Source organism: Spinacia oleracea, chromosome 2 (genome assembly GCF_020520425.1).
Source record: "Spinacia oleracea cultivar Varoflay chromosome 2, BTI_SOV_V1, whole genome shotgun sequence".
In the NCBI taxonomy this organism is placed as follows: domain Eukaryota; kingdom Viridiplantae; phylum Streptophyta; class Magnoliopsida; order Caryophyllales; family Amaranthaceae; genus Spinacia; species Spinacia oleracea.
Genome location: NC_079488.1, coordinates 56,936,512 through 57,008,600, shown reverse-complemented (window position 1 = coordinate 57,008,600; position 72,089 = coordinate 56,936,512). Strand labels below are relative to the sequence as shown.

The 72,089-nt window shown below is 36.3% G+C and overlaps 1 protein-coding gene across 2 annotated transcripts; it reads right to left on the bottom strand.

Annotated features, from left to right (window-relative positions):
- Positions 1–47,393: 47,393 nt before the first annotated feature.
- LOC110799703 (E3 ubiquitin-protein ligase RING1) lies at positions 47,394–54,368 on the bottom strand. 2 transcript variants are annotated; one of them, XR_002536454.2, is made up of 3 exons: positions 53,016–54,344; positions 49,918–49,980; positions 47,394–47,627 (listed from the first exon to the last, which is right to left on the bottom strand). XR_002536454.2 is itself a non-coding variant. In XM_022004978.2 (2 exons), the coding sequence occupies exon 1, from the start codon at positions 54,173–54,175 to the stop codon at positions 53,033–53,035; it is 1,143 nt and encodes a 380-aa protein (XP_021860670.2). In that variant the 5' UTR covers positions 54,176–54,368; the 3' UTR covers positions 47,394–47,627; positions 53,016–53,032. The 2 variants fall into 2 exon arrangements, 1 of the variants encoding a protein (XP_021860670.2); XM_022004978.2 differs by lacking the exon at positions 49,918–49,980 and having other exon boundaries at positions 53,016–54,368.
- Between the last annotated feature and the right edge of the window lie 17,721 nt (positions 54,369–72,089).

Here is a 72,089-nt window from a genome sequence, read left to right as displayed (position 1 = left end):
TGAGTTCTTCCCAAAAACAAACACTCTTGATCGATTGTCTAAGCTACGATTATTAAGACATATCTGATCGTGTCGGTGAACGAAGTAGAGGAACGACAAGTGGAGTTCTAAGTTCGTGTTCGTTGACAGATTACTAGGGAAAACACGCTTCAAACGTAAGTATGCTTAATTTGTGCTTTATACATGTTTCCTAGCTTTGGGGATTGTTTCCGCACATGTTATTATGTTTAACTGTATTCCCCTACATGAAAATCCCCTGAAATAGTACAAGTCCAATTGTCCAACGGGTCGAAAATCCCCAGAAATAATACAAATTCAAATTCCACATACTATCTACGGGTTGAAACTCCCCTAAAATACTTCGAAATCCAGCGGGTTGAAACTCCCCTAAAATAGTCAAAATTCTACTCCGGGTTGAAATTCCCCTAAAATATTCCAAAATCCAATGGGTTGAAATTCCCCTAAAATATTGACGGGTTGAAATTCCCTTGAAATAATACAAAATCAATTCCCTTTCAATCGGGTTGAAACTCCCCTGAAATAATACAATATCCAATCTCCTAAAATATTTTCAATGGGTTGAAAATCCCTTGAAAAAATACAAGTCCAAATTCTCAATGGGTTGAAATCCCCTTAAAATAGTCCGAGTTCAATATTCCAAGTTCTAGTACAAGGAGGAAGCCTCCACAAAAGAATGAAGCTCCTCTCAAATATTTCCGACGGGTTGCGAATCCCGAATACAAATACAAAATCCAAAATCCCGAATCTTCAGAGTGGCACTTAGAGTCAAGTCTAGGTCTCATTCATTGCATGCATATCATATCATGTGTCGGGAAGTCCAAATTCTAAAGTCATGTGGTGTGTCCTAACTAGGAGTCCAAAGATCCTGTGGGTTCGCCGAAGAGGAGAAAGGTTGAAGAGAATCCATCAGCCCTAGCCTCCTTTATAGCCGGTATCGAGCAAGCATTCAACTCACCTTCTACAAATCAAGCTTCAAGTCCCTCAAGATATCAGCTCCAATTGGCAAAATGTTCAAGATTGCTGTGGGCGAAGGATCTATGATGAGCGAGTCTGAGTCAGAGCATGAGTCTGGATCTGAGTCTAGTAATGAGTCTAAGAGTCTATGGCTAGATTCTTACATCAATCAAGAGCCTCTAAAGGCCGAGCTTCAAGTCAAAATTGTCGTTGTAATGATTGCCAATTTCAATAACACTTCAATTTCCTCTTACTCTTCGAGTCCAAATTCAAAACATACTTCTAATCCAAACAACTTTGCTTCACAAGAAACTGACCTTGTAATCCTAAAAGCTATTGAAAATCATGAAAATAGGATGCCCATAATTGAGGAAACAGAAAAAGTTAACCTTTCTAACAGCAGTGATTCAAAACTAGTTCAGATTGGTCTGACTCTATCTCAAGTATAGCGGGATGATCTTATCAAGCTACTTTCAGAGTACATAGACGTCTTCGCATGGTCCTATCATGATATGCTAGGGGTTGATCCAAGCATCGGTCAGCATACAATTCCCCTCGTTCCAGGTTCAAAACCCATCAAGCAGAAACTCTGTTGCATGAAACCGGACGTTTCCCTCAAAATTCAAGAAGAAGTCTCTAAGCAGCTAGAGGTCGGGTTTATTCAAGAGTCCAAGTATCCAGATCATTCAAAGTATTGGGTTCCAAGAAAGTTTCCCAGTTCATTCAAGAAAATATTATATGCAGATACAGTGTTCCTCACAAGTTCATCAGTGATCAGGGAACCCATTTCCAAGGAGAACGTGAAGACCCATTCGACAAGTACAAGTTTCAAAATTCAAGTTCTATAATCTCTAACCGAGCAAGGTTGTGCCGAGCAAGGCATCCACAATTCAAAAGTACAAAATTCAAGTTACAAACTCCACAGGTTCAAGTTCTAGAAACATATACAAGCTTCAATAGTTCAAACTTCAAAAGGGGATACCGTACAATCTTCAATGCTACAATCCCAACAGATCCATGCTCCGGGAAATTCAGCATCATCGTTCTTCGCCTTATCGCCCGCAAACTAATGGGGCAGTCGAAGCGGCCAACAAGAATGTCAAGACCATCATCATGAAAATGACAACCAATTACAAAGACTGGCCCCAGAAGCTGCACTTCGCGTTGTGGGGGTATCGAACTTCAATTCGCACTTCAACTGGTGCAACCCCATTCTCATTAGTCTATGGAATGGAGGCAGTACAACCTATCGAGCTGGAGATACCTTCTCTAAGAATAGTCCTCGAAAGAAAAATCCCAGAAGCTGCATGGGTACAAGCAAAGTATGATGAGCTAATCATGCTTGATGAGCATCGGCTTCAGGCCGCTCATCACGTACAAGTCTATCAGCGCCGAGTGGCCAGACATTTCAACAAGAGGGTCAGAACCCAAAACATCAAGGAAGGCGAGCTTGTCCTGAAAGCCCTTCGCAAAAGCGTCATGGACCCAAGGGGAAAATTCAAACCCAACTGGGCAGGACCATACATTGTCAAGAAAATCCTCTCCGGGGGAGCAGTCGAACTAACAGATGTCGACGGAACAGAATTCCGGTCTCTGACAAACCTCAATCAACTCAAGAAGTTCTATGTCTAAGTTCAATGTTCAAATTCAAAATCCAATTCAAAAAGTCTTGTAAGGGCTAGAACTACGTCCGGCCTGATTCCTTAACGGGACACGTAGGCAACCTCATTCCGAGGCCCGGCCACTTTAATACAAAAAAAAATTCAAAATTTCCTCAATTAAGGGCATCCTAAAAATCAAATTCAAAACTCAGTGGTTGTTGTCTTTATTCCAAATGTGCCAATTCAAAGCAAAGCATGTTCAAGCGGAATTTAACACAATAACTATTTATTTGGCTCTAAGGCCTTCAAAGCTAATTCAAAAGCAAGGTTGGAATCAAGTGAAGCAAAGTTCAAAGCCTTTTCACTTCCTAAGCACACTTCCTAAACACATTTTCTAAACACATTCTTCAACACAATTCCTACTAATACAACTCTAAACACAATTAGCCTACAAAGATCTAGGGTCGGGCGACTATGCTCTTGAGTCTCGGCACCTTGAGTATTATCCCCTGGCTCTTCCTGCAATCAATCATCAATCTTCCCTTTGCCCAAGCGGTGAGAGAAGGAACTTGCTAGTCTTCTAAGACGGGAGGATGACGAACCTCCTTTGGACTCAGATCGGTCAAGCACCGGATGGGCCACACTCCCGTCACCTTCCTCATAATCAATTGATGCAGGGCGTCTTGCCTTAGGACCTCGGACTCTAGCTGGTCCGGAGAGAGGAATATCCCTCTGGCTTGGGCCATTCATCCATACAACATAACCCGCAGGCAGAGTAACTGGCTCAGGCGGGTATTGAACACTCAAGAATGGTTTGGCGACCTAGTACCGCCTCCAAACTTCAAGTCGGTTTGCATTCAGCGCAACAGGTTTTGGGTTCTCTTCAGCACAATCCGGGATTTCTTGTTTCAAGCCATATTGTCTCACCACTCTAGCAGGCGAGTAGAAGACCAACATTGTGAGGCTTGGCACCCTCAAAGCAGTAGAACCTGGGGCATGTCTCATAGCAGCAATTCCACACCAAAGAACTACCCACCTTATACAAGATTCAACTCCAGAGAGTGCGCATCGCCACTCATCCAATGAAAGCCGACCATACACCATGGGCCGCACAGTGAACCCCTTTCTATTATAGCTTTCCATGTTCTCCGGTGGTGCCACCAGCATGAGTCTCTCCATAAGCCAGACCTTGGGGAGTATACAAAAAAAGCATTTTAAAATTCAACATTCAAAATACAAGTACAATTTCAATATACAAGAAAGCTCCAGATCCTTACTTGGAGTAATACCGGACTTCCCGACGGCAAAGAAGAGGGTCCGACTTCAACATATCAAGGCCCAACAATGTTTCGCCAATCACGAGCGGAATTGGGTCCCGGCCACTAGAAAACTGCTCTACAATCTCTATTAGGGAGGCATCACCATTGCCAAACCCCTGTTTCGAAAAGAGGAAGCGGGCAAAGATACAAAAACTCAAGGCCCTCAAGCGGAAAGCTTTGGGGACATCAAGCCCAGCAAATAGGTGCCAAGGAGGGACAAATCCACCCCTCTGCCATATACAACAGCACTTAAAAGTGGGGGCTTCAAGCCCAAATATCTTTCAAAACCCAAGAAAAAGTGTTCTTCAACACTAGGCATGCATGGCTCCGACATAATGGGCCACCCCAATATGGCACTAAACTCTTCATGGAGGGGACATACCTCATTATTTCCAAAGCGGAAGACATGATGATTCGGATCCCAAGCCTCCAGAGCAGCAAGAATGAAGTGCACATCAAGCTTTACAAACCGGAAGGAGGCGAGCACTCCAAGATGCATGCCATCGAGCTCCCTTTTCTCCATCTTGCCTAACGAACCAAGCCAAGAGTTCAAGGCATCTTCAAAAGACATGGCCATTTTCTTTCTTTTCGTGAGGAAGCAGTATACAAAGAAAAGCAGGGATGGATTGATGCAAAGTATGATCCGAAAAGCTCCCTATTTATACAAAAACCGACCCTTATGATAGTAGACCGGCGCCAGGCGCCGAAACTTGTGCCAAGCGCAGGTGCCTGCAACAAAGGACGAGGCCACCATCCCCTTTATTATTCCAAGTACGCACTCTTTAGTGCTTCGGACAGCAGAGTACAGCCTCAATTATTCAAGATTCTAAAGCCGCAAACCGCGCAATTTCAAGCAGTCCGAGTCAGCACCTCGGGCCGATTTCGAGTCAATCTCTTCAAAATTCAAACATTCTAGTCCTAGATCGGCGTCCTAAGTCGAGTCTGCATATGCATCAGCAAAAGTTGAATATACTTTGACTTGCGCTTTTCCTAACCAAAAAACCTCAGTCAAAGTGGGGGCTTATAGTGGGTATGTACACCCGAAAAAAATGAGCAATTTTTTTCAATTTTGCATGCATACATATAGAACGCATACAAAATTCAATTATCAACCATACAAAAACCAATATTCAGCCATACAAGATCCAAAAATTCCAAACCTTGCAAAATTCAAAGCCATACAAAGTTCAGATTTCAAATCCATACAAATACAATCCCTACAAAAATCCAACCAAGGCAAGCTGGAACTCGCAACCATGCAGGGTCAGTCCGATTCATCACCAGTCGTAATGTCAACCACAGGCTCCTTGCCCCTGTTTCGGCTCCTGTAACGCTCCAAATCCCGATCCAGCTCTGTCCCAGGGGTACCAGGCTCCTGCTCCGAAATACGAAGAGTACTGGGAAATGATAAGTTCCCTGCTGAGGGGAAGGATACTGATAAGGCTGCGGCATCGCCATGAACTGGTACGGTGCCCCAAATATCTGGGCCTGACGCATCCTCTCCATCTCCTGCCAGTAAGTCCAAGCATCTACACCCCAAGGCTGAGAGCCGCTCCCTCCGAAATAATAGTCGGGAGGAGGTACAAAAGGCCTCGAACTGCTCGCACCCCCAAAAGAATGCCTGGTAGGATCGGCATATACAAAGGGGACACCTCCCCTATCAGCATCAGAATGCCTCTGATAAGTACCAGCACCGGACCCCTGTCCCAGATCCAAGCTCGGCTCTTCCTGCCTCAACGAAGTCTCCACCTGGGGCTCCCTGTCAACAGAACCTCTACGACCTCTATGGCGCTCCTATAGAAAAGTACAAAATTCAAGAATCAGACATCCAAGTTCGAATTTCTAGAGTACAAAATTTCACAGTGAATGAAAGAACCTCTCTATCCCGCCTAGAAAGCTTCTAGGTCAGCTTGGTACAATGCCTCTTCAAAGAATCAATCAGAAGCATCCAGCGACGCACTCTCACCCGAGGCGCCTGCATACATTATTCAAGATCAATTTCCAGATACAAGATTACAATTAGTTTCAAGAAAATACAACAGTACTTACAGCTGTACAATGCTCAGGTACAGCATCATACGACCTCCGGTGCGGAGAAGAAGCTATAGGGACGGTCACCTCCACCTGCTCCCCATCCGAATTCTCATAGCGGATGACCCTACCAGCATGGGGAATATCCTCAGGGTCGACCTCCTCCTCCTACAAGCATTCATACAATGATTCAATTATACAAGAGTACAAGAATACAAGAATACAAGAATACAAGAATACAAGAATACAAGAATACAAGAATACAAGAATACAAGAATACAAGAGTACAAGAATACAAGAATACAAAATTCAAAAGCTCACCGACAGTACGAAGCGTACAGGTGGAGCGAGCCTCTTCAAAAGGTCCTCGTAACGACCCCTCCTATCTACAAAGTGCTCCCAAGGGAGACAAACGGCATCACCCCTAGCACTCAAATAAAGCCGGGCGAGTTCTTCGTCTGGAGCTAACATGGACTCCGGTGGGTCCTTAGGGACAAGCCTACCCCCCGCACTGTGCTGAAGGGACACTCGCTCCCCCAAGTACCACATATGGCGATACACCCCCGGGAGCAAGACCCGCCGCCCAGACAAGAACAGGGAACGAGTAGCCGGAACAGGTATAGGCGCACCAGCAAAGGGACGCCAAACCACCTACAGAGCATACAACTCAGGCAACTATACAAGTACAAATACAAAAGAACAAAACAGTACAAGAGTTTACCTCATGAACGGGTAAAACCCGCCAAGCTCTGCGGGAGGCCGCCAGAGGCACCCTCCTGCGCACCGCTTTTATCCAAGAGGCAGCATACGGGTAAGCCGCATCCCTAGTACGAACTGGCGCCAAAGTCGGGAAGTGCTCGTACATCCAAATCTTTCAAAAAGCAAACAAAGCATCAATCAAGTTCAAGATACTAACATACAAGTACAAAATACAAAGTAAAAGGAGTCTCGAATACCTCCAGCACACTCCACAAGGCAGCAATACTTGGCTTGCTCACCGACGCAGTCCGGGAGGCCCACTTCATCTCATACAAAAGGTGGTTGTATGCTAGACCACCCCAGTTGAGGCTCAAAATAGCCCTCAAATCCTGCAAAGCTGTCAGGAAGCCGATGTGCACCCGACTGTTCATGCTCGGGGCCATCACTCTACTCACCAGAGCCAAGAGGAAGAGCCGAACCCTCTGCTCCGCAGAAAGGTTCGCGCTGCGGATCGCAACCATGATCACCGTCACAGAAGCGTGGGTGTCATCATCTTCCAAGTCAACAACAGGGCCAAGCAAGCCCCTGACACCGTTCGAGTGCCACGTCAACTCAGAATCAAAAGTCACGTTCCTCTCAGAGAAGGGAAGACCCGTGATCATAGCAAACTCAAGAGGGGTGATATTTATCTCCCCCCATGCCATGTGAAAGGTGTTGGTGGTATCCCACCAACGCTCCCGCAAGGCCTGTAACCGGGGTTTGATCCCCGTTCTCCTCTGAGTATCTCCTATGGCACGCCAGAAATCGACCAGGCCTGTCTGCAACCAGATCTCCATGGCCTCCTCTGAAGGAAATAATGCCCTTGGTCCAAGTATGCATTCAATGTGAAGTCTAATAAATGCGGTTCAGTATTAATTAACAAGTTAATAATTCAGTGAGATCAAGTGAGCTGAATGCCTAGCTAGAGGCCGCTTCAGTTCAAGTGAAATTAATGATATTAATCCACAGCTTACTCTTGACTGAACCCGTAGGGTCACACAAATAGTACGTAAACGGATCAAGTATTTAATGGCATTAAATACTCCATCTATGGATATTCAGAATCGACGGATCTTGGTTTCAGTGGGAGCTGAGATCGTCACAGGCAAGAAATGAATACTCCGGAAACGATGATATTGCCGGAAACGGAAATATGGATCGTATCGGAAATATAAATATTATCCAAGTCGTAGATGTTGCCGGAAACGGATACATGGTACGTATCGGAAAATATTATCGGAAATGGAAATATTGCCGGAATCGGAAATATTGCCGGAAACGGAAATATTGTCAGAATCGGAAATATTATCGGAATCGGAAAATAATTCCGGAAATGGAAATATTAAATATTTGTTCGAAACGGAAATTAATTCCGGAATCAGAAATATTAAATGTTGCTCAAATCGGAAAAGAATTCCGGAATCGGGAATTTAATCGGAAGCGTATCGTACGAATTACCATCGGACGAGGCTCACTAGACGAAGGCCCAGCACGAAGCCAGGCCATCGCCCAGCGAGCCGCACGCAGCAACGCACGCCTCGGCCAGGCCCAGCGCAAGGCCAGGCCCAGCCAAGGGCGCGCGCGCGCCAGCACCGCACATGGGTTGTGCGCTTGTCGTGGGCCGCAAGGCCTGCGCGGGTGCACGGCTTGTACGATGCGTGTGCGGGAAATCCTAATCCTATTAGGATTCGTGCGAAGATTAAAATCCTAATCCTATTAGATTTGCTTTGTTATTTAGAGTCCTAATAAAGTTCTAATTAACAAATCCACATCCTAGTAGGATTACAATTCCTTTTCCATACCTCTATAAATAAGGGCCTAGGGTCATTATTTGCATAGATGATTCAAGTATTCAAAGTGATTTTTGAGAGCAAAAATTCAGTCATATAATTGCCTACAATAGCCGAAAATTCTAAGTACCTTAAGGGCGATTCTAGTTGGTCAAGCTTAAGGCGGATCCGGACGTGCTGTGGACTATCTACGGAGGGACGACATTTGGAGTCCTAAAGACTTGTTCTTGTTCGGTTCGGGCGCAGCTAGGGAAGGCACGCTACAACATGTATGCATCAATACTATGCTAAATGATTATGTGAATATAATATGCTTTCCTGGCTTTATGGTTTTTCCGCATGATTTATGAATTGTCATATGTATCATAACCTAACAGTGGTATCACGAGCCTCTTATTATTTTCATAATCTAAATTGCATGAACATGGTTAAATATTACAAATTTGCAAGAATTAAAAGGGGTGATTAATTTTCGTAATTGTTAATTAATTGCAAATTGCGTTTATTTAATTATACGTACGCAGTTTTTCGGCAGTTTCTTCGTTACTCATCCAAATCGAGTGATTTTTGTGTCAATTCCGCATGTAAAAGGCATTCTAAAATTTGACAAAAATTGTATTTTTCGGCCGAACCCAGAATTCTCAAATTCGAAGCCTAACTATGACTTTTCGGAGGTTTTAGTTTTTCGAATGCAAAATTTCGTAAATTTAAGATGTTAAATTAAATATTTGCGATTCTTGTTGATAAATCTTGAATTTTTGATGACCTACTGTATATGTTTAACAAGTTTGAATGCCTAGCCTTGTTAATTATGCAATCTAATTTGTAATTATGATTACTTTGTTGAAAATTGGAATAATTTAGAATTAATTTGATTTTCATAATTAGTTATAATTTAATTAGAAACCTATGATTAAAAACCACCATAAAAATTGTAAATTTATGTTAAATTTTAAATTTTTATGACCTAGACTTGAATCCATGTTAATCGGAAATCAATTAAATAATAAATTTTCGATTTTTCGCCCTAAAATTATGAAATTAATATTATTTATTAATTTGTCATTAATTTTGAATATAAATTTTTAATTTTTATGCGACTCGCTCATATAACTTGCACGCACAAAGCAATGGACGCTACGTGTTGCCCTTAAGGGGTGTTGTATAGTGCGGGCATGCGACGACGAGCAAGGGAGCTCGTCGCCCATGCGGTACGAATGCAGCGAGCAAGGGCATGGTGCACGAGCACAAGGCAGCAGCCCTGCCTTGTGTCGTGGGCTGTGAGCAATAGGCGTGTGGGCAGGGGCGAGAGCAAGGCACGAGCAGTCGCGTGTGGGCAGCAAGCGTGTTGCGCCACAGCGCGCACTGCCTCGCGCAAGCATGCAGAGCCTCGCGCGCAGCGAGCGCAAGCTCGCGTGCCACGAGCGCTACGCACAGCGTCGATGGCTCGCGCGCAGCGAGCGCCAGCTCGCATATTGCTGCCTCGTGCGATGAGCGCAAGCTCGCGTGCGGGAAAGGCAGGCGCGCAGCGAGCGTTGGCTCGCATGGATCGAGCGCTGGCGCGCGCAGCGAGCACCAGCTCGCGTGATGCTTTGAGATGGTGAGCAGCAGCGATGCGACGCAGCGCATGGGCTGCACGCACATGGCCAGCGATGGCTGTGTGCGTGTGGCCCATGGGTGTGCGTTGCGTGGGATTGTTGCGTTGCGAGTAGATCGTTTTAAAATTTTAATTTGAAATTTTCAGTTTTCGTAATTTTTATTAATTTTAAAATTAAAAATTTTAATTGTTTTCTTGGATTTTAATTTTCAATATTATAATTATAATAAATTTTATTTATTCTAATTATTTTACTAAAATTAAAATCATGAATTAATTTAAATACGACTGAAAAATAAATTAAATAAGCGGATTTAATTATAAATTTATATGAGCTTTAAATTTTAATTAAATTTGTATGTTTCCGGTTAGACTGGAAATACATTTTTATGTTTAAAATTAGTAAAGCATATGAATTTATTGGTTTAAGTGGGAGCCCTTTTAGTCATAAACTCTTGATTAGGTCTACAAATCCTTAAGGTTAAAACAACTTGATTAGAATTAATAAGGACTGAATAATTTGTAGATTATTGGTGCCCTTGATTAATTGCTGCAAATGTTTATGTGATGCATAATGTGTTTTACTAACCAGCTATGTGGGCCATTCATGATAATGAATGGGTGAAATGTATATATTGTATATGTACTGTTTTGCAGGTTATGAAGTGACTAGTATGGCCCAAATAGGATAGAAAATATGGTCTGCGTACCATTAATTTGAATGTAATTGGTCTAAAGTACCAAAGTTGTTTTTCAATTCAAATATGGTCTGCGTACCATCAAATAGTTGTAATTAGTTTTAATTATAGCTTATCCTATTTGAAGAAAATGGTGCCTCCCACGGAGATTTCCAAGACGGACTTTGAAGTTAAAGCTTCAAGATGAAGTCGGGCCATACTAGATCACATTTATCTTATGCATGCTTTAAGTTATTTATTGCTTTAAATATGTCTTAATTATGCATGAGATCGCGGCTTGATTATGTTGCATGATTAAGGATTTTAGTTCACTTAAAATCTAACCAACATAGTAAGAGCCTTAAGTTCCAAACTTAAAAATTGAGTTAAAAGGTGCCATGCAAAAATATACACTTGCTTGGATATCCTTTACATCAATCTAGTAATAGTTTTCGCTCAGCGAGGTGTTACTTATTGGTCCTAAAGGGGCAAGGTACACAAATAATTATGAGTACATGTTAGTTTTGGTGAAACTCAACGATATAAGTAAGGAGTCCTTTTATGTCGTGGCAAAATCGATAGGTTTACCTAATAAGTTCTTAGACGTGCCTATCAACCAAGAATAGTTTCTAGACTATTAGCAAAAGGTTTTTGCTTACCTAAGATGTTTTAGAATTAAGTCGACAAACTGTGCTTAATTCTTCAATGATTTTAGGATCTTGGAATCATTTTATTCACACCTGCCGGAACACATAATTCGAATAAAATGCCAATGACTTGTTTAAATTGCATGATTGCTTTCATTTTCAAGTTATTATTCATGATAAATGTTTAGACTTTGCATGCTTCAATGAATGTTTTAATTATTGTTAAATATCTTGCACTGCGGTAAATCCTTTTAGAAAGGTAACAGTAAATTTCCTCGATTGGTAATGAATCCAAGAACGATTCACGGAAATGAGAGAAAGTGAGCAATTTAAAATGTACGTTTCTTATATCGACTTTTATGGTTGTTTTCGAGTATCAAAGTCGAATGGCAAACCGATTGGTGCTTGTGAATTCAAAATACAATGTAGTTTTGAGATCATAAAGCATTGAGTTTAAACGCTCAGCTTTACCAATGGTTAACAACCTAAAATCCTTTTTCCATTTAATTCTCGAATGAGTCTAGTTCCTAGACATTCAAATAGATCGATGCTTAGAGAACTTTAGAAGCTTCTGGTAAGATCATCTAGTTGAAACAGAATATTCAACATAAATGGTAAGAACTTTGATAAAATGACATTGGACATGTCTAACAAAGTATAAAAGTCAATACTGAGAATTCAATTCTTAAGACTATAAGAAAGGGTACAAGAAATAGGAAAACAAAGGAACAAATGAAAGGAATTTACGATTTCTGTTCTACCTATAAGTTTATGTTTAAAGAGAAGTGACCTAGCAATCAAACTTCCTTGGTATCATATACCGCTTGAGGTTCTTACTTCGGTAATAATTCAAACAATGGAAGCTAGGCTACACTAATGACCTACAAGTGGGAAATCAAGCATGGCAATGCTACATTAGTTGTAGGATCATCTAGTTTGTTTTAAGTCCTTTTAAAGGCTGGAACTTAATGGCTATTTTGTTCCATAATCAGCATACCTAAATTTCTGTTTTCAAACACAGAAAGACTCACATTCAAGAAAACAAAAACAATGTTTGTTTGTTTATTTGAATGAAATGGTCAATTACGGGTTGAGTCAATATGCTTGATTAAAACAAACAACTCTTTAACAATAAAACTTTACTAGGTTCAAATCAACCCCTTGATTTGAGTTCCACTAATCTTTGGCATTGTTGCTTAGACCATATCAACAAGTTAACATTCAAAAGCTCTATTTTGATGGACTTTTGAAAGTTGATTGATTTCTAAATCAATTTAAGACAACTAGTCTTACTTGTTGAAAGTAACAAAAGATATGAACTATTGTTAGAACACCTAGACAATAGAGTTCAAAGCTAAAGAAAGATTTTATGACTTTATTATTTCACATGGATTTGAGTGAATATAGGTTTATTGACTCAAATGTGATATAAGTTGAATCTGTTTGGGTAGTTCCAAGATTCAGAATTATAAAATCCACTTGGCAAGAAATCATAAAGATCTAGGTTAGATCATGTTGATGATTACTTGAGACCAAATATGATCATCAATGGTTGTGTGTTGTAATTTCACAATCTAGGTCCATAAGATATGGCATATCTTAGTTGGAATAATCGAAGTCAATTAGTACTTGATTCGATCAATGATGGATCATAAAGATTTTTCCTATAATTTCTAAAACAAAATGCTCAACTACCACCAAACTAAACCAAATTCGTCAAAGCTATTGAAAAGTAATTTCAGAATAACTTTTCATAAAATATATCTAGAGAGTTGCAAAACTCAGTGGGAGCTTAGTGTTTGTCATTCGACAAACTAAGGCCCAAGTATAGATATATGTTTCATTGTGATTTATTCAAATGAGACACAAGGGTATTGTTTCTACCACGAATTTTTGAGAACATAATGTTTGTTTGCTCGAAATGATGTCCTTTTGGAGATTCGTTTCCAAAATGACAAGTGGGAGAAAATAGACCTCGAAAGTCTTCGAGGTGAACAACAAACATAGACGGGCATTCCGGAGGATTTTCGAAGTTCTTTAGAAAATCCGAACACGTATTCTTTAAGGACTTTAGAAGTGGCTTTAAAGAATAGACATCTCTTAGAAGACTTTACAAGTGCTTCAAGGAGAACAGAATATTCAAAGGACTCTCAAAGTGCCTGTTGATATTCTATTGTTTGATACCCAAGTAGGCATAGAGTTCAGGTCAATGAAACTATGAGATTCTTCTATTAATAGTGAAGAAACCTACAACTTGCAGTCAAACTATTAATGAGTTTGTGACCTGTAAGAAAGCTATGACGAAACCCAGATTCCCTAAAATGTTTAGAGGCCATATATAGACTCAAATGTTTTAGATGGTTAAAGGCCATAAAACATACTCAATGTTTTGATGACAAAATTGAAATTTTGTTGATTTGCAAGAATAGGTTCACACCTATTGGTTGCAAGTTTGTTTTAAGGATAAAAACCATCAAACATGAAATTGTGTTCACACACAAAGCGAGATTAGTTGCTAAAGGTTACAAGCAAATTCATGGTGTGAATTGTGTTGAAACCTCATGCATAATCGTAATGCTCAAGTCTATAATTCAAGCAATGATTGCATATTGGTACATATAGCAATTGGATGACAAAACGTATTCCTCAATCAAATGTTGGAATAAACTATGTACATGGTATGTCATAGGATTTGTGGATCCAAATAAATGCTTGAAAGAGAAAGCTAGCTTATAAAATCTAAGTACAGATTTAAGCAAGCAATTGGGAATTGGAATTATATTTTAATGAAGCTAATAAGTATTTTAGTTTCATAAAATATATACATGATTCTTATAGATATATAAGAAGTTTAGTGGGAGTACATAAAAACTTAATTGGTCCTATGTGTATCACACACATATCTCTCTATTGTAAAATAACATTCAAATGCTAATGACTTAGATTTGAGATTATTCATCAATGATGGACCATGGCGAAACTTAGTACATACTGGGTATTAAGATCTATTTACAAAGATCTTATGATATTGTTTTGGATTAAGTAATGGCATTTACTAAATCAAACACGGAAGTCTCCATTGGAGATATTCGACCCATGTGAATAAATCTAAGTAAAGGATGTTTGAACTATGTATAAGCATTTACTAAGTTAAACATCAAAGAGTCTAAATGGGATTCTTAACCTATATTATATGTCAAAGAATTTAGCTGAATTTAGTATCTACTGAAACTAGATAAGCTAAAGTTACATGAATAGAATTCAATTGGGAATTATTCTGCAAAAGAATTTATCATGTATGATATAATATGAGGATCACCAAAAACGTATCGTATGACTTTAGGCATGATGAACATATACCAATCTCTATTGATCTAAGTGAAGATCAACTAGATTGAGATCAAGAATACTTATGGTACTTGAAAAGGTACATAGGAATAGTTCTTGATTCAAGGAGATAAAGATATGCTAAATATTGATGCTACACGCATAAAAACTGGCAAAGGATCAAGCAAGACCCTTTGGAGTTAACCATTGATAAGGACGAGCTATAGAGCATCGTGTTTTGAAATGGCAACATGGATTGGAGACCATGAGTTGTTGCGTGGGAAATTAAAATAATAATTTCTATATTCTAAGATATAGTTGGAGACTCTTCCACATATCTGTGAACTGCTTGGATAAGTAGATCCAAAAAAAGCATCACTAGCAACCTATACAGTTGAAGTAAAAGTAATTATTGCCTAAGAAGCAATAAAACAGGGTTGTTTATGTTAAAGAGTTCTTCACTGAACTTGGGTAGATCACATGTCTGCTGGCTTGATGGTTCTTCTTTGAAAAAATGCATAGAACCACTCTTGAAGCAAGAAAAGACTAGATCACAAAATAAACATACTCAAAAGATCTTATCATCTATCTCGAAGAACATTCGATGAAAAGGATATTAAGATTGGCAAAGCATGATAACTAAACCTATGCAACAAGTGAGAAACAAAACTCACATTGTAGCACTGGAAATCAAGCATAGCTTTGAATTCCATGAACTGTTTTAGAAGATGGGTTTGAGGCCCATGGTTGTAAAACAATGGGGTTGAACATTTATCATATATGAAATGTATTTTAATATTCCATTTAATTTGTGGTTTATTAAATGATGAGTCCCTTCAATTTGACGATATATTCAAGATAGACTGTCAGGACCAGTCCTGTGACTAAGAAATGTCAATCAAGTGAACTTGAATGTGAAAGGTTGAAAATGGTCCCTAGTCGGAGTTTTCTATAAAATTGGACGCATAGAAAACGTTAGACGATTAGAATGCAAGATGACTAGTAGTTCTGTTTCTTGAACTATGTGGACATGGCAATGTCATAATCATTTGCATAGATACTTACTTTGGGAAAACTAGTATCGGGCAAGACCTATGAAACTTTACTGTAAGAGATGAAAATCTGTCATAAGTAAATTTCATTAAAATTATTAGACACTAAATCCTCAATACCTGAGTGATTTGAGATTACTTGTTTGAGAACTGGTTGCTTTGACGTTGACCAACCGTCCCACCGTAAAAGGAGGCTATAAAGGCAACGCTCAGGTAATCACCTATCAAACGAAGTCTAATCTCAAGATTGCAAGATTGGGATTGTCCTCCCATAAATCGGGATGAGATGCTTAAAAGTTGTACAAGGCCACTCGGAGAGCTAGAAACTGTGAAATGCATGGCCGTGCTCGGATGAATCATAGGCTATGATTATCTGTTTATTTGATCAGTTGAACTCTGAAACCGAGAAACACCTCTGGACATAATAAGGATGACAACTCTTATCTTATGTTCAAGAGCAAGCATCGAGCGACAAAGGAATTAGGAAATGCACACTTGTCCCTAAGGACAAGTGGGAGACTGAAGGAAATAATGCCCTTGGTCCAAGTATGCATTCAATGTTAAGTCTAATAAATGCGGTTCAGTATTAATTAAACAAGTTAATAATTCAGTGACATCAAGTGAGCTGAATGCCTAGCTAGAGGCCGCTTCAGTTCAAGTGGAATTAATGATATTAATCCAAAGCTTACTCTTGACTGAACCCGTAGGGTCACACAAATAGTAAGTAAACGGATCAAGTATTTAATGACATTAAATACTCTATCTATGGATATTCGGAATTGACGGATCTTGGTTTCAGTGGGAGCTGAGATCGTCACAAGCAAGAAATGAATACTCCGGAAACGATGATATTGCCGGAAACGGAAATATGGATCGTATCGGAAATATAAATATTATCTAAGTCGTAGATGTTGCCGGAAACGGAAACATGGTACGTATCGGAAAATATTATCGGAAATGGAAATATTGCCGGAATCGGAAATATTGCCGGAAACGGAAATATTGTCAGAATCGGAAATATTATCGGAATCGGCAAATAATTCCGGAAACGGAAATATTAAATATTTGTTCCAAACGGATATTAATTCCGGAATCGGAAATATTAAATATTGTTCGTATCGGAAATGAATTCCGGAATCGGGAATTTAATCGGAAGCGTATCGTACGAATAAGCATCGGACGAGGCCTGCCGGACGAAGGCCCAGCACGAAGCCAGGCCATCGCCCAGCAAGCAAGGACGCGCGCACGCCCAGCCCAAGGCAGCGCCAGGCCCACCGCAAGGCAGGCCCAGCGCGCCAAGGCAAGACTGCCCAGTGTGGGCTGCGTGGGCCGAGCGCACGCGTGCGGGCGCCCTCGTGGCTCCGTGCGTGTGTGTGCTTGTGTCCATGCACAATTCCTAAATCTATTAGGATTTGGTGTGTGATTAAATTCCTATTCCTATTAGGATTATTTAATTAGAGTCCTTGTAGGATTCTAAGTTTAATTAAATCGTATCCTACTAGGATTCCAATTCCCTTTCCAAACCTCTATAAACAAGGGCCTAGGGTCATAATTTATACACACGATTGAAGTATTCAAAGGGTAAGTTTTTGAAAGAAAATTCAGCCACTCTCTTGCACTAATAGCCGAAAATTCCTAAGCACCTTAAGGGCGATTCTAGTTGGTCAATCTTGAGGCGGATCCGGACGTACTGTGGACTATCTACGGAGGGACGACACTTGGAGTCCTAAAGACTTGTTCTTGTTCGGTTCGGGCGCAGCTAGGGAAGGCACGCTACTAAGTGTATGCTTCTATACTATGCTAAATGATTATGTGTAAATAATATGCTTTCCTTGCTTTATGGTTTTTCCGCATGATTTATGTATTGTCATATGTATCATAACCTAACAGTGGTATCACGAGCCTCTTATTATTTTCATAATCTAAATTGCATAAACATGGTTAAATATTACAAATTTGCAAGAATTAAAAGGGGTGATTAATTTTCGTAATTGTTAATTAATTGCAAATTGCGTTTATTTAATTATATGTACGCAGTTTTTCGGCAGTTTCTTCGTTACTCATCCAAATCGAGTGATTTTTGTGTCAATTCCGCATGTAAAAGGCATTCTAAATTTTTGACAAAAATAATAATTTTCGGCCGAACCCAGAATTCTCAAATTCGAAGCCAAACTATGACTTTTCGGAGGTTTTAGTTTTTCGAGCGCAAAATTTCGTAAATTTAAGATGTTAAATTAAATATTTGCGATTCTTGTTGATAAATCTTGAATTTTTGATTGACCTACTGTATATGTTTAACAAGTTTGAATGCCTAGCCTTGTTAATTATGCAATCTAATTTGTAATTATGATTAATTTGTTGAAAATTGGAATAATTTAGAATTAATTTGATTTTCATAATTAGTTAATAATTTAATTAGATACCTATGATTAAAAACCACCATAAAAATTGTAAATTTGTGTTAAATTTTAAATTTTTATGACCTAGACTTGAATCCATGTTAATCGGAAATCAATTAATTAATAAATTTTCGATTTTTCGCCCTAAAATTATGAAATTAATATGTTTTATTAATTCGTCATTAATTTTGAATTAAAATTTTTTTAATTTTTATGCAATCGCTCATAAAACTTGCACACACAAAGCAATGGACGCTACGTGTTACCCTTAAGGGGTGTTGTATAGTGCGGGCGTGCGACGACGAGCAAGGGAGCTCGTCGCCCACGCGGTACGAATGCAGCGAGCAAGGCGATGGCGCGCGAGCACAAGGCAGCAGCCCTGCCTTGTGTCGAACGATGTGCGTGATGGGCGATGGGGTGAAGCCATGGCACGTTGTGGGCGCGCGAGCGAGCGAGAGCTGGTCGCCCAGCGATCGCTGCTCTGCGCACCACAACGCGTGGCCTCGAGCGAGCGAGCGAGCGAGGAGCATCGTAGCTGCTGCGATGCTATGGGCAGGCAGGCTGCGCGCAAGCGTGGCTTGCCTTGCTGCCTTGCGCGTGGCTGCTGCGACGTTGTGCCATGGACATCGATGGGTCGTGCACTCGACGGGGCTTGGGCGCAAGCCCAAGTGCTCGTCATGTCACGTTTGTCGAGTTTTAAAATTTTAATTTGAAAATTTCAGTTAACGTAATTTTAATTAATTTTAAAATTAATAATTTAAATTGTTTTCTTGGATTTTAATTTTGAATATTATAATTATAATAAATTTTATTTATTCTAATTATTTTACTAAAATTAAAATCATGAATTAATTTAAATACGACTGAAAATAAATTAAATATGTGGATTCAATTATAAATTTATATGAGCTTTAAATTTTAATTAAATTTGTATGTCTCCGGTTAGACTAGAAATACATTTTTATGTTTAAAATTAGTAAAGCATATGAATTTATTGGTTTAAGTGGGAGCCATTTTAGTCATAAACTCTTGATTAGGTCTACAAATCCTTAAGGTTAAAACAACTTGATTAGAATTAATAAGGACTGAATAATTTGTAGATTATTGGTGCCCTTGATTAATTGCTGCAAATATTTATGTGATGCATAACGTGTTTTACTAACCAGCTATGTGGGCCATTCATGATAATGAATGGGTGAATGGTATGTATTGTATATGTACTGTTTTGCAGGTTATGAAGTGACTAGTATGGCCCAAATAGGATAGAAAATATGGTCTGCGTACCATTAATTTGAATGTAATTGGTCTAAAGTACCAAAATTATTTTTCAATTCAAATATGGTCTGCGTACCATCAAATAGTTGTAATTAGTTTTATTATAGCTTATCCTATTTGAAGAAAATGGTGCCTCCCACGGAGATTTTCGAGACGGACTTTGAAGTTGAAGCTTCAAGATGAAGTCAGGCCATACTAGATCACATTTATCTTATGCATGCTTTAAGTTATTTATTGCTTTAAATATGTCTTAATTATGCATGAGATTGTGGCTTGATTATGTTGCATGATTAAGGATTTTAGTTCACTTAAAATCTAACCAACATAGTAAGAGCCTTAAGTTCCAAACTTAAAAAATTGAGTTAAAAGGTGCCATGCCAAAATATACACTTGCTTGGATATCCTTTACATCAATCTAGTAATAGTTTTCGCTCAGCGAGGTGTTACTTATTGGTCCTAAAGGGGCAAGGTACACAAATAATTGTGAGTACATGTTAGTTTTGGTGAAACTCAACGATATAAGTAAGGAGTCCTTTTATGTCGTGGCAAAATCGATAGGTTTACCTAATAAGTTCTTAGACGTACCAATCAACCAAGAATAGTTTCTAGACTATTAGCAAAAGGTTTTTGCTTACCTAAAATGTTTTAGGATTGAGTCGACAAACTGTGCTTAATTCTTCAATGGTTTTAGGATCTTGGAATCATTTTATTCACACCTGCCGGAACAATAAATTCGAATAAAATGCCAATAACTTGTTTGAATTGCATGGTTGCTTTAATTTTCAAGTTATTATTCATGATAAATGTTTAGACTTTGCATGCTTCAATGTATGTTTTAATTATTGTTTATAATTAAATATCTTGCACTGCAGTAAATCCTTTTAGAAAGGTAACAGTAAATTTCCTCGATTGGTAGTGAATCCAAGAACGATTCACGGAAAAGAGAGAAAGTGAGCAATTTAAAATGTACGTTTCTTATATCGACTTTTATGGTTGTTTTCGAATATCAAAATCGAATGGCGATCCGATTGGTGCTTGTGGATTCAAAAATACGATGTAGTTTTTGAGATCATAAAGCATTGAGTTTAAACGCTCAGCTTTACCAATGGTTAACAACCTAATATCTTTTTCCATTTAATTCTCGAATGAGTCTATTCCCTAGACATTCGAATAGATCGATGCTTAGAGAACATTAGAAGCTTCTGGTAAGATCATCTAGTTGAAACAGAATATTCAACATAAATGGTAAGAACTTTGATAAAATGACATTGGACATGTCTAACAAAGTATAAAAGTCAACACTGAGAATTCAATTCTTAAGACTAAAAGAAAGGGTACAAGAAATAGGAAAACAAGGAACAAATGAAAGGAATTTACGATTTCGTTTAAAGAGAAGTGACCTAGCAATCAAACTTCCTTGGTACCATATACCGCTTGAGGTTCTTACTTCGGTAATAACTCAAACAATGGAAGCTAGGATACACGAATGGCCTACAAGTGGGAAATGAAGCATGGCAATGCTACATTAGTTGTAGGGTCATCTGGTTTGTTTTAAGTCCTTTCAAAGCTGGAACTTAATGGCTATTTTGTTCCATAATCAGCATACCTAAATTTCTGTTTCAAACACATAAAGACTCACATTCAGAAGAACAAAAACAATGTTTGTTTGTTTATTTGAATGAAATGGTCATTTACGGGTTGAGTCAATATTCTTGATTAAAACAAACAACTTTTTAACAATAAAAACTTTACTAGGTTCAAATCAAACCCTTGATTTGAGTTCCACTAATCTTTGGCATTGTTGCTTAGACCATATCAACAAGTTAACATTCATAAGCTCTATTTTTATGGACTTTTGAAAGTTGATTGATTTCTAGATCAATTCAAGACAAGCTAGTCTTACTTGTTGAAAGTAACAAAAGATATGAACTATTGTTAGAACACCTAGACAATAGAGTTCAAAGGCTAAAGAACGGTTTTTATGACTTTATTATTTCACACAGATTTGAGTGAATATAGGTTTATTTACTCAATGTGATATAAGTTTGAATCTGTTTGGCTAGTTCAAATATTCAGAAGTATAAATCCCACTTGGCAAGAAATCATAAAGATCTAGGTTAGATCATGTTGACGACTGCTTAAGTCAAGAATGATCATCAATGATTGTGTGTTGTAATTTCACGATCTAGGTCCATAAGATATGGCATATCTTAGTTGGAATAATCGAAGTCAATTAGTACTTGATTCGATTAATGATGAATCATAAAGACTTTTCCTATAATTTCTAAAACAAAATGCTCAACTACCACCAAACTAAACCAAATTCGTCAAAGCCATTGAAAAGTAATTTCAGAATAACCTTTCATAAAATATATCTAGAGAGTTGCAAAACTCAGTGGGAGCTTAGTGTTTGTCATTCGGCAAACTAAGGCCCAATATAGATATATGTTTCATTGTGATTTATTCAAATGAGACACAAGGTTATTGTTTCTACCACGAATTTTTGAGAACATAATGTTTATTTGCTCAAAATAATGTCCTTTTGGAGATTCGTTTCCAAAATGAAAAGTGGGAGAAAATAGACCTCGAAAGTCTTCGAGGCGAACAACAAACATAAACGGAAATTCCGGAGGCTTTTCGAAGTTCTTTAGAAAATCCGAACACGTATTCTTTAAGGACTTTAGAAGTGGCTTTTAAAGAATAGACATCTCTTAGAAGACTTTACAAGTGCTTCAAGGAAAACAGAATATCCAAAGGACTTTCAAGTGGCTATTGATATTCTATTGTTTGATGATCTATACCCAAGTAGGCATAGAGTTCAAGTCACTGAAACTATGAGATTCTTCTATTAGATAGTGAAGAATCATGGAGTTCAGGTCACTGAAGCTATGCGATTCTTCTATTAGATAGTGAAGAAACCTACAACTTGCAGTCAAACTATTGTCATATAGATTAATGAGTTTGTGACTTGTAAGAAAGCTATGACGAAACCCAGATTCACTAAACTGGTTAGAGGCCATATATAGACTCAAATGTTTTAGATGGTTAAAGGCCATAAAACATAACCAATGTTTTGATGACAAAATTGAAATTATGTTGATTTGCAAGAATAGTTTCACACCTATTGGTTACAAGTTTGTTTTTAGGATAAAAACCATCAAACATGGAATTGTGTTCACACACAAAGCTAGATTAGTTGCTAAAGGTTACAGGCAAATTCATGACATGGATTGTGTTGAAACCTCATGCATAATCATAATGCTCAAGTGTATAAATCAAGCAATAATTGCATATTGGTAAATATGGCAATTGGATGACAAAACGCATTCCTCAATCAAATGTTGGAAGAAACTATGTACATGGTATGTAATAGGATTTGTGGATCCAAATAAATGCTTGAAAAGGAAAGCTGGCTTATGAAATCTAAGTACAGATTTAAGCAAGCAATTGGGAATTAGAAATGTATTTTAGTGAAGCTAATAAGTATTTTAGTTTCATAAAATGTACATGATTCTTATAGATATATAAGAAGTTAAGTGGGAGTACATAAAAACTTAATTGGTCCTGTGTGTATCACACACATATCTCTCTATTGTGAAATAACATTCAAATGCTAATGACTTAGATTTGAAATTATTCATCAATGATGGACCAAGGCGAAACTTAGTACATACTGGGTATTAAGATCTATTTACAAAGATCTTATATTAATGTTTTGGATTAAGTAATGGCATTTACTAAATCAAACACGAAAGACTCCATTGGAGATATTCGACCCATGTGAATAAATCTAAGTAAAGAATGTTTGAAATATGTATAAGCATTTACTAAGTTAAACATCAAAGGATCTAAGTGAGATTCTTAAACCTATATTATATGTCAAAGAATTTAGCTGTATTTAGTATCTACTGAAACTAGACAAGCTAAAGTTACATGAATAGAATTCAATTGGGAATTATTCTGCAAAAGAATTTATCATGTATGATATAATATGAGGATCTCCAAAAACGTATCGTATGACTTTAGGCATGACGAACATATACCAATCTCTATTGATCTAAGTGAAGATCAACTAGATTGAGATCAAGAATACTTATGGTACTTGAAAAGGTACATAGGAATAGTTCTTGATTCAAGGAAATAAAGACATGCTAAATATTGATGCTACATGCATAAACACTGGCAAAGGATCAAGCAATACCCTTTGGAGTTAACCATTGATAAGGACGAGCTATAGAGCATCGTGTTTTAAAATGGAAACACGGATTGGAGACCATGAGTTGTTGCGTGGGAAATTAAATATTAATTTCTATGTTCTAAGATACAGCTGGAAAGTCTTCCACATATCCGTGAACTGCTTGGAGAAGTAAAACTAAACCAAAGCATCACTAGCAACCTATGCAGTTGAAGTAGAAGTACTTATTGTCTAAGAAGCAATAAAACTGAGTTGTTTACATTAAAAAGTTCTTCACTGAACTTGGGTAGATCACATGTCTGCTGGCTTGATGGTTCTTCATTGAAAAATGCGTAGAACCACTCTTGAAGCAAGAAAAGACTAGATCACAAAATAAACATACTCAAAAGATCTTATCATCTATCTCGAAGAACATTCGATGAAAAGGATATTAAGATTGGCAAAGCATGATAACTAAACCTATGAAACAAGTGAGAAGTGAAGGAAATAATGCCCTTGGTCCAAGTATGCATTCTATGTTAAGTCTAATAAATGCGGTTCAGTATTAATTAACAAGTTAATAATTCAGTGAGATCAAGTGAGCTGAATGCCTAGCTAGAGGCCGCTTCAGTTCAAGTGGAATTAATGATATTAATCCACAGCTTACTCTTGACTGAACCCGTAGGGTCACACAAATAGTACGTAAACGGATCAAGTATTTAATAGCATTAAATACTCCATGAATATTCGGAACCGACGGATCTTGGTTTCAGTGGGAGCTGAGATCGTCACAGGCAAGAAATGAATACTCCGGAAACGATGATATTGCCGGAAACGGAAATATGGATCGTATCGGAAATATAAATATTATCCAAGTCGTAGATGTTGCCGGAAACGGAAACATGGTACGTGTCGGAAAATATTATCGGAAATGGAAATATTGCCAGAATCGGAAATATTGCCGGAAACGGAAATATTGTCAGAATCGGAAATATTACCGGAATCGGAAAATAATTCCGGAAACGGAAATATTAAATATTTGTTCGAAACGGAAATTAATTCCGGAATCGGAAATATTAAATATTGTTCGTATCGGAAATGAATTCCGGAATCGGAAAATTTAATCGGAAGCGCATCGTACGAATAAGCATCGGACGAGGCCTGCCGGACGAGGCCCAGCACGAAGCCAGGCCATCGCCCAGCAAGCCAAGCGCGCCGCACAAACAGCCACGCCAGGCCCAGCGCAAGGCCAGGCCCAGCAGGCTGCGCGCAGCGCGCAGCGCGCACAGCGCGCACAGCACGCGCAGCGCGCAGCGCGCACAGCGCGCACAGCACGCGCAGCGCGCAGCGCGCGCGGGCGCTGAGTGGGCTGCTGCTCGCGCGCACGCATGAGGCCCATCGTGGCTGCCGTGCGTATGTGTGCAAGTGTTTGTGTTCGTGCACGTTTCCTAAAACATGCAGAGTTCGGTTAATGATTAAATTCCTAATTCTATTTGATAAATTAATTAAATTAGAGTTCTTGTAGGATTCTAGGTTTAATTAATTTGTATCTGAATAGGATTTCGATTCCCTTTCCATACCGCTATAAATATGAGGCTAGGGCTCACAATTTATAACACAAGTTTAAAAGTATTCAAAGTGAGTTTTTGAGAAAAAAAATTCAGTCACACATTTGCCTAAAAAGTGCCGAAAATAATAGTACCTTAAGGGCGATTCTAGTTGGTCAATCTTAAGGCGGATCCGGACGTGCTGTGGACTATCTACGGAGGGACGACACTTGGAGTCCTAAAGACTTGTTCTTGTTCGGTTCGGGCGCAGCTAGGGAAGGCACGCAACAAAGAGTATGCATCTAATCTATGCTAAATGATTATGTGTAAATAATATGTTTTCCTGGGTTTATGGTTTTTCCGCATGATTTATGAATTGTCATATGTATCATAACCTAACAGTGGTATCACGAGCCCCTTATTATTTTCATAATCTAAATTGCATGAACATGGTTAAATATTACAAATTTGCAAGAATTAAAAGGGGTGATTAATTTTCGTAATTGTTAATTAATTGCAAATTGCGTTTATTTAATTATACGTACGCAATTTTTCGGCAGTTTCTTCATTACTCATCCGAATTGAGTGATTTTTGTGTCAATTCCGCATGTAAAAGGCATTCTAAAATTTTGACAAAAATAGTATTTTTCTGCCGAACCCAGAATTCTCAAATTCGAAGCCTAACTATGACTTTTCGAAGGTTTTAGTTTTTCGAATGCAAAATTTCGTAAATTTAAGATGTTAAATTAAATATTTGCGATTCTTGTTGATAAATCTTGAATTTTTGATTGACCTACTGCATATGTTTAACAAGTTTGAATGCCTAGTCTTGTTAATTATGCAATCTAATTTGTAATTATGATTAATTTGTTGAAAATTAGAATAATTTAGAATTAATTTGATTTTCATAATTAATTGTAATTTAATTAGAAACCTATGATTAAAAACCACCATAAAAATTGTAAATTTACGATAAATTTTAAATTTTTATGACCTAGACTTGAATCCATAACAATCGGAAATCAATTGGATAATAAATTTTCGATTTTTTCGCCCTAAAATTATGAAATTAATATTATTTATTAATTTGTCATTAATTTTAAATATAAATTTTAAAATTTTATGCGATTCGTTCATATAACTTGCACGCACGAAGCAATGGACGCTTCGTGTTACCCTTAAGGGGTGTTGTATAATGCGGGCATGCGACGACGAGCAAGGGAGCTCGTCGCCCATACGGCACGAATGCAATGAGCAAGGGCGTAGTGCACGAGCACAAGGCAGCAGCCCTGCCTTGTGTCGTGTGCCACGACCAATGGACGAATGGGCATGGGCGTAGGGCGAGCCAAGGCAGTCGCGTGTGGGCAGCAAGCGAGCTGAGCCACAACGCGCGCTGCCTCGCACAAGAGCGCGCAGCCTCGCGCGCAGCGAGCGCAAGCTCGCGTGCCACGAGCGCTGCGCCTAGCATTGCTCGCGCGCACAGCGAGCGATGTCGCCCGCCCAGCGAGCGATGTCGCGCGCCCAGCGAGCGATGGCTCGCGCGCCCAGCGAGCGATGTCGCGCGTCCAGCGAGCGATGTCGCGCGCGCACTGCGAGCGATAGCCCGCGTGCGATGAGCGCTGGCGCGCGCAGCGAGCACCAATGCGTGCGGAGGCTTGCGATAGGGATGCAGCAGCTATGCGACGAGCGCATGGGCTGCGCGCACATGGCCAGCAATGGCTGTGTGCGTGCGGCCCATGGGCGTGCAACGCGTAGGATGTTTGCGTTACGATTAGATCGTTTTGAATGTTTAATTTGAAAATTTCAGTTCACGTAATTTTAATTAATTTTAAAATTAATAATTTAAATTATTTTCTTGGATTTTAATTTTGAATATTATAATTATAATAAATGTTATTTATTCTAATTATTTTACTAAAATTAAAATCATGAATTAATTTAAATACGACTGAAATTAAATTAAACTTTTTGGATTCAATTATAAATTTATATGAGCTTTAAATTTTAATTAAATTTGTATGTTTCCGGTTAGACTAGAAATACATTTTTATGTTTAAAATTGGTAAAGCATATGAATTTATTGGTTTAAGTGGGAGCGTATTTTAGTCATAAACTCTTGATTAGGTCTACAAATCCTTAAGGTTAAAACAACTTGATTAGAATTAATAAGGACTGAATAATTGGTAGATTATTGGTGCCCTTGATTAATTGCTACAAATGTTTACGTGATGCATAATGTGTTTTACTAACCAGCTATGTGGGCCATTCATGATAATGAATGGGTGAATGGTATATATTGTATATGTACTGTTTTGCAGGTTATGAAGTGACTAGTATGGCCCAAATAGGATAGAAAATATGGTCTGCGTACCATTAATTTGAATGTAATTGGTCTAAAGTACCAAAGTTATTTTTCAATTCAAATATGGTCTGCGAACCATCAAATAGTTGTAATTAGTTATAGCTTATCCTATTTGAAGAAAATGGTGCCTCCCATGGAGATTTTCAAGACGGACTTTGAAGTTAAAGCTTCAAGATGAAGTCGGGCCATACTAGATCACATTTATCTTATGCATGTTTTAAGTTATTTATTGCTTTTAAATATGTCTTAAAATGCATGAGATCAAAAGCTTGATTATGTTGCATGATTAAGGATTTTAGTTCACTTAAAATCTAACCAACATAGTAAGAGCCTTAAGTTCCAAACTTAAAAATTGAGTTAAAAGGTGCCATGCCAAAATATACACTTGCTTGGATATCCTTTACATCAATCTAGTAATAGTTTTCGCTCAGCGAGGTGTTACTTATTGGTCCTAAAGGGGCAAGGTACACAAATAATTGTGAGTACATGTTAGTTTTGGTGAAACTCAACGATATAAGTAAGGAGTCCTTTTATGTCGTGGCAAAATCGATAGGTTTACCTAATAAGTTCTTAGACGTACCTATCAACCAAGAGTAGTTTCTAGACTATTAGCAAAAGGCTTTTGCTTACCTAAAATGTTTTAGAATTGAGTCGACAAACTGTGCTTAATTCTTCAATGGTTTTAGGGTCTTGGAATCATTTTATTCACACCTGCCGGAACAATAAAATCGAATAAAATGCTAATAACTTGTTTGAATTGCATGGTTGCTTTAATTTCAAGTTATTATTCATGATAAATGTTTAGACTTTGCATGCTTCAATGTATGTTTTAATTATTGTTTATAATTAAATATCTTGCACTGCAATAAATCCTTTTAGAAAGGTAACAGTGAATTTCCTCGATTGGTAGTGAATCCAAGAACGATTCACGGAAAAGAGAGAAAGTGAGCAATTTAAATGTACGTTTCTTATATCGACTTTTATGGTTGTTTTCGAATATCAAAATCGAATGGCAAACCAATTGGTGCTTGTGAATTCAAAATACAATGTAGTTTTGAGATCATAAAGCATTGAGTTTAATACGCTCAGCTTTACCAATGGTTAACAACCTAATATCTTTGTCCATTTAATTCTCGAATGAGTCTAGTCCCTAGACATTCGAATAGATCGATGCTTAGAGAACTTTAGAAGCTTCTGGTAAGATCATCTAGTTGAAACAGAATATTCAACATAAAATGGTAAAGAACCTTGTTGGTGACATTGGACATGCCTAACAAAGTATAAAAGTCAACACTAAAGAATTCAATTCTTAAGACTATAAGAAAGGGTACAAGAAATAGGAAAACGAGGAACAAATGAAAGGAATTTACGATTCCGTTTCTACCTATAAGTTTATGTTTAAAGAGAAGTGACCTAGCAATCAAACTTCCTTGGTATCATATACCGCTTGAGGTTCTTACTTCGGTAAAAACTCAAACAATGGAAGCTAGGCTACACTAATGACCTACAAGTGGGAAATGAAGCATGGCAATGCTACATTAGTTGTAGGGTCATCTAGTTTGTTTTAAGTCCTTTCAAAGGCTGGAACTTAATGGCTGTTTTTGTTCCATAATCAGCATACCTAAATTTCTGCTTCAAACACAGAAAGACTCACATTCAGAAGAACAAAAACAATGATTGTTTGTTTGTTTATTTGAATGAAATGGTCATTTACGGAATGAGTCAACATGCTTGATTAAAACAAACAACTCTTTAAAGAACTTTACTAGGTTCAAATCAACCCCTTGATTTGAGTTCCACTAATCTTTGGCATTGTTGCTTAGACCATATCAACAAATTAACATTCAAAAGCTCTATTTTGATGGACTTTTGAAAGTTCATTGATTTCTAGATCAATTTAAGACGACAAGTCTTACTTGTTGAAAGTAACAAAAGATATGAACTATTGTTAGAACGCCTAGACAATAGAGTTCAAAGCTAAAGAAAGATTTTATGACTTTATTATTTCACATGGATTTGAGTGAATATAGGTTTATTTACTCAAATGTGATATAAGTTGAATCTGTTTGGCTAGTTCAAAGATTCAGAAGTATAAAATCCACTTGGCAAGAAATCATAAAGATCTAGGTTAGATCATGTTGATGATTACTTGAGACCAAATATGATCATCAATGATTGTGTGTTGTAATTTCACAATCTAGGTCCATAAGATATGGCATAATCAAAGTCAATTAGTACTTGATTCGATCAATGATGGATCATAAAGACTTTTCCTATAATTTCTAAAACAAAATACTCAACTACCACCAAACTAAACCAAATTCGTCAAAGCTATTGAAAAGTAATTTCAGAATAACTTTTCATAAAATATCTAGAGAGTTGCAAAACTCAGTGGGAGCTTAGTGTTTGTCATTCGACAAACTAAGGCCCAAGTATAGATATATGTTTCATTGTGATTTATTCAAATGAGACACAAGGGTATTGTTTCTACCACAAATTTTTGAGAACATAATGTTTGTTTGCTCGAAATAATGTCCTTTTGGAGATTCGTTTCCAAAATGACAAGTGGGAGAAAATAGACCTCGAAAGTCTTCGAGGCGAACAACAAACATAAACGGACATTCCGGAGGCTTTTCGAAGTGCTTCAGAAAATCCGAACTTATTCTTTAAGGACTTTAGAAGTGGCTTTAAAGAATAGATATCTCTTAGAAGACTTTACAAGTGCTTCAAGGAGAACAGAATATTCAAAGGACTTTCAAGTGGCTATTGATATTCTATTGTTTGATGTTCTATACCCAAGTAGGCATAGAATTCAAGTCACTGAAACTATGAGACTCTTCTATTAGATAGTGAAGAAACATAGAGATCAGGTCAATGAAACTATGAGATTCTTCTATTAAATAGTGAAGAAACCTACAACTTGCAGTCAAACTATTATCATGTAGATTAATTAGTTTGTGACTTGTAAGAAAGCTATGACGAAACCCAGATTCGCTAAAATGGTTAGAGGCCATATATAGACTCAAATGTTTTAAATGGTTAGAGGCCATAAAACATACTCAATGTTTTGATGACAAAATTGAAATTTTGTTGATTTGCAAGAATAGTTTCACACCTATTGGTTGCAAGTTTGTTTTAAAGGATAAAAACCATCAAATATTGAATTGTGTTCACACACAAAGCTAGATTAGTTGCTAAAAGGTTACAAGCAAATTCATGGTATGAATTGTGTTGAAACCTCATGCATAATCGTAATGCTCAAGTCTATAATTCAAGCAATGATTGCATATTGGTACATATAGCAATTGAATGACAAAACATATTCCTCAATCAAATGTTGGAATAAACTATGTACATGGTATGTCATAGGATTTGTGGATCCAAATAAATGCTTGAAAGAGAAAGCTAGCTTATAAAATCTAAGTACAGATTTAAGCAAGCAATTGGGGATTGGAATTATATTTTAATGAAGCTAATAAGTATTTTAGTTTCATAAAATATACATGATTCTTATAGATATATAAGAAGTTTAGTGGGAGTACATAAAAACTTAATTGGTCCTATGTGTATCACACACATATCTCTCTATTGTAAAATAACATTCAAATGCTAATGACTTAGATTTGAGATTATTCATCAATGATGGACCATGGCGAAACTTAGTACATACTGGGTATTAAGATCTATTTACAAAGATCTTATGATATTGTTTTGGATTAAGTAATGGCATTTACTAAATCAAACACGAAAGTCTCCATTGGAGATATTCGACCCATGTGAATAAATCTAAGTAAAGAATGTTTGAACTATGTATAAGCATTTACTAAGTTAAAACATCAAAGAATCTAATGAGATTCTTCACCTATATTATATGTCAAAGAATTTAGCTGGATTCAGTATCTACTGAAATTGAATGAGCTAAAGTTACATGAATAGAATTCAATTGGGAATTATTCTGCAAAAGAATTTATCATGTATGATATAATATGAGGATCGCCAAAAATGTATCGTGTGACTTTAGCCATGACGAACATATACCAATCTCTATTGATCTAAGTAAAGATCAACTAGATTGAGATCAAGAATACTTATGGTACTTGAAAAGGTACATAGGAATAGTTCTTGATTCAAGGAAATAAAGATATGCTAAATATTGATGCTACACGCATAAACACTGGCAAAGGATCAAGCAAGACCCTTTGGAGTTAACCATTGATAAAGACGAGCTATAGAGCATCGTGTTTTGAAAATGGCAACATGGGTTGGAGACCATGAGTTGTTGCGTGGGAAATTAAAATAATAATTTCTATGTTCTAAGATATAGTTGGAGAATCTTCCACATATCTATGAACTGCCTGGATAGGTAAATCCAAACAAAGCATCACTAGCAACCTATACAGTTGAAGTAAAAGTAATTATTGCCTAAGAAGCAATAAAACAGGGGTGTTTAAAGTTCTTCACTGAACTTGGGTAGATCACTTATCTGCTGGCTTGATGGTTCTTCATTGAAAAATGCGTAGAACCACTCTTGAAGCAAGAAAAACGTCTGCTAAATTGATGGTTCTTCATTGCAAAATGAGTAAAACCACCATCGAAGTAAGAAAGACTAGATCACATAATAAACAAACTCGAAAAGATCTTATCATCATATCTCGAAGAACATTCGATGAAAAGGATATTAAGATTGGCAAAGCATGATAACTAAACCTATGCAACAAGTGAGAAGCAACACTCACGTTGTAGCACTGGAAATCAAGCATAGCTTTGAATTCCATGAATTGTTTTAGAAGATGGGTTTGAGGCCCATGGTTATAAAACATTGGGGTTGAACATTTATCATATATGAAATGTATTTTCATATTCCATTTAATCTTGGTTTAGTATTAAATGATGAGTCCCTTCAAATTTGACGATATATTCAAGATAGACTGTCAGGACCAGTCCTGTGACTAAGAAATGTCTATCAAGTGAACTTGAATGTCAAAGGTTGAAAATGGTCCCTAATCGGAGTTTTCTATAAAATTGGACGCATAGAAAACGTTAGACGATTAGAATGCAAGATGACTAGTAGTTCTGTTTCTTGAACTATGTGGACATGGCAATGTCATAATCATTTGCATAGATACTTACTTTGGGAAGACTAGTATCGGACGAGACCTATGAAACTTTACTGTAAGAGATGAAAGTCTGTCATAAGTAAATTTCATTAAATTATTAGACACTAAATCCTCAATACCTGAGTGATTTGAGATTACTTGTTTGAGAACTGGTTGCTTTGACGTTGACCAACCGTCGCACCGTAAAAGGAGGCTATAAAGGCAACGCTCAGGTAATCACCTATCAAACGAAGTCTAATCTCAAGATCGCAAGATTGGGATTGTCCTCCCATAAATCGGGATGAGATGCTTAAAAGTTGTACAAGGCCACTCGGAGAGCTAGAAACTGTGAAATGCATGGCCGTGCTCGGATGAATCATAGGCTATGATTATCTGTTTATTTGATCAGTTGAACTCTGAAACCGAGGAACACCTCTGGACATAATAAGGATGACAACTCTTACCTTATGTTCAAGAGCAAGCATCGAGCGACAAAGGAATTAGGAAATGCACACTTGTCCCTAAGGACAAGTGGGAGACTGAAGGAAATAATGCCCTTGGTCCAAGTATGCATTCTATGTTAAGTCTAATAAATGCGGTTCAGTATTAATTAACAAGTTAATAATTCAGTGAGATCAAGTGAGCTGAATGCCTAGCTAGAGGCCGCTTCAGTTCAAGTGGAATTAATGATATTAATCCACAGCTTACTCTTGACTGAACCCGTAGGGTCACACAAATAGTACGTAAACGGATCAAGTATTTAATAGCATTAAATACTCCATGAATATTCGGAACCGACGGATCTTGGTTTCAGTGGGAGCTGAGATCGTCACAGGCAAGAAATGAATACTCCGGAAACGATGATATTGCCGGAAACGGAAATATGGATCGTATCGGAAATATAAATATTATCCAAGTCGTAGATGTTGCCGGAAACGGAAACATGGTACGTGTCGGAAAATATTATCGGAAATGGAAATATTGCCAGAATCGGAAATATTGCCGGAAACGGAAATATTGTCAGAATCGGAAATATTACCGGAATCGGAAAATAATTCCGGAAACGGAAATATTAAATATTTGTTCGAAACGGAAATTAATTCCGGAATCGGAAATATTAAATATTGTTCGTATCGGAAATGAATTCCGGAATCGGAAAATTTAATCGGAAGCGCATCGTACGAATAAGCATCGGACGAGGCCTGCCGGACGAGGCCCAGCACGAAGCCAGGCCATCGCCCAGCAAGCCAAGCGCGCCGCACAAACAGCCACGCCAGGCCCAGCGCAAGGCCAGGCCCAGCAGGCTGCGCGCAGCGCGCAGCGCGCACAGCACGCGCAGCGCGCAGCGCGCGCGGGCGCTGAGTGGGCTGCTGCTCGCGCGCACGCATGAGGCCCATCGTGGCTGCCGTGCGTATGTGTGCAAGTGTTTGTGTTCGTGCACATTTCCTAAAACATGCAGAGTTCGGTTAATGATTAAATTCCTAATTCTATTTGATAAATTAATTAAATTAGAGTTCTTGTAGGATTCTAGGTTTAATTAATTTGTATCTGAATAGGATTTCGATTCCCTTTCCATACCGCTATAAATATGAGGCTAGGGCTCACAATTTATAACACAAGTTTAAAAGTATTCAAAGTGAGTTTTTGAGAAAAAAAATTCAGTCACACATTTGCCTAAAAAGTGCCGAAAATAATAGTACCTTAAGGGCGATTCTAGTTGGTCAATCTTAAGGCGGATCCGGACGTGTTGTGGACTATCTACGGAGGGACGACACTTGGAGTCCTAAAGACTTGTTCTTGTTCGGTTCGGGCGCAGCTAGGGAAGGCACGCAACAAAGAGTATGCATCTAATCTATGCTAAATGATTATGTGTAAATAATATGTTTTCCTGGGTTTATGGTTTTTCCGCATGATTTATGAATTGTCATATGTATCATAACCTAACAAGAAGCAACACTCACATTGTAGCACTGGAAATCAAGCATAGCTTTGAAATCCATGAAATGTTTTAAAGATGGTTTTGAGGCCCATGGTTGTAAAACATTGGGGTTGAACATTTATCATATATGAAATGTATTTTCATATTCCATTTAATCTTGGTTTAGTATTAAATGATGAGTCCCTTCAATTTGACAATATATTCAAGATAGAATATCAGGACCAGTCCTGTGACTAAGAAATGTCTATCAAGTGAACTTGAATGTCAAAAGTTGAAAATGGTCCCTGGTCGGAGTTATCTATAAAATTGGACACATAGAAAACGTTAGACGACTAGAATGCAAGATGACTAGTAGTTCTGTTTCTTGAACTATGTGGACATGGCAATGTCATAATCATTTGCATAGATACTTACTTTGGGAAGACTAGTATCGGACAGACCTATGAAACTTTACTGTAAGAGATGAAAATCTGTCATAAGTAAATTTCATTAAAATTATTAGACACTAAATCCTCAATACCTGAGTGATTTGAGATTACTTGTTTGAGAACTGGTTGCTTTGACGTTGACCAACCGTCGCACCGTAAAAGGAGGCTATAAAGGCAACGCTCAGGTAATCACCTATCAAACGAAGTCTAATCTCAAGATCACAAGATTGGGATTGTCCTCCCATAAATCGGGATGAGATGCTTAAAAGTTGTACAAGGCCACTCGGAAAGCTAGAAACTGTGAAATGCATGGCTGTGCTCAGATGAATCATAGGCTATGATTATCTGCTTATTTGATCAGTTGAACTCTGAAATCGAGAAACACCTCTGGACATAATAAGGATGACAACTCTTACCTTATGTTCAAGAGCAAGCATCGAGCGACAAAGGAATTAGGAAATGCACACTTGTCCCTAAGGACAAGTGGGAGACTGAAGGAAATAATGCCCTTGGTCCAAGTATGCATTCAATGTTAAGTCTAATAAATGCGGTTCAGTATTAATTAAACAAGTTAATAATTCAGTGAGATCAAGTGAGCTGAATGCCTAGCTAGAGGCCGCTTCAGTTCAAGTGGAATTAATGATATTAATCCACAGCTTACTCTTGACTGAACCCGTAGGGTCACAAAAATAGTACGTAAACGGATCAAGTATTTAATGGCATTAAATACTCTATCTATGGATATTCGGAATTGACGGATCTTGGTTTCAGTGGGAGCTGAGATCGTCACAAGCAAGAAATGAATACTTTGGAAACGATGATATTACCGGAAACGGAAATATGGATCGCATCGGAAATATAAATATTATCCAAGTCGTAGATGTTGCCGGAAACGGAAACATGGTACGTATCGGAAAATATTATCGGAAATGGAAATATTGCCGGAATCGGAAATATTGCCGGAAACGGAAATATTGTCAGAATCGGAAATATTATCGGAATCGGAAAATCATTCCGGAAACGGAAATATTAAATATTTGTTCGAAACGGAAATTAATTCCGGAATCGGAAATATTAAATATTGTTCGTATCGGAAATGAATTCCGGAATCGGGAATTTAATCGGAAGCGTATCGTACGAATAAGCATCGGACGAGGCCTGCCGGACGAAGGCCCGGCACGAAGCCAGGCCATCGCCCAGCAAGCAAGGACGCGCGCACGCCCAGCCCAAGGCAGCGCCAGGCCCACCGCAAGGCAGGCCCAGCGCGCCAAGGCAAGACTGCCCAGCGTGGGCTGCGTGGGCCGAGCGCACGCGTGCGGGCGCCCTCTTGGCTCCGTGCGTGTGTGTGCTTGTGTCCATGCACAATTCCTAAATCTATTAGGATTTGGTGTGTGATTAAATTCCTATTCCTATTAGGATTATTTAATTAGAGTCCTTGTAGGATTTTAAGTTTAATTAAATCATATCCTACTAGGATTCCAATTCCCTTTCCAAACCTCTATAAATAAGGGCCTAGGGTCATAATTTATACACACGATTGAAGTATTCAAAGGGTAAGTTTTTGAATGAAAATTCAGCCACTCTCTTGCACTAATAGCCGAAAATTCCTAAGCACCTTAAGGGCGATTCTAGTTGGTCAATCTTGAGGCGGATCAGGACGTACTGTGGACTATCTACGGAGGGACGATACTTGGAGTCCTAAAGACTTGTTCTTGTTCGGTTCGGGCGCAGCTAGGGAAGGCACGCTACAAAGTGTATGCATCTATACTATGCTAAATGATTATGTGTAAATAATATGCTTTCCTGGCTTTATGGTTTTTCCGCATGATTTATGTATTGTCATATGTATCATAACCTAACAGTTTTCTGCACCAGGCATCAAACATCAAATCATGCTATCCTCCGAAAATACGGGTATATACCTGTATCTCCAAACACAAATAGATGAGCATTTTAAGAATACAAAGTCCAAAAAATACAACAATTTAGGCGTTCGACTCCCAACGGACCCAAGATCCAGGAAAGTCAGCCGAAATTTCAAAATCTTAAAGGCCAATAAAAAGCTCTTATCCCCAGTGAAGCACATCCCCAACGGATCAATTCCGGGTATTCAAAATTCAAGATTCAAGCGTCCGAAATTCAAAATTTTCGATGCCAAGCTCCGTCCTAAACCAAAGGAAGAAGTGCAGTACAAGTACAAATCAGAGTCGTCGCAACCGAGCGGAGGTAGACTCTATCCTTTTTTCTAACACCTGTTTTGTGCAGGCATCGTTGTACAAAGAATGGTCTTGATTGCAGAACATCTTGACCATTCTCCGTCCCGAGTCAAAAACTTTGACTTGCGCTTTCCTAACCGAACGCTTAGTCAAAGTGGGGGTTTCTGTAGACACCTAATTTGTGTCTCCCCATTGGGATGATGACGATACCATTATCCTTATTAGGCGGTTGGAGCAACTCCGTGCGGAAATCCCAATTGCTAAGAACATTTTCAAAATCCAAGAGCCAAAATCCCATCCCCGAGGTTGTTCCCATTCCGGAACTCGGTACAAAATACAATTTCCAAAAATCAATTTCAAAATCCATGTACAATCTCACCCAATGGACTATCCCATTGATTTTACAAGGCCTTTTCCAGTCGAAATGACACTAAGCAATCCAAATTCGAGCGCCGACCCACAAAACCGAGCAAGCCAGACCTCGTCCCGTAAAACCAAATTCAAAAACCCGAAACGGCTTGTTTTTAGACGCAAACCAAGCCTTAATCATCAAGCAAACACTACGTGCCAACTTCGTACAATTCGTACGAAGGTACACCATTACAAGCCAAAACAAGGACGACATCGTTCGTCCTTGTTTGGCAGCTTCTGCGCCACGTCAGCAGCGCCTGGCGCTGGCAGTTGCGCTGGACGCTGGCGTTTAGCAGCAGCTTCTCCTATTTAAACCCCTAATTCTGATCATTATGGGGAGGCAAAATCAAAACACAACGTCGTAATACAAAAACTGCCACTCAAATCAAAATACAAAAATCCTCCAAAATCACATACAATTTCCAAGTTCTAAGCAATTGGGAGCTCTAAAAGGAATTCTTTCCTAAACCTAACTAGGTAATTCCGAATCCCAACCCTAATCAATCATGTTTCTTTGATTTTCTCTTTAAAAAATGATTAGTAAGTTGCCATTTTTAATCTTAAAAGTGTCACTTACAACAATCATACATTTCTTACAAAATCCAAACTTTATGTGATACAAAAATGCAAACTTTCAAGATTCAATGATGTTCAAAGTTGTTTGTAATCACTTCTTTGAGTTAGAATCACCTTCAAAACATGGAGTAATCAAAGATGATGCCTTTCTAATGTTTAAAGGTTTAATCTTTGAGATTCAAGACTCCACTTTTCAAATTTCAAGTTCAAGTTTAAAGATCCAATAATGATTAAGGTTGTTTGCAATCACTTCCCTAAACTAGGATCATTTCAAAATAAGAGCACATCAAAGATCAAACCTTTTCAACATTAAAAGGTCCAATCTTTGAGATTCAAGACTCTTAAGTTCAATGTTTCAATTTCAAGTTCAATATTTCAAGTTCAAGTTCAATATTTCAAAGTTCAACATTTCAAGTTCAATATTTCAAGTCCAATATTTCAAGATTCAAACTTTTCAAGTTCAAGTTCTATGTTCAAAATCTAAGACACTTTAGGTCGAGCAACTTGACCTAAAGTAGAGATTTTTGCTTTGAATCCGTGTCGGGCGCACTTATTTTTAAGGAGTCGCTTGGCGTTCGGATATCATGTGCTAAGATTCAAGTTCAATATCGCACTTTCAATTATGCAAGTTCAATACCGCACTTTCAATTATGCAATTTCAATTCCGCAATTTTAATTATGCAATTTCAAGTTCGCACTTTCAATTATGCAATTTCAATTCCGCAACTTTACTTGCCTAGTCCTTCTAGGCAATGTGGTTCTACCTCCTAGTCCATTTCTAGGTGGTCTTGTACTTTACTAATTTTGCACCTATTTCCATTGTGATGTTGCTTTACTTGCTTATTGCTTTCATCACCTAACATGCTAAATACAACAAAATACAAGGTTACGCCACACTTAACAAAGATAATTTCTTGGACAAACCGATCTTAGGTTCCCTTAAATTAACTTTAAAGCAAAGTGACCACAATACAAAGTAGAAATTCTATTTGTTCTAAATTCAAACCCACATAGTCTAAACTAGGGTATTTTCAAAAATGTTGTGCCACGCATTTGAATCATTTTTAAAGCTCGCGGAATAAGCATCTCGTTCCCTTGCCCGGATCTCACCCATCCGTTTCTAAGATTCAATGCCTTATCCTAATAGAGTCATTTTTTTGGTCTTCCCAAACGAGACCCTAAATAATGTTTGGTGGCGACGACTCCTTCAAAATAAAAAGATACAAAGGTTCTAAAAACCGCCCCCGTAGGAAGGGAAAGCAACGTACAAAAAACCCCTCTACAGCCATGACATCCTTTTTCCTTAGTTCAGGCAATTTCTTGACCGTAACAAAATAGTTGCAGGCAAACTCAATCTTCTTTACGTAAATGTACGGGGTCTCACACTCTAGCTTCTCTAGGTATCCTAGGTTAGTGTACTTTGAAAGCAACATCTTAATCTTGAAAGTACACAACTAAAGAGTCTTACTAATACGTACCAAAACAAAGTAAGTTAGTGGAGCCATACAATTTCAATGCACAAATACTTGCTTAATCATGAATCGTGATGCAATTACTCACATAAAACAACATAAAACATGATCAAACTTAAATACATAAGCATACAATTAATACTTAAAACTTAGCACTTAATCACATGCATACTCAAATTAAATGCATATTTAATCTAAATATGCCCTTCTTAATCTACCCTTTCTCACTTAGAAATAAGAATAATTTTCGAAATTAATTAAATAAATAACTTCAAATATAAGCGAAATTATTAAAATTAAATTCGAAAATTAAAATAATTAATCGAATAATTTAATCAATTAATCTGATTATTTTCCGAAAATAAATAAATAATTAAAGGAAAAGGTAATAAATTAGGCTAACTGATGACCACAGATCCAAGTTGGCTTGTGATTTCAGTATGGCTGATCTGAAAAGGGTACTTGATGACATCCCTAGCAACAAGGCACCTGGATTAGATGGATTCAATAGCCATTTTTTCAAAACCACCTGGGAGATAGTCAAGGGGGATATGTTTGCTGCTGTTTCTGAATTCTTTAGAACAGGAAAAATGCTAAAAGAGATCAATGTTACATCCATTACTTTGGTTCCCAAAGTAAGTGTTCCTGCCACAGTTGGAGATTTTAGACCCATAGCATGTTGTTCTGTATTATATAAGTGTATCTCTAAGTTGTTGTGTGAAAAGCTAAGCTGTGTGCTTCCAGACATCATCTCTCAAAATCAGGGGGCATTTGTTGCTGGGAGGTCCATTCTCCATAATGTTCTTATCTGTCAAGACATTGTCAAAATGTATAGAAAAGGCCAGTCTCAACCCAATTGTCTTCTGAAACTTGATTTGCAGAAAGCATACGATACAGTGGAGTGGGACTTTTCTTAAGGAGGTGATGCAGGATTTGGGGTTCCCTCCCTTCTTCATTGGTTTGATCATGACTTGTTTATCCACTACTCAGTACTCAGTTATGATTAATGGTGTTCCATCTAGACTTATCCACCCAAGAAGGGGTTTGAGGCAAGGGGATCCTCTCTCTCCCCTTCTCTTTACCCTATGCATGGAGTACTTCTCCAGAACCATGAAAGCTGTGGGAGAGTGCCCAGGTTTTAAATTCCATTCTAGATGCAGGTACTTGAGGTTGAATCATTTATGCTTTGCAGATGATTTGCTGATGTTCTGTAAAGGGGAACATAGGGTCATTAGCATGATGATGGAGGGATTTAAGGTCTTCTCTAATACCACTGGCCTGAAGGTCAATGCTTCTAAATCTTCCCTTTATTGCTGTGGCATGAATGTTCAACAGGTTGAAGCCATCACAAATTTAACTGGGTTTGTTCAGGGGAGTTTACCTTTCAAATACTTGGGTGTGCCTGTGAGCCCTTGGAAATTGAAAACCTGTTATTTTGAGCAATTAGTGGATAAGATGACAGCAAGAGTTAGGCACTAGAGTTCTAGAAATCTGTCTTTTGCTGGTAGAGTCTAGTTGGTTAATTCAGTGTTGATGAGTATCTGTGTTTACTGGTGCCAGATGTTCTTACTTCCCAAGAATGTTCTCAAAAAGATTAACTCCATTTGTAGACCCTTCCTCTGGTATGGAACTTATGATGATGCAAGACCTGGGCCTGTTGCTTGGGATCACCTTTGTCTCCCTAAACCACATGGTGGTCTGGGGTTTAGAAACCTTTTACTGTGGAATCAGGCTGCTGTGGGAAAGCAAGTTTGGGTCATTGCTCAAAAAAAGGATAATTTATGGGTGAAATGGATTCATGCAGTTTACATCAAGGAGAAAAATTGGGAAAGTTTTACTGCTCCTACTGCTCCCAGTTGGGTGGTAAAGTTTGTGTGCAAAGTGAAGAATTGTGTTACTCACCAGCTGAAGTCACCTCAGTGGTATTCCACTAGTAAATACTCCATTAAAGACACTTACAATCAAATTGCAACTGCTGGTGATAGAGTAACTTGGCAGAAATATGTCTGGAATAGGTTGACTATCCCAAAGCACAGATTTATCCTTTGGCTCACAATGCTTGACAGATTGAAAACTAAAGAGAGACTTCACAAGGTGGGGATTGTTCCTGATGACCTGTGTCCTGTCTGTTTCACTCATACAGAAAAGATTGACCACCTTTTCTTTACCTGTGAGTTCAGCAAACAATGCAAGCAGCTGGTTCTGGATTGGCTTGGGATCAATCTAAACAGATTCACTGTAATCAGCCTCCTCAAAGGGGATCAAAGATACAATAGAGGAAAATGCAAAAGGGCAATTCTGTTTACTGCCATAGCCAGTTTAGTGTACAATGTATGCAAAGCTAGAAATGCAGCTGTTTGGGCTGCTAAAGTGCCTACTATCCACTCTATAGTTGCTAACATCAAGGCAGAAGTCAAAGGAAGGGTTTATAACCTGCTTAGTAAGAAGTCTAGGCCTAGTGATCTCAATTGGTTCAACAGTTTGTAAAGGAGAGCTTGTTGCTCATCCTGTGTGTTTTTTAGGCTAGGTGTTCTTAGCCTTTCTGTTCTTTGACCTTGTGGCTGCTTCTGGTTTGCCAAAGGTTAAGGGTGTAATACTGTTTTTTTGCTAATCAATATATCCTAATTTGCTTGCCAAAAAAAAAAAAAGGTAATAAATTCAGAAATAATATTTATTTATTTTTTTTGAAAAATTCGGAAATTCCGAATTTTTTTTTTTTTTTTTTTGGGGGGGGAAATCCGGAAAATCCGAAAAATTTAATTCGAATTGTTCGAATTCAATAAGTTCGAGAAATTTTAAATAAAATCAAATAAGTTTTTTTTTTTTTTTTTAAATAACTTCAAGTAATTGGTTTTTGGCTTTTCAAAATATTGAGTACTCAAAATAAATGTTTTGACTTTAGGAAAATAATTTTCAAAAAGCCTAAAAGTTCCGCAAATCCTACAAAAATAGTATGAATTACTATCAAGTAGTTTTTAAAATCGTAGTTTAAGGATTTACCACTTTGCACTATTAATTAATACAAAGTAGCTCTCAAACTAAAGCTCTGCAAATACCACTTTGTATATTACTTACTACAAAGAAGGACTGAAACTAAGCTCTGATACCACTTTGTAACACCCTGATAATTCCTTATATTTATAATTATATTTTTCCGACTAATATAAAAGAATTACCAAGATATTACCGCCACCGTGATAACGGCTAAGGCTATTTACCAGAATTACGCGGCGGAATTAACTAACTTTCAAATCATATTAAATAGTTAATGATCATCTAACAAACTGGAACCATTAAGGCCCAAAACCAAAGTATTAAATAGTTTTAAATTCATTAACTATAGTTTAATAATTAAAGTAGAAATAGAGATAGTCATGACAAAAAACCAAAATAGAGTTTATAAATGCGAAACAAGAAATAGTATCTCATCACTATTCCCATGATAACTTCTCCCGCAAGTTATCTCTACCAACCTGCTTATTGAAAACTACTCCCCAACAATGCAAGTGCAATGATATGGTGGATCATCATAGGGTCATTAAGGGAAAGGCCATGACCGGAAGACATGAAGCACAAAATCAGCAAAAGCTGAGTACAAACAAGCTAGAATGAAATCCTAGTATAACATGCTTCACTCAACAATATAATAACAATTAATCATGAAAACATACTCGAGACTTAACACGACTCTTAACTCATAGGTTAATAAGAATTAGCTTCGAACGGGTAAAATATAATAACAAAGACCACTGAGAGAAACTTAGGGTGTTGGGAGCCCACCAAGCACCAAATAAATAAGGTCGGGCTTTCTACCGACAGTCGGACCATACCGACGGAATTCCTGCGTATTTTATAAGCGATTAACCAAAAGAATGAAACAACGTCTTGTATCATTCAAGGAGTACGAGTTTCTCCGACGCGACTCCCCCCCATTGTTCATACTCAAGATATATACGTTCCAAGAGTTTTGAAGCTCATTCGGGTTGCACTTTACGTTCATTAGTATGTTATGTTCAAGACTCAACCCAATGACACAACATGCAAACAATTAAACAATTAACCAATTACACAATGACACTTCATTTTAATCCTTTAGGAATTATGATCAAACATAGGACTCAAGTGAAATTACTCCCATTGTTTCTTCTCAAAAACACTGTTTGAGATAACCCGACATTGCCTGTTAACAAGCGGGGTGTGCCCTTAGCACGAATAGTCCTTAGTTCAATTGACATAAACTTCTTAAATGTATTCTACACGGTGGTAGAATAAACGATGCACTGAGACAATATTCAATAGGCTCAAAGTATGCTAGACATTCCGTACAATAGCATAATCATAATAACTTGCATGCGAAACACTCATACATGCATATCAATTTGAACAACATGCTTGACATAATTCAACGATTATAAAAGTCCATAACATGATAGTTCAATAGAATCTATAAAGCATTAAACAATCCATAACATGCTCATTCACGTAGAATACATAGATTCAATAATATTTCACAACATGCTTGTTCACACATCAAACATGAATTCTCAACACTTTAAGTTCACATGATTCACAATCAATATATTTCATAAAGTCCTCATGGGATAGGTGGTCACCCTAGCCATGTACGTACTCGGAATACCTAAGTACGGGGGCCATTGTGCGAATCACGACTCAAGCTAGAAATCAACTCCTATAAACACAAAGGAGAAACTTAATTATTATCCATTTTTACTAAATTTCCAGCAACTATTTAAGATTCTAAAACCTTTGTTTGATTTAGGCATTAATCGTTATTCGTTAATTTAATAGTCTCAAATAATCAACTCAAGTCCTAGCACAAAAACATTGACTTTTTGGCATTAAAATCAACACTTTAAAGTTTTATAATAAATCTGAAAATTTAAGTTGATTCCCATAATTTAAATCGTCATTAAATTATGTGAATCAATTGCTTGAACAATTGGAATTAAAATCCTATCAATAGGTCATCAATAAAACCATGTTTTGACCTTAAAAATTGACACTTTATTTAATCATTAAATCTGAAAATAATAGTACTTGTAATTACAATCAATCTCATCAATTTAAATACGACAATATTAAAACAGGGTATTCATAACCGTTCCCAGCAATTTAAATAATCCAAAAAAATAATCATAATTAAATAATTTAAAACGGAATTTGAAAAAGTTAAAAAGTATACGAAAATCGATCAACAACAACACACACACAACACAATCGTGTTGTGTGTGGGCATCGGCACAAGCAACATCAGCAGCACGAAGCACTCGCCAGGGGCGAGTGGGGTGCGCGGGTCTGCTGCGAGCAAGGGCGAGCAATGGGCGAGAGCTGGGCGCGGGTGCTCGGCACAACGCAGCAACAGCGCACAGCGATGTGCGCGTGCTGCAGCGAGAGGGACGCCAGGGAGTGAGTGAAGGAGTGTGCGTGAGGCACGGGCAAGGCAGGCAGGCGAGGCACTTGTTGTGTGCACTGGGAAGCGAGCAAGGCTCGTTGCTTGGTTGCTTGCGGCCGAAGGCAAGGGCACGAGAGGAGAGAGAAAGTGCCGCAAGGGAGGAGAGAAAGAGAGTGAAAATCTGAAATTGAATGTGGGGATTTAATGAGGGGAAGGGTTGTATTTATAGCTTTTCCTTCCCTCATGGGCTAGGTTTTTTAATTTGGGTTGGGTTTGCTTAAGGGCTTAATTAAAATTAGTTTCTTGCAAGCCTTGTTGGGTTTGCCAACGAAATTGGATTGGGCTTAGATTAAAATTAAATTCGTTTTCAAAATACGACCCAACAATTCCCGAATAAATAAATTCGTTGAATTTACTTAATAAAGTCCGGTTTTCGTAAATAATTAATAATTAAATTATTAAAAATAAAATACATTTAAATCACATTAAATGCAATTAAATTCGTAAAAATCTTTATAAATACAATAAAATATATTTATAAATTACGAAAAATACGAGGTATTACAAGAAGGGTAGCAGGCTCGCCGGCGACCTTTTGAAGCTCCGGTTATCAACGAGCCTGCTGAAGGAGGCGGCGGCTCTAGGGTTTTGTGGGTTTTTAGGTTTTCTTAGGGAGAGAGAGAAAAAAAGTTTTAGATGCAAAAATTATTTCATTAGTTTTGTCTTCTCATGACATCAAAAAATTTAAAAAATTTAAGAAAAATAAATAAATTTGGGTAACTTTTACCTTTTTTATTCACTTTGTATAGTAGTAGGTGGTTATAGGCTTTTCAGGTAGCCACTCTAATGGTACATAATCTCAACCATTCTGCTTTAATGATTTACTCTTATTCATTTATTTGTTTGACCATAATATTTAAAGAAAAATGTAAATAAAGTTAATCAAAAATCGTTTTGCAACACAAAAACTTCTTCTATAAATCCGTTTAGATATAAAAGGAAAAAAAAATCAGATTTGTTATCTCAAAATAAATAAGTTATTATCTCATTTTTTTAACCATCCAGACCACACCAATAATAATATAGTACTGTATATGATAACTCAATCTATCAGAAAAACGTACTGGCAAATTAATACTAATGCGATGAAAAATGCATAGATCGGTGATAATCACGGAGTTTGAGAGAGGAGAGGAAACAAAAACGAGTTATTTACTCTAAGTTTATTTGTTTATTACTTTTTTCTTCTTTTGAATTAGTTATTATGGTTTTTATACAAAAAAGTATATCATTTTTAAAGTCAAGTCAACAGAAAATGGATGATGTAAATTTAGTACATCAAAATATAAGGTCAAGATTAAAAGTTTACAATGGCTATAAAGTTAATATAGCAATTGTAACACCTGTTTTTTCGATATGTGATATATATTCCTTCCTCTGTCCCAAATTAATCGTTGTTTGTAAATTATTTAAATGTGATGAATATATTAATGACTTTATATTTTTAATGGTCTATACAATTTAACATTATGCTAAAAAAAAACAAAAAAAGTTTATGTACAAATTTTAGTTTTCAGTTTGGATCCAAATTAAGTTTTAAAATTTCAGTTTGGATTGGATAAGAACCAAAACCAATTTAGTTTGGAAAAAGTAAAATCGAATTATTTCGATTTGACCCATAATCCAAAACGAAAAGTGAACTTTCACCCCTATCCTCATTTGTATGAGGAACTCCAAATTCTTCATGGTTTTAGATTTTCCACCGACTTTTAAGGATGGATTCTAGTCACCTGATATAAATTATACGGGAGTAACTCTTATTTTTCCTAAATTTTACATCTTAATATGAAGTTAGTTTTCCTAAAATTAGTGGAAATAACACGAGGCGAAACAAACCTACTTGTACCATCGACTAATGACAATGGCAGAGGGTTAGCGGTCCAAAAGAGGAGCACGCAGCTTCCATGGAGTATTCTCAGGATTTTAGACGTTTGACATACTCATAAAGAACAATCACATGAAAATCAACTCTTCCATGCAGAACTCTTCCTTGAATAGATTTTGCTCTTGAAATAAACTATTAATGCCTTACACTGATTTAACAGTGGAAAAGACGGAAGAATATACAAGTAATGTTGGCATATCTTTGTTGTGCCTAGAATGAGAGGTAGTAACCTCTGGACTCTGGTACCATTTTCTGAACCATGCATCAATTTGGCTAATACGAACTAGTGTATGTTTATGTTATAACCATTTTTACACCCTGCAAGCTGCAACAACACAATAATTGCCTTTTCTGAAGGTATAATATAACCATGAATAGAAAGCGGGAGCCAAACAACACACATCATATAAAATACACATTAAAAGTACAAAATTTTTTGAGAGGCACATTTCTTGTGTAGTCCAATATTTGACAATTTTTTCAACAATTTTGAACAATTTTGAACAACAAACCAGAATACAGTTTACCTACAATTATTACCATCAAAGATAAGAATGTATCTCAGCTAATTTTCACTGTATAAAAACAATCGTATCTCTGCCAAATCTTACAGATGCACCCTGCAGGAACACACACACAAAACATCTCTTAGCATATTATTGGTAACAGTAAAACAAATTAAATGAAGCAGGACTTTGAAAGGGATAGAACCCCTTATACATTCTTCTTTACATGATCTAGGGAATCAAGAATGTATCGGCAAAACACAAAAGATCAAAATCCGTCAGCCGACCCTTATGGTTATTTATTACGGTTTTTCCATGAAATTCCCACGAGTTTGAACAAAGTTTACCAAGTACCCTCAACTTTTTTTAAATACACCAAATACCTTCGATGTTTCTAAACATGCACCAAATACCCCTATTGACTAACGGCCGTTAACAACACTAACCAATTAACTCATAATGAACCATTTTCTCTATTAACCCTTCGCGTTATCATTATCATTACCTTACCCCCTGCAATTGCACTTGCAGAGAGGTTGTTTTCAATTGACCCAAAAGCGATAACGGGAAGACCATCTTCTACTTCATGGAAAGGAAGCGAAGAGGTTTTAAGAGCCATTTCTCTATTAACCATTAATTAAACTCCTAAAAATTAATTAACTATTATCAAAAAAAAACAATTAATCCCAAAACTTTTGCTGCTTCTTCTTCTTCTGGCGCCGACCAACCACCAGTGAACAAGTCATCCTACCTCCTTCCTGCACGACCGCCCCAAGCCCCCTCTCCCCCTCACATCTCTCTCTTGGATGCTTTCTCTCTCTTCCTCACTGCTTCGCCAGTAGTTCCACCACCGTCCGAACCCGCAGCCACCACAATCAGCCAACATACGCTGATACGCCGCCCAACTGCAGTCCCTCCTCTACTTCCCAACCCCAGGATCAATGCTAATTTCTTTTCTTTGAAGCCAATATCCCCAAACCACCACGGCTCCGCCGCTTCCACCATTTGAACATCACCCCCTCAACCACCTAGCCCTGAACCACCCGACCAATACACCGACAACCCTTCTCCCTCTGTTTCCTCCACGGTATCTCTCTTTCACCTACTCGTTCTGCTACCGTCCAGCATTCAAGTACCCAACCCCCCAATTTGACGAGTGATTTGCATCACAATCAACTATTACTCGCACAAAATCAAGCTCAGATCCAAGAATATTGAAAAGAGGTTGGTTTTGTTACATTATGGCCTGGTATATGGCAACTAAGGTGGCGAATAGTTGCAGAAAACCACCAATAAAACAACCATCAAAGTAGCTCCACCTGATTGCAGCTCAAACAAAACCCCCAGACCCCATTATTGGTTTCCAATGCCGCCTTTGTGGCTGGTAATTGGGAGAGAAGAGAAGGAGCTCTAAAAAGGGTTAATTAACTTATTTTAGGGGGGTTAATTTAGCGGGTTAGTGGTTTAATTTATTTAATTAGGTTTAGTGTTAGGGTAAACAAAGGAAAGCATTGATTAGTGATTAATGACTAACGGCGTTGACGTACGTTGGTCAATAAGTGTATCTGATGCATTTTTACAAACCTCAAGGATATTTGGTGCATTTCTAAAAAGAAGAGGATATTTCGTGCATTTTGTTAAAACTCATGGACATTTCATGAAAAAAACATTACTTTATATATTAACTACGCAAGCTGAAAAGTAAAGATTTTGAAACGAGTTTCTTAAAAGATGTTAGGGGACTCTAGAAAGGAAGTTTGAAATTAAGAAGCAGGAAGAAAACTTAATCTTCCCTCTTTCAATTGGCATGTGATGGAAATAACTAGGCTTCCGGGAATAAAGCTATTTACTGCAAACTGCTCTTCATTAAACTCGAAAACAATTTTGCCTCTTTTGGAGGGGGAAGTGAAGAGAAGTTGAGAAGTGAAGAGAAGTTGAGAAGTGAAGACGGAGTGAAGAGGAGAGAAGATTTGAAGTGGTAAGCATGTCATCCCAAATTCTATTCCAATCCATTCCAATACCATCAACAAAAACATAGCAGTTTTGGATAGAGTTTCTAGACTGATTCAGATCCACTCTACCAATGACTTCTACGGTTCTAGCCCTAAACCACCTACTCAACACTTTTACAGTTGTAGAGGAGACTAAACAATGTTGCATTATAAAATGGATAACGAAGAAGATCTATCAACCAATACAAATAAACGGTAAATGGAGAATTGGCAATCTATTCATTCGCAAAAATCCAAGACTCTCAGGAATCGTACAATATAAGGTCATAAGTTCATAACTTTAGGCACCAGCAAAAAAATCATGTCTAATTAAAAATTGAATACCTCTGTGTAACTGTCTATAGTGGAAAGGTAAGAAAAACATGACGAAACGGTCAGAGGAAAAAAATTACCACAAGTTCATTAAGGATGTATAATCTTTCACCAACGCAAATATGAATTAGATGAACTTTGACCTGTTATAATACAAGCTGTTAAGACTAATAACGAAGTAGATTAATTATCATGTACCAGACACAAAAAACAAAAGGTGAAGACCGAAGAAATCAATCAGTCAAACACAACTGGGGAGCTTATTTTAGGGATCTCTTTCTTTCAACTTAAAATTAAGTTATTTTGACTTATTTCAACAAAAATAAGTTCAGATAAGTTATGTAGTTCAGATAAGCTAAGTTTAGCAAAAATAAACTTTTTCCGGACAATTTAACACAAATAAGTTCTTTCCAAGAAAAACAAGTTCAGATAAGTTGAGGTAAGTAAAATAAATAAGTTCACATAAGTTAATTTCTGTCAAATTCAAGTGAACAAATATTCAGACATGTTAGACTAGTTAAATGTATTTAACATGGACAAATAAAGATTCTATGTATTTTCTCATTATTTTTCAAGGATCTCTTTTGAGGTTCATATGCATTTAGCACGCAAGGTACGCATACGACATCGGTACAACAGGATATGCATCTATCGTCAAGGAAAATACAAAGGCCAAGGCGATAGTGAAAAAGAAAAGCTCTATGCTAATTAACTGAAATTAAGCAAGGAGCATCTCATCTACTACGTATTAGTTTATTGTTTAAGTATGTACCAAAAAGAAATTAGTGATCTACTATCACCTAAATTGGAACAACAACCCTAAGCGAGAGCCACAACTAATAATCCCTCCCCTGAAGCACATTCAACATTTCTAGTTGAAATAATATTACCGCAACCCTTGTGAGTTTAGAAGAAACACAAATTAAACACAACTAAGTGTATTTTTTAGGAAAAAAAAAATATGCGTATAAGAACTAAAAGTGGAAATATTTAGCTAAATCACACATTAACTACACGAGAGACGCGTGATTTGCTCATGCAGTCCTAATACCTATTTAGGAAATGTATTGGAGTAAATGCTTATATGGAGCCCTAAGGACGGACTGCGTATATCAGCACGAACATTTTATCCCAGTGACAAAGCAAAGAATGAAATTCAAAATTGAAAAATGCACCTGCTTTCAGAATATAGGTAATATCTCATCAACTCAGAACAATTAAAAACACTAGCTGTAAAGAGAAAAGAGACTGGAAAATAAATTATTTCACTCAATATGTCAAATGATATAAAACCAGTTGGATCACCATTATATGAATTCATGAAGTACCAGTTTTTACACTTACCCGTAAATTGCATATGAATGACTTAACAAAGTACTCCTTCTGTCTCTATTTGTTTGCCCCATATTCTATTTTAGTTTGTCCCTTAAAGATCGCCCCATTTCCTTATATAGTATTAGGTCCCCACCATTTCCCCAACTTGCATACACTCATAAAGGTTTAAAAGACAATATTACCCCATTTCCATGCAAAATTTAGCCCCACCTTTTAATAAAGCACATTTTGTCTACGGGGCAAACAAAGAGGGATGGAGGGAGTACAATTGTTTTTAATGCACAACATTCCTAATGATAAACATTATGATTCCACAATTTAACTTGCCAGTAAATACCATCATTCTATCAACTACAGTCTACAGGCATACAATGATACAAAAAAAGATAATATAACAATTATGTGAAATCAGCAGATTCATGAATTTTTCCGTAATGTCAGCTGTGCAATGCTGGAAAGTCTTTAGGGAAAAGAAAGAGGCAGTAAACAACATGGAAGTTTGCAGAAACAACCATCATACTCACAGTAGAGACATATAGATTTAAATTAGCAAAAGGACCATGGATTAGATGGATGAACTAACCATCTCTTTTCCGTACTCTGAATCTTCAATATAATATCAAAAACAAAAGACTGAATGCTAAAGCATGTGCAATAGGGAAAAAAAAAAGTTAACTGAAGGTAGCCTAAGCATTTGCAATTTTGTTTTCATGAAACTACTGGAGGTTATCAAAAAGTAGTCAATACAAATGAAGCAAGACACCTAGAAAGACATGAAAACCTCGTATATACTAAATAGCTAACACCTTTCTGGAGAGGTTGCGAAACAAACCTATGGGAGGGTCTGAAAATAATACTATATAGGCATATTACTCCATGCATCTCAAATAGGAATATGATCAAATCAAATATTGCCTAACAGAAGAAATGTGTTGCCTAACAGGAGAAGATGTTCAGTCTAAGGACTTCTCTACTCTGACACTTATGGATTCTTGAAATATCCAAGACTATGACAAGCACATCAGATATAACACAGATCCTCTAAGTTTTATGTCTCTTACGTTTCTTTATACTAAAATGTTTTTATCAAGAAGGGGGAAGGGGGGGAATATTTTTGATCATCGACAGTTAATGTTGCTTAGATACAAAATAATTAAAAGGAAGAAACGCTAGAGTGACCAAACTTCTAATGCGAGAATGCAAGACGTTAAAAAACCCAGTAGCCAAGGCCAAAGAGAAGCAAAGGACAACTAGTTCCTACTGATAGATGCAATAAAGAAACTTACAAAGAAGGTGAAAAATGTGCTGCTAAGCCTTAAAAAATAGGGGGGAAGCAACACAAAAACAGTGTACACACCTAAACGGCCCGTTTGAAACAAACTTTCTTAACTAGTAAGTATTTGTGTTTATATACCTGAAACGGTCAACTACATGCTTACGATTTTAATGGAATTTTTAACTTTTAAATACTTTCATGAATCTTGTTTTAATATCCCACCAAAATATATATCCATATATGCCATGCTGCTTCTACATGTTGTGTAGTACGATCAAAGAAAATATTATGCTACCATAACCGTTAACACGCTTTACAAACAGTATCAGCCTTACATACCAGCCTACATTTATTCATCACTATTTAGAAAATTTCAGCAACGTCATGGTGTTCAGTAAAGCTTAATATCATCTCGTTCTCAACATACACCACTATGCAATATCATTTCATTTCTAATAATCAAAACAAAGCACAACCATAACATTATTGGTATAACATATCAAAGTATCAAACTTGAATAACACAGTAACAATGCAACTAAGTAAAGAATAAAGGAAACAAGTGTACCTAAATCACACAATTCATCAATCAAGATCCTCTGTTCTGGTTTCTGGTCCAAAGTCCGGATTCTCCCTTCGTCGAGGGTTCGAGTCGCTGCGATCCCCCGATGAATTACTCCCCTCCGCCGCAGATCCAACAGCTCCAAATGACCAAGGGAAAGAAATCCTAAACCTCCTCTCGACAGTCCGATCATTTTGCGAACCCTCCTCCGACACATCCATATCATCACCATTTCCATCATTACCACTGCCACCATCATTGACATTGCCACCAGATCCAAGATTCTCTCTCCTGACACGACTCCTCTGCTCGTATTCGGGGTCATCGGTTGGAAGCTCATACCGGCAGACAGGGCAAGAATTATGCAATTCCAACCACGGAAAAATGCAATCAGAATGAAAAAAATGCTTGCAGGGCATCTGTTTCGCCTCAGCGCCAAGCTCAAACTCATCCATACAAACTGCACATTGAGAAGAATCAGAAGACAGCAATTCTTCGGTAACCTTAACGCTCGGGAGCCCCTCAACGGATGATTTTGCAGCCGGAGGCGTGCCGTATCGATTAGGATCGTTCTCCGCTAGCTGCTGAATCAATTGCTCCAACCCTGGGCCAAAGAAATAGTCCCCTAAATTCGACGGAACCCGAATATTTCCACCGCCTTGGTCCGGGGAAGTGTTTTCGATGACGAATTGGATGTTGGCGCCACCAGCACGCATGGTCTGGAGATAACTTTGCAAAAATTGGAAAGGGTTGAATACATCAGTGTCTTGGAAAGGGGATCTCTGATTACCACCACCGCCGCCGCCAACAACTCCTCCGCTGAAGATGGAGGAGAGGTCTATAGGCTCAATAGGAGAAGAGGAGGCGGCGGAAGAGGATTGAGGAAAGAGAAAAGGGGCGAAAGGAGCAAGCTGATCGGCGGCGGAGGAGGTAGGAGGAGAGAAGAATTGAGCGAGAGGAGAAGGAGAAGGGAAAGGGTTAGGGTTTTCAACTTCTTCAAGGAAACCGCCATTGCAATTGGGGCAAGAAAGCTCGTCTGAGGGAGACGATGGAGATATAGAGACCGTGCGGTTGCATTCGTAGCAGAAGTAATGTTGCGGTGGATATGAGAAGGATGTAGTGGTGGAGGGGCCGTCAACACCGCCGGAAGTTCCGCCGGAAGACATAGTTATTGGTGGTTGTAAGGAGGAAAGCGGTGGGGACCTGGAAAGAGTGGCGATGTTGCGCGAGAGGGAATGACGGTAATGTATTTATTATTTTGTGATTTTAAAATTGAGTCATTTCTCTCTATATTTTCGGTGAGAGGGAAAGAGGAATAATGTTTGTCTATTGGATAGAGGTGGATAATAAATTGGGAAAACTATAATTGACTCAAATTCTAATTCCATTTCTATGGGTTTTCCAAGCCTATTAGATTCCATATTTTTAATTACTGCAGTATTTTAAGTATGCAATGCGTGTAAGAATAATTGATAAATGATAATGATCAAACTTTTTTAAATCAGGGTATTATTGACATATTATGTGGACAATAGAGAAAAATCTTTTTATCAAAATGCCAATTTCGAAACATCATTCAATTTCAAGTGAGGAAATAATTTTACCGGAAACTTTTTTTTATTATTATGCGAAAACATAAAAACTAATCCATGTAAAATCGACTAGAACATGATATGTACTCCATTCGTCCCGGAATACTTGAACCAGTTTGACCGGCACAGATTTTAACACAAATTAATTGACTTATTATTTGATTAGATGGTAATTGATATTGGGGTATTTTTTAATACATACAGGGATATGTGTCAGCTTTTTAAAGGGTGTAAGAGGGTAGGGGGATGGTGCATGGAACCACAAAATGACATGTGAAGGAGGGTAGTTGATATAATATTTATAAAAGTTTACCATTTATAGAAACGGTGCAAGTAATCCGGGACGGCTTTATAAGGAAAGCGGTGCAAGTATTTCGGGTCCGATGGAGTAATAAGCTAAAATAATAGATAATACGAAGTACTATGTATACATGTATGAGATATTGTCGATGACTTTTTTAAAACTTATATCTATACTAATATATTAAAAGGCGTTGTGAAAAACGTTTGTGTGTCGCATAATAAGAACTCTCATTAACATTTTAACCAACTAACAATTTTGGTTTATCTTTTCATATTAATTTATAATAAATGTTAACATGAAGTGTAAAACAACTAAATTTTTATGTGACTTTTTATTTTCTATGGACTATTTTAGGGAAAAAAAATTAAAGAATTAGGACAACATGTAGAAATATGATGTCATAAGTCTCATTAGCATCAACTATATAATTGTCTTGTATGGTTGCATATATTTGATTTGGTATTTATTAATTTGAAGCACTTAGCTCTACTAGAAAACAAATTATGCAAATTGTAAAATGATCTAATTGAAAAATTACTTGGCGTGATAAATGACGTAGTGTGTTTGTGTTGACAAACTTAATGGATGTTTTTCACTTAATGGCGTGATAAAATTACATGTATTTTGTCAAATATTAAGCTCAAGAAAAATCTAATATTTTAACTATTTAATGTAGCAATTGGAGGAACGCCCGAGCCACACACTAGTATGTTAATTAAAACGTAGTCTTATATACACGGAATTTTGTCTTAATGTATGCAAATTTGGTAAAACATATACGGAGTAAGAAATTTTATTTTAAACTAAAGAAAAAAAACATATTTATATGTAACAAGAAACTACTCTCTCGACATTAAATCTTTCACATTTTCTCAATGTTAGATTTTGGATCAAAGTAAAACATTATAAATAAACATAATTTGCATTGTCACGCAGTCGGAATTACCAAAGAAAAGCAAGCGCTAATCTTTAAATCGAACGAACAGATTTACGAGCGATAAATCTGTAAAACTCCAGAATCCACCAGAAAAGAGATAAACTCTCCGAATTTTATTATCAAAAGAATAGTTGATTTCTATTGACGAAAGTAAAGTGTTTAAATAGTTAACGCAAACCATAATACGAAAACGGAATTAAAAACAAAAACGGAAAATAATTAAACTGCAGTTTTCGAGCCCTAAACGAACTCGGGTGGCTTAAAATCCCATCAATCACGGCGTAGCCGTGGGTTGCACTCGTGGGCCCATTTCCTTTCCGAAAACATATTCTATTAAGCAATCGGATACCAGAGGCCCGACTAGTAGAAATCATTTCAGCAATTTTCGACGATTTGCTTCTTTGTCGAATCGTGCAGCCATCCTTCCTACGTCACATTGTTTGAATAAAAAAATAGAAGAAAACTCAATCCACATTAATTAGTTGTTAAATCACGTGCATGATACAAACGTAAAGAACAAAAAGGGATGGAGGAAGTATTTAGTAATTAATGCAATAAAAAATTAACTAAAATATTGTATTGTTGGACCTTTTTCATTTTTTGTGGTTATTGTCTCGAGCCATCAAGGTGCTTATATAACCATTTTTTATGGGTTTAGATCAGAGAAGAAAGGTCGGGAATGGAGAAAAACAAGACTGCAGAAGAGAAATTAAAGGGAAATCGTATTGATAACCAACCAATGAAACCAGCTTGCATTCGAGAGGCTAGACTATCCCAACCACAAAGCTGCTAAAACATGATTTCTTAATGGATCACTTCTCTTTTATCTCCTCTTGTAATTACATTTCTCAGTGGCATACAAGCTGACTTTCCAATCCCCATAGTGATGCTACATTGCTAGCAGCAGCAATGTCTCCTCTTTTTCTTTTGTTTCTTTTCCTTGCATTCACGCCAAGTGCATCCAGGCTTCCAGGTAGGGCAATACGCAGAGTGAATAAAGATTTTCAAAGGCTCCTAACAGGGGATGTAATAAAGCACTCTTAAATGCTATATAAATCTTGTTATTCCACAATTTTATTTGATTATTACTTATATTTCTGTTTTAGGTTTAACTTTTAGGTTGATTAAATTGATTTAGGTGAACGATTTGTGGAAATCAAATTCTGCAGTTTAAAAGCAGTTTGGGTATTTGGTGCAACTTAGTTTCAAAATAGGTGTATTTTGTGAATTATAAACACAACTTAACGGAGGACTAACGGAAAGTCGGTTTAGGGGTATTTGGTGCAAACTTGGGAAAAAATAGGGGTATATTATGTGATTCAAAAGACGCGAGGGTATTTGGTGCGTTTTTGCAAACCTCAAGGGCATTTCATGAAAAAACCGAATATTTTATAATAACATAAGTTATAGTAATTTATAAACGTACTACAACATCATTTTTATAGCTACAACTACAATTTAACACATCCAATACACGTAGCACACTTTGAAACTATTAACTCTACTACATATCCAATACACATAACACACTTGAAATTTTTTACAATTTATTCTACTACATATTACATAAACAAGTGTATTCACTACTACTATCTTCTCATGCAGCTGGGTAAGGGCTCCCATAAACTACACCTTCAACAGCCTGTACAAGGAAATGAGTAAGATGAAGGTTAACACATGGGAAATATTTCATGTTTTTATACAAATTCTGAGTATATAAGAATATACCTTTGCTTTTCCATAATGACCCTTAGATTGAAGGTCTGACTTTATTGCCATATCAACATCATCCTGTTTCCAGCAGCAAATTCTGCATCCATTCGGGTTCCATTCTACTTTCCTAGCATGTGTGATCCTGTCTAAGTATATGAGCTGTAAACATAAAGATGTACATTATCTACTGTTCTAACATGTAACATACAATAATGAGTTGTATAGATACTCACCGCCAATAGCAATGTGCAAAACATCCGCCCCTCTATCTTTTTGTGAATTTTAGATAAGTCTTTGATAAGCCACTCTATTACGTACTTACCCCAATTGTAGTCGTAAGCTTTTCTAGCTTTGTCCAGTACGTAAATATGCACTGAACTTATTAGACCGCTCTTCCGTATTGGACATAACAACACACCCAGTGTGTAGAGTAGAAAGTGTTGCTTAAACATGGTCTTGTTAGATTTCTCCGAACATACTTTATCGAAAAGTCTTGATTCGTCGATGGAACCATTTACTGTTTCCTCCATATAGTGCAATTTCCAATCCTTGTAGTCTTGACGGGAGGCCTTCGACACGTCAAAGAAATAATTGCCACCCGGAACGCCTAATACCCATCCAACCATTTCACCATCTATACAAACTGACAGGTTCTCCCTTATTTTAAGCATAGAGGTCACAGGATCAAACCTCGATGCAATCCAATTTGCAAAGCTCGGATCAATATTAGTAATAGACAAGTTGAGCAAATTGTTAAACCCCATTTCTTCAACCCATGTTCGCTATGTTGGAATCAAATTTCCAATGAGTTCAACAAACCGACGTATACCATTTTCTTTAATAGCACACTGTTGCAATTATCAATTCAATTTTACAAAAAAGTCAAAACATGTATTCCATATTAAATGTAAGGGACACATATGCTAATCATAAATATCAGTACTTTATTTTGTACCTTAGGTTATTAATAAAAACCAATATTTATTGTATCAATGATATTAATAAATATCAAAATCTTATTTTGAAGAATCAATATTAAGATATAGAGCGATAAACCGTACCTGGTTTGAGACCTGCACACCAGGTGGTCGTTGTGGTTTCGTCTCTTGTTCATCACACACTAAGGGTTGCGTTACAGCCGCGTTCATAACATTCTTGACCACGATTATGTTAATATAACCTATTGAGAATGCCACTTCCTTCAATTTCTTGAAATCGTCCATATCCACTACATCAACTAATTCGGTGGGCAAACAACCCATTGAAGGGACATATCTGATTTTGAAATCATCATAACCCATCCCACGAATCATGGCTACCACACTGTCAACTGCGAACTGAGTTTCATACATTTTCACATTTATGGATTCCCCATCTTTGTATTGTAATTTTGGCCAAAATATAACCTTACCACCATGCCAAAATGTAAAATTTGCTACATTCACCTTAGCCATTTTGCAATTGCGAATCTGCAATGCATTTGGGGTTACATGAATCAACGAACACTAACCCCATAAAATTGAAAAAACTATCAAAAATAATTTAAATTACTTAGATTTACCTGATTGAGAATAGTAGTATCCGGTTGATGCTTGATTGAATTTGCAATTCTTGGGTAATATCGCCTCACTATTGTTCTGTTTGTGGAAGTGGATGTCTTGCTTTAAAAAGATTATGTTGATTTATGGAAATTACTATTATAACCTTTGAAAATATTATTAGTTTTATTTTATACCTGGAATCATTTATATTTTTATAGGATCTCTTATGTTTGTGTTTTTATAGACATAAATAAACATATATGTTTAGGGTCTAGGGTTTTTCTTTATATGTTTAAGATTCTCTAGATGGTTCATTTTTTCTTTATATAGATATAAATGATTCCCTGAAATGAACCATCTAGAGATATAAACATAAATGAACATATATGTTTAAGATTCTGTTGGTTCGTAAAAATGATTATTTTTATGTTTGGGGTTTAGGTTTTTCTTTGATTATCTAATTAGAAAATGATAATGGACATGCATGTAGGAAGGAAAATATACTTGTTTTAATCTATTCAGTGTAGAAGTGAAAATTGATAAGCATCTCGGGTCGGCCGGGTCTTCTTCGTGTCGAATACTTACCAAATGTGTGCGTGGCTTGACAGATTTTTATTAAAAAAAACGATGAAATTGTTATTTGCTCTTTCAAGATTTTGAACACGGGAGACAACACATCTTGTTGTAACCTAATACAGCAAGGGGTATCAGCACATCTAAATGGGTACTTGGCCTTACAGTGATTTTAACAAGTTACTTCAGTTCCCCTTTTGATTTTCTCGTAGATCCGTATCTATTTCCTTAAACTAAAAAAAAGTGCCTTATGATTTTCTTAAAATTTAAATGATCTTGTAAAATTAAAGTCATAATATTGAAAAAAAATTGGACTTACTGGGATTCGAACTCAGGTTCTCATAATTGCGAAGAAACGTAACTATTGCATTAACCATTATAGCAAGGGGGTATCAGCACATCAACTTTTTCATCATAAATATACTTAAAATTAATTTAACATTTTCTCATATGTAAAATGATCCCATATAAAGGTTTTTGATTTTGTGAATACTGAATTTCATACTCCGTATCTATTTCCTTAAACTAAAAATAAATCGCCTTATGATTCTCTTAAAATTGAAATGATCTCGTAAAATTAGAGTCATAATATTGAAAAAAAATTGGACTTACTGGGATTCGAACGCAGGTACTCATAATCGAAACTAGGAAACTTTATTCATTGTAGTGACCATTATAGCAAGGGGTATCAGCACATCTATAAGTACATCATATTAGTACTTAACCTATGTCTTTTTGAACAATTGTCTTTTTGAACAAGTTTTTGAACAATTGATCCCATATAAAGGTATTTTAATCCCATAAACACTGAATTCATACTCCGTATTTAATTCCTTAAACTAAAAATAAATAAAAAAGATGATTCACTTAAAATTTAAATAATCCCGTAAAATTATAGTCATAATAATGAAAAAAAATTGGCTTTACAGGGATTCGAACACAGGTACGGCGTAATCAGACTAGGGAACTTTATTCTTTGTAGTGACCATTTTAGCAAGGGGTATCAGCACATCAACAATTACATCATATTTGTACTTAATCTATGTCTTTTTAATAAGTAATATCAGTTACCCTTTTGATTATATCTTAGATACAATGATCCCATATAAAGGTTTTTTATTGTGTAAAAATGAATTCGTAAAATTAAAGTCAATATATTGAAAAAAAAGTTGGCCTTACTGGGAATCGAACCCAGCTACACTCATAATTACTAAGAAACTTATTCATTGCAATGACCAATATAGCAAGGGGTATCAGCACATCAACAATTACATCATAAATATTTTTAACAAGTAACATCAGTTCCTCTTTTCCTTTTCTCATAGAGAAAATGATCCTATATAAAGGTTTTTGATTTCCATAACCCTAAATTCATACTTCGTATCTATTTCTTTATGATTTTCTGAAAATTTGAAATGATCCCGTAAAAATTATAGTCATCCCCTTGAATTTTTTTTGGCTTTACAGGTATTCGATAACCCTAGAAGTCGCCATCGCTAAAAGCCATCGTTTCCGCCGCCGACAGAGGCCACCATTCATCCGGCCAAATTAATGAACAAGAACAGCAAGAGGAACAACAAGAACAGCCTAAAGTCGGAAAAACTCCTAAATCCCAATTTAACTAGAATCCCACAGTAAGTGAAATCCCAAAATAACTAAAATCAGAATAACATATTAAATTATTTCAATGAATCAAATTAAAAAGACAGAAAACCCTAAAATCCCAAATTAACTACGAAGAACACGAACAACCACAATGAAAAGCAAGATAAACCACCACCGCCGCCGCTTTTCCGCCGCCGGTAAAAGTCATCCGCCAATTAATTGAAACCAAGAACATGCATAACAACAAGAACAATTAATCTACGGTGGTGCTGCCCCTCTTCACGAGCCCGGGAAAAAACCCATTGTAAAAAATACCGTATAACATCCATAAGAACAAGACCAAATGTAAAAAATAATAAACCAGAAAAAATCTTGAATCCATTGAAATAAAAAACGAAGAACAACAAGAAGGAAGAACAAGAGATATTCCAGAGAAACGTGAAAGGGAGATTGAAAAAATGTTTTCTCTCTCCTCTTTTTTTTTTTTGGGAATTAATTATTGTTTGTTGGAAATGTAAAAGATATTTGAATTTCAAAATTAGAATTTTAAAACTGAGTTTGAAATTCAAATTGAAAATTTCATTTGAAGGGAATCTTAGAAAAATGAGTTGGCATGATTTTATTGGTGGTGTGTAAGATGCTAGTGTACACCATGTGTATCCCTAGCATCATCCCTCATTAAAAGGCTAGGGATACACATGGTGTGCAAAGGTATCTTGCACACCACCTATTAAATTATGCCACCTCACAAATCCCACTAAAAAAAGAGAGGGAAAAGCTTTGTGAAAAAAAAAAATTGGGCGGCAATTAGTTTCAGTGAATTGCGCCATTCTGTTCTCTTGAGCGGGAGGTATTTGCGCCAAATTACACATTTTCATTTTTGCGCCAAAACACTTCTTCACCTCAACTTTCATCTTTCACCTCAACTTTCATTTTTCACCTCTGGTTTTCATTTGAAGAGGAACTTGGCGATGTTTCATTTGAAGAGGAACTGCAAAGCAAAGAAAATATTTCTGGTTTTTATTTCTAAAGTGAATGCAAATTATGTGATTATTCTTCCCACTATGAATTTCTATTTATCTTTATATTTTCCGCCATTTTCGAAGCTTGTAACTATGTCAATGAGGTGAAACTTCCATGTGTTTAATAATGCATATAACATGTTTGATGAAATTACCAAGAGAGTTTCATTTTGTTTTATTAAGATTTAATTAGTTTCAATTGTGATATACTGGGTGTAAGAAGGTGTAGAAGAGAACTAGATATGTAATGTGTTATTATTCGACTTTTCGAAACCGGAAATGATGAATTGTTAGTGACAATGGCTGCTTTGTTTAGTTAAGTGACAATGGGATGTTGAAGCTACATGAAATCGTATGAGTTATGTTTATGATTCTATAAATTGAATAAAAGATACTCACAAATGTATTTTGATTTTAGAGTTTGAATAAAATATACTCTCTCACATAAAACCAGAAGTAAAAAAACCAGATAGAAAAAAAGAGGAATTTTTTTTTTAACCATTCAGTAGGATCGAACACGGGTTTACCGTAGTGAAGAGATGATTAAGTAACCAATTTAGCAGGGGGTATCAGCACAACATAGTAAGCTATGAAAATTTTTATATGACGGATTAACAAATGAAGTTAATAAGAAGTTTGTGTATAAACTTGTAATGCTCCCACAAATTCAAACATGAACTCCTCAAATATAAATTTTATTATTAACAAAATAAATCAAAATAAAAATAAAACTATTTTCTCCCAGTTCCCCTTTTTGTGCATTACGAATCGAACTTGGGTTCATAATTCAACATATCTATAACATGTGGTAAATACTCAAGTGGCGAAGTTAATTCATTTGCCAAGCCTTCACGACTTATTTTATTATTGTATTGTATTATAGGAAAAGGTGTGGTCATAATAATCCTATTGTATAAAAACGCTTATAAAATTTTCTAAAGTACTAATGCCATCGTAACAGATGATTTTGCAATGATACTTCCATAAAATACGATAACAACTTAAACCATCTACTTTAACATGAATTATGATGTCGTGGAATCACCTCCAATTTTAAGTACATCAAAAAACAAATAAAATCATAATTTTAAATAGATGAAAAGAATTTATGTTTAAACTATAGACGTGTTGATACCCATGCATGCAACATGAGCAATTTTTTATTTTTAAAATCAGTACACTAGTTTATGGGATCATCCTTTTTAAAAGAATCCGTATTTGAATGGTCAAATTAATTTGTATTGCAAACTAGACGTGCTGATACCCCTTTGTCATATTGGTTACTTGAACACTTCCTAAACTTCATAGAACACCAAGGTTCGAATCCTAACAAGACCTTAGGATTTTGTTTTTTTTAATATCACATGCTTTATGGGATCAATATTTACATAAAGAAATCAAATACATTTTTTACGTTTTTTTCCCTATCAAATATTGTTTGATCCTTTTAAAACAAAATAGATTTTACGTAGAATATACCCCTCCAAAAAATTAGTGCAACTTTGATCAAAATGAAAATAGTTTTAAACGTGCATATAATTTATTCTCACTTATAAATAAAATTCATAATAAAATTTCAAATTAGGAATTTTTTTCATATAATTTTTTTTTATATCACATATTTATGGGATCAATATTTACATGACGAAATCAAAATCGATAAAACCACAATCATTATGGCTTTTATTTATCCTATGTACTACAAACCCTTTCAAAGAAACTAAAATCATGTTGTATTTTGTTAACCGATTTTTTAAAAAAGTTATAAGATAAAAACTTTTAAACATCTTTTTTAAATAAAATATTTTGACTAATTCGCACTTAACCCTTTTTTTTTTAAAAAAAAAGTTCATGAAGATTGAACGCTTGGAATGATACCACCTTCACGAACTATATTCTCCAACTTAATGAAATACATCGAACATGAAACCCTTCGTGTTTAATATGATATTCAATAAACTTAAAGCTACTATTCGCGTCAAGAATTAAAAAAACGCTTACTATTCAGGTTTAATATGATATTCAATAAACTTAAAGCTACTATTCGCCTCAAGAATATAAAAAAAAAAAACGTATAGCTTTACTGTTCTTGTGCTTGTTATGTGGAACATATATATTTTTACACTATTCTGTGTGATTGGTAATTTATTATATGATACCATATTAACAAATATGATCTTATAACATCATATAATACCTTCAACAAAAAAAAGCTACCTTAGGGAAGCTTGGAACACATGGAAATAAACTGAAAAATTAGGTAGCATTGTGGTGCCCATTGTGACAAGACTACAAGACGTATTAGTTGCAACATTTGATCACTTCTTAATAAAAGTGATCCTATTAAAACAACAATCATGATAATATAGCTAGATGATGGTGATTCCAAAACACAGTAGTCAACAAAAATATTCAGTACATCAAAACATGATAATGTAAATTATAAAAACTAACACAACAACACTTGTAAAATCAAAAGAAGGAAAATGGTATAGCTAGATAATGGTGATTCCAAAACGCAGTTGTCAACTAAAATATCCAGTACATCAAAACATGATAATGTAAATATTGTCAAAAGCCTGGATGCATAGCTGAATATTGGTTTGATCCTTGCGACATGTATGACTGTGAAAGCTGTTGCGGATTCCTCACGCTGAAGTTGGGATAACCTCTTCCAAGTGGTTGCTGGTTCAGATATATATTCGGACGATAATTACTGCTGCTGGGTGCGAAAAAGTTAGGATTGTATCCCGGATTGATAAAATTTCCGCCGTAATATTGATATCCACCGTAGTAAGAATCAGTTACACCAGCACTTCTACCAGCATCAACATGGCCTTGTTCTCCATTTGGCAATTCCTCATCATTCTCCTTTGCAAAATCGAACACAAAAGAGAAAATTCAATCAAAAAAACAGAATAATATGTTATGCAATATTATGATTTCTATACTTTGTATTAGTATTTGTACCACAATATTCTCGTCGTACTTGTATAAAATATAAAATAAACCCTATATATACATATAATAACAGAAAAAGATTCTATATATACAATAATTAATCTTTAAAAACAAGAATGAAGAACATAAACCCTTTTCTATGAAAAAATTAGCTAGCATAAATAGATTATGTATATAATATTGTAACATCGCAAAAACTAGAATGATTTATTTTGATGGACTACAATTTATTTTCTTTATTTGAGGTGTAGTCTAACGAATGGAATTAAAAGATCATACCTCGTCCATATCCTCGTCTGTGTCGTGCACAACATTTTTTCGCCTTTTCCTTGTTTTTTTCTCAGCTGGGTGCTTTTTCCTTTTCTCTTGAGCCCTACCTTTGCCTCTTTGGTCTATCGGATCTTTACTGGCCCCTTCAACTGGCACTGCGGAGCGTTCGAGGTGTTGTTTATTGTTTTCCTTTGGCCTTATCCTACGGCGGCCAAACACCCTCTTACTCGAAGGGTCCCACCAGTCCATAAAATCATCACCATCAGTCCTCTTAATACCAATTGTATCTTCGAGACTCTCACGCATTTTTTCAGTGGCTTCCATAAAAATCGAGAGTGTCTCACTGTTGTGCAGTGCCAACGTAGAAATGTAGTTGTTCCGTTTTGCTACCTCCCTACTGTTTTTCACTTGGGTTGAGTCATTTGGGTCATAATACTCAACCTTGATACTCTCGTAATCCCTAACTACGTTTTTCCTCCATCTAGTCAAAATGTACTTATCAGGTATAGAGTTGACATCCTGACAATGAATCGCACGAATGATGTGCCTGCACAAAATTCCCCGAAACTCAAAAAGCATACATGAGCAAGTAAACTCACCCATTTCTTTGTCAATGGTAACCTGAAAAGTCTTCTGCTTTGCTTTATGTACGGGGATTGGGATCTTCTCCACCGCATCATATAAGATTTTTGTGCCGTCACGGCCAGTACTCACAATATTTGTGTGCGTCAGACCCATCACCTCACCCCTCACCTCTTTAAACTTTGTATTGGTGTATGCCTTGCAGAACACTACCTCCGCAATTAGGGTGTTGTTATAAGTATATGGTTTATTTTGTGAGTCGAGATGTAACTTCTTTTCCTCTTCCACTTTTCCTCTAAGAGCTGCCTCAAATTGCTTCATGAATTGTATCAAACACGTGTTTAAGCCTACATATGTTTTGAAAAAGCGGTTCATTCCTTCATTCCTTTGTGATGATGACATTCCAGCCCAAAATGAGCTCCGCCAATAACCAGGGGCCCAACTGGCCCGAATACGATGAGTTTCATTTATCCATTTGTCGTTCTATCGGGCCCAATAACCAGGGGCCCAATCACCCGGCAATGGAAGCCGGAAGTATACGCCAGAAAAAGTTGTCGTCGGTTCTATCGTTGTGGGCCTTGTGGCAGCTAGTACTTCACGGCAAGGAGAGAAAATTTTACAGTACTCTAAAACCCCAAGATGAAGTTTGAAATTTTAACATGAATTATATTTATATAGGGACAATGTGACGTTTAAACTACTTCTTGGGAAATAGTGTTAATAAATTATATATACGTTTGAACTATTTGAATTTTGATCGTTCATGTACGAATTTTTTGGAGGGGTATATTTTAACTAAAATCTATTATGTTTTAAAGGGATCAAAAAATATTTAGTTATGAAAATATATTGATCCCATAACATGTGATAACATGACAAAAAAAATTCTAAGGTCAAATTTTAACATTTTGATCCCATAATTATGAATTTTATTTATAAGTGGGGGGCAGTGTTTAATGTGACGTTTAAACTTCATATGGGAAATAGTGGTAATAAATAAATTATATGCACGTTTGAAACTATTTTAATTTTGATCAAAGTTGCACGAATTTTACGTAAAATTCGTAAAATCTTTTTTGTTTTAAAAGGATCAAACAATAATTAGATAGGAAAAAAACATTAAAAAAACAAAATCCTAAGGTCTTATAGGATTCGAAACCCAGTGTTTCATGAAGTTTAGGAAGCGTTCAACTGTTCAAGTAACCAATATGATAAAGGGGTATCAGCACGTCTAATTTGCAATACAAATTTATTTGACTTAATAACGGATTCTTTTAAAAAGAATGATCCCATAAACTAATGTACTGATCGATTTAAAAAAATACAACATGATTTTAGTTTCTTGGAAAGGGTTTGTAGTACATAGGATAAATAAAAGCCATAATGATTGTGGTTTTATCGATTTTGATTTCTTGACGTAAATATTGATCCCAAAAATATGTGATATAAAAAAAAATAAATTATATGCACGTTTGAAACTATTTTTATTTTGATCAAAGTTGCACGAATTTTTTGGAGGGGAATATTTTACGTAAAATCCTTTTTGTTTTCAAAAGGATCAAACAATATTTAGATAGGGAAAAAAACATAGAAAATGTATTTGATTTCTTTATGTAAATATTGATCTCATAAAACATGTGATATTAAAAAAAAAAAAATCCTAAGTTCTTGTTAGGATTCGAAACTTGGTGTTTTATGAACTTTAGGAAGCGTTCAACTAACCAATATGACAAAGGGGTATCAGCACGTCTAATTTGCAATACAAATTAATTTGGCACTTCAAATACGGATTCTTTTAAAAAGAATGATCCCATAAACTAATGTACTGATCGATTTAAAAGTAGGCGGATTTTTTTATGCAGTGACTGTAGTTAAATTATTGTGTTTTTTATATTATCTTTTAATTTTTTTTCTTTAATACAATATTTGTCTCTTTTACAAAACTACAAAATACGTGTACTATACTTCATTACAAACTTTTTTTTTGAAGGTATTATATGATGTTATAAGATCATATTTTGTTAATATGGTATCATACAACAAATTAAACTACCAATCACACAGAATAGTGTAAAAATATATCAGTTCAACATAACAAGCACGAGAACAGTAAAGCTATAAGTTTTGTTTTTGATTCTTGAGGCGAATAGTAGCTTTAAGTTTATTGAATATCATATTAAATATGAATAGTAAGCGTTTTTTATTCTTGACGCGAATAGTAGCTTTAAGTTTATTGAATATCATATTAAACATGAATATTAAACGTGAATAGTAATCGGTCTGATTTGGTGTTCAGCCCAGCAAATTTAAACTAAGAAAAGGCGTTGTTAACGGAAATGAACTATAAACAGAAACGATTATATTATCTCGTTAATTGAAGAGATTATATTCTCTTATAAATTGAAAAGATATTGCAACTAATGAAACCAAAATGGAAAATGATTCATAAAAACAAAAACTAGTTAAAATAAGAACATGTCAATTCATAATTTATGTCCCTCCGGCAAACAAACCCTCCAGGACCAAGATTGACCATCTCGATTTTGATCACCATAGCCGACACCGTCGTTGTAGATATTCCTACTCAATTGCCCAGCCCACCAACAACGTGCACACGTTCCCGCTTCTTCTATGGTGTCGTGGATTATGTCACAACGAGCTCTAGGCCGAATGAGCGCCATCCTACTCCAGTCCACCGAACCTCTGCTGAAATGAATTTTATCCCTCACGTAACACATATTTTTCTTATTAAGCATCTCAATTATCATGAGTTCATATATTCCGTTGGCCTTCGGAATAATCTCATCCTCAAAAATTTCTCCCAATGTTCTAGATTGGGAAGGAGGTAAAACGAAGGGTTTCATGTTCGATGTATTTCACTAAGTTGGAGAATATTTTATTTTTTATCAGAGATGGTAATCTATATATATGGGACCATCAGAAGCCCAAAGTAATTTTATCTGGTCGTTCCAAATTCTTAACCCTAAGGTAGTATCATTTTCATCTGGTCGTTCAAAATTCTACATTAATAACAAAGGATACTCTGATTATCAAAAAAATATTTTAAATACAATTATTAAACTTGAATATACTATATCAAATACTATTTGAATATTAAATTAATGTTAATAGGATAATCTATAAATACACATTGGATACTACGTAGACGTTGTCATTGAAACTATAACAGAATTAATGTAGACGATTGTATCTTAAAAACAAAGGATTCTATTTTATTGTTAATAAGATACTATAAAATAAATTATCATAATTAATATAATTAATTTGTATCTACTTTGAACCTTACTGATAATATGATACTATGTAAATTATTGTGATACTTAAATAATTTTCTTCATTGTCTATTCTGAACGTTAAAATAAATTTGTTGGAATTTTAATCGATAGAAATATTGACGTTGTCATAATTATAGACCGCTCTTGAAAATCATTTTGTCGTCCTATAAATGTCGATTAAGCTTCAAAATTAAACCTATTCAAATTTACAAACAAAAGTGTAACCTTTTCTTCCCTTTGAGCAAAAAGAAAAACAAAACATAATCCATAACATACAATGGCGAATTCTGAACCCATTGATAAAATTGTCAATATAGAAAAGGAACCTTATTTTCCAAACCACGATGAGTTTGGAGCGTGGGATTGCATTTTTTATGAACACATATTTCCTAAAATAACGAGGATTTTTGATCTTCTGAAATGTCTCCAGTTGGAGAAGAGATGTTGCGATCTTGCTGGTGACAAAATCCATGCAAATGAAGGAGTTGACTGGAGCGACTTAGAATCGTTCTGTTGTAAGAACACCCTCCCGTGTGGTGAACGCCATGAAAACCTAGATGCCATGTCGGAGTGCGAGATCTGCACTTGGTCTGTTCCCTTAAGGTTCGATGCAATGAAGAAGGGGCGTGATTTCCTTGTCAACACTCATGGAGGCATGAAAAAAAGAATGATCTACAACTCATGGCCTGAGAGGCATTACTTTACAAAACTGAGGAACTGATTACTTCTTCGAAATGGTTTGTTGATGTTACTTTTCCAGAATATATCTATCTATGCATCCTACTTCGTTCATTTTGCCATTTTGAACTTTCCAGAATCCATTTCTGTCGGCCTTTTTTCAATTATATGGATTATTTTGGATCACTAGCCTTGGATTGTAAGAGACAGTTGTGTTTTTATCTATTAATTATGTTCATCTCGTTTTATCTCTTTAAATTTATGTATTTTTATGATATTTAACTCTTCCGCATCTTATCTGCTACTGCACATCTCATACCGTAAGACAATTTGATTCATATAAAAAAAAATAAGAAACTAATGAATAATTATACAAGGCTTTTTAAATGTACTCCGTACTAATTATAAAGCCAAAAAAAAAATGGCTTCAAAATGAAACATAATTTCGGATGATCCTTTTTAATGGATAAATACCCTTTGATAAGGTTATGATACTAAAAAGATTCAAAAGTGTTACAGAAGTATATCTTATGATTTACTTAAATCCCACGCAAACACTAATACTTAGTGTTTGTATCATACTCCAATACTACTTGATATATACTTCTGTAACAAAAAGTCATTAACAAAAACGACGAAAACGAAAATTAAGACATGCATGACACTTAGGTATAAATCCAACCACTACATGAACGAGAATCCATTCGGGTTTTTGATCTGGTTAGTCTTCCTCAACATCTGCTCGAAACGCAAAGCGTCCCTCCATGGTCATGTTTCATCCGACTCACGGACCTGACCTCCATGTGTATGGACAAAATACTCAACGCCTAAATTGAAGGTGTTTTCTACGGTCGTGTATACGCCACCCACAAAACTCACACCCTTCAAACTCTTGGAAACTTTGGTGGAGTACCATGCAGATATCTGTAGGCCTAGAACAAACCTTCTCCAGCTGACTCCAGTTCACATCTTTATTCTTGTGAACTCCCTCACCTACAATACCAAGCCATCTCTTGTTCAATGACTGTAAGTTTAATATGTCACATATACCTTCAATCTTTGGAAAAATTTCTTGTTCAAAAATCTGGTCCCAAGCTCCAAACTCATCATGGTTTGGATAATAAGGTTCCACTTCATTTTCATCAATCTTTGGAACAAAATTTTGCTCAAAAATCTGGCCCTTAGCTCCAAACTCATCATGGTTTGGATAATAAGGCTCAAAAATCTCATCCCAATCTCCATACTCATCATTGTATGGATTATAAGGTTCCATTTCGTTTCCATCAATCTGTGGAAAATTTTCGTGGTCAAAAACCTGATCCCAAGCTTCAAACTCATGACCTTCATGAGAGGGTTTCAACTTTTTTTGTGGCCTCTCCTCCATGTTTTGTGAACGATATCAAGTGTTTGATAGTATACAATGTTTGATTCCTAATAGAGCTAGTTATGATGAGCTTAGAGCATTGAGCTAACATTCCATACATATATATGTCCTATAAAAATGGCGGGAAATATGATAATATAACCTCCATTCCCGCCACACATATAATTATTAGAGCAAAAAATCATTAATAGATAATTTTAGGTATCATTTTCCTATATATAATATCAATATGAATAATATATGTTCTTTTTTTTCCCGCCACTACTTCATGTTATGTCCCGCCGTAATATTTATGGGGACTAACACAATAGTTATTATCCTCAGTCATTAGTAACAACGAATTATTATTTTATATTATTAAATAAATATTAAATTATTTTGTATCGTTATAATCTCATCCTTTTTAAAGATAAGCCGATAAGACATGTTTCTCATAAACCCAATTTGATATTGACAAATGACAAATAATACATGGAAAATGTCCTAAAGAAACTAAAGTGTGTCTCAATTTATAATAACCGTATATTTTATTTACTTTAACCTAAATGAGTAACGATACGCTACGCAAAAAAATAATACAATGGAAAATAAAAAAAGTGTTGTGAAATTTTATCAATCTAAG

Bases quoted from the DNA above. Each gene is read 5' to 3' on its own strand.
- LOC110799703 (XM_022004978.2), bottom strand. From the start codon at position 54,175: ATGTCTTCCGGCGGAACTTCCGGCGGTGTTGACGGCCCCTCCACCACT.